Source organism: Gossypium hirsutum, chromosome D09, assembly GCF_007990345.1.
Source record: "Gossypium hirsutum isolate 1008001.06 chromosome D09, Gossypium_hirsutum_v2.1, whole genome shotgun sequence".
NCBI classification, from domain to species: domain Eukaryota; kingdom Viridiplantae; phylum Streptophyta; class Magnoliopsida; order Malvales; family Malvaceae; genus Gossypium; species Gossypium hirsutum.
In genome coordinates, this window is record NC_053445.1 from 30,937,736 (window position 1) to 30,995,491 (window position 57,756).

The following is a 57,756-nucleotide window of genomic DNA, read 5'->3' on the forward strand; positions in this document are numbered from 1 at the left end:
ATTTAGATATTTGGACTACTGGTCTAAAAACTCCACGAATTTAATTATACTTGAGTTGCGTCTTTCTATTTTGATCAATTTATTCCATTGTAACAGGCCCAAACCAAACTAAATAAAAATAAAAAATAACAGTCCCAAATTCCGTTACAAAACATATATCAGGCTCAAATAGCCCAAATCAATAAAAACCCTAAGTCCTAATTACAGGCCTGCAACCTAAATATTTTCAGTAAAAGCCAAAAAAAAACCCTAGCCCCTATTGCCGTGCCGCAACCTAACATGTCAGCGGACGCGACTCCCGAAAACTTCTCCTTTGTACTAAAACGGTAGCAACAACCCTATTGACTTCTACCGCCCCTGCAAGAAACACAAAAAAGGGAAAATAAACATAAGTAAGCAATAAAAAAACATATATTGTAATACCTTCTCAGTTATAAAAACCGATTTTGTAACACAAAAAGGATCTTCTTTTCCTTTAAAAAAAAGAGCAATTAAAAATGAACAAGCAGAATACAAATTCGAAGGTGATTTTCCCTTTTATATATATATTTGTTTTTTTTTTTGCGACTTTTGACGAGTTTTTGAGGAAACTGACCCCAGGTTTGGATTCTGGGAGCCAAAAGGCCGAAAATAGGGGTCGTTTAGGTTTTTTGGCCACTGTAGACGGCGGAGCTATCGCCGACGACGATGGTCGGGACTCGCCAGCAACAAGGTCGGCCAAAGGAGGCTTTGAGAGGAAAACGGGGCTTTCAATTTTTTTTAATTGAATGAATTAATGATTTTTTTAAATTTTTTTGGTTTACATAAGCGGTCTCAACGATGCCTTTTTGGGCCGATTTTCATAAGACAAAACGACGTCATTTTGACGCGACCCGTGGCCGACCCGATCCATCCCCTAGGATCCGCGTGTTTTTACCTTAAGGGGATATTTGTTCTCCTAGTCCTTCCGCCTTTTGGGTTGTTTTAATTTAGTCCTAATTTCACTATTTTTTCTTCTTAGAAATTTTGCCATTAAATTTTATCATGCTTTCATTTAAATCCTCGGTTCGCTGATCTCCTGGAGAGGAGACGCATGTCATGAGGATTGGGATAATTGCTCATTTGGTCCTCGTTTGTTTTCACTCTTTTCATTTTGGTGTTTTATTTATTTTATCCCAATTTATCCTTTTAATTTAATTTAAGTTTCGATTAAGTCCTTTACTTATTTTAACTCTTTTATTTATTTACTTATTTGGTTATTTATCATTCCTTTACTTTTTGTTATATTTGAAATTGTTTTTTAATTTTCTTTTCATTTTTTCTTTTTTACACTTAAATATTAGATTGTTTATGCTATTTTATTTCTGTATTTTTTATTATTATTTTCGTTATTATTTTATTTTTATTTCTTTTCTCGTTATTTTATTATTTTAGATATTTTTATGTCAGGTTTATTTATCATTTTTAATCATGCACTTTTCATTTTATTTACCTTATTATTATTATGTTATTATTATAGTATTTCTTTATTTACTTATTATCTATCATTCTAATATTCTGTCCACCTAGCCATTTTATATTATTTCATTATCACTATACCATACATTATATTAGACATATTTGCCCGTTTTGTATTGTACCCAAATAAACTAAACATACATAACTTTAAAGGTCATATTAAATTTTTTACTTGATGCGTAAAAAGGAGTATTTTGAAACCAAGGCAATGTTCTTAATTAGAGATTTGAGAAATCATGCCCTAACTTACGGGGTTCGACTTTCTCCTTGAACCTAGATAACCGAACATCCCTTTTAAAATTAAAACACATAAGATTTAATTAATAATTGAATAATGAGCAAACTTATTTTTGAGGATTCGAGATGTAGTGTCCTAACTTACGGGACATGACCTTTTCGTTTACCTCAAGATAAGAAAGCCTTTTACATATGTTTTGATTTACATAAGTGATTTTAAGTTAAATTGCAAGACGGGATCGTGTTTTAAATACTCTTCAAATTTTCAATTTTTGACACTAAGACATCGAGTAATCAATTAGATACCAATTTTGGGCGTCATAAGGGTGCTAATCCATCCTCATGCATAACCGACTCTCGAACCCATTTTTTGGATTTTGTAGATAGAAAAGTATCATTTTAATAAGTCTAACATTTTATTAAAATGAGTTTTAAGGTGACCCAATCACACCTAAATAAAAAGGATTGGTGGCGACTCCCATTTTTGTTTTCCATTTTTTTAAATAAAAAGTCGACTTTAATAAAAGGTTTCGATAGCTTGGCGGCTCCACTGGGGACAAAATAAGAGAGTCAAGCTGCAAGTTGATTAATTTTGGCCTTTTTGTCAAAATTTGATAATCTGATTTAAATTTACGATCCCTTCATTGCATTTCATCCTTCATTTTTGTAGTGTTTACCATTTTGTTACATAATGATATGTTTGATTTATTGGTTCGAGTCTCTTGGTATGTTTTTGCATATTGTACTGCATAATCGTTCGATTTTGCCCTTCTTAAGTGGGAGTGAGAAGCTATTCCTTCGTGAGGTTTTCACCTTTGTATGGAATAGTGGATCGCTTCCGGGATACATCCGTACCTATTTCTTCATGAGATTTTTATCTCAGTATAGCCATAGGGAAATATATTCCCCTGAACCGAACTCGGTCCATATAAGCCTATAATGGGTGAGGATCGAGGAATCTGTTGGTTCAGGTACCATTACTTTAGAACCAAACCGCATATAATGAGCGCTAAGAACCTATCCTTGGTAGAGCCACACCAAACCCCTAATGGTCACCCGAATAGATGCTCTATTTATTATCTCTTGCTTGCTTTGAATTCTAGCTGTAACACTGCAAAATTCTTATTTTTGTTATAGTGAAAATGTGACACAATTGTGTGTCGGCATTTGTGGTTAAGTGCTCTGGGTGAGTCTGGAAGGTCTTGAGTTCAAGCCCTAACTTTGGCAAATTCTAGTATTTTTCTAACTTAACCCCTATTTCTGGCTAGTAGGCTTTTAATTAAAAGTTTGTAAGTACTTACCAGAGTAGGCCTGCTGGTCTGGTGGTTAAGGGGAGTGTTGGTTGGAAGAGGGTCAAGAGTTCGAATCCTTGCGTGAGTGTAAGGACAAATATATTTTTTATTTGCTTGTCAGTTGGAGAGTTTGAGTTGTATTGGAAATCTGAGTAGTTGGAGTTTGGTAGAGAGAATTTAGGGGAGTGAATTTTTGGGTTATCAGATTTTCTGAGCATTATCATTTCCTTTTTGTAAAATTTTGATTTTCCCAAAACTCTACACCTTTTTGATGCCATCTCTTCTCCCTTTCTTCTTCACCTTTTATTTTTCTGTTGTAAAACCCAAATTTTTTTCTTTCCATTATTCTTTCTGTTTCCGTCTCTTTTGTTGGCTACCATACCTTCGTTCCGTTGGGTCACTTTTCGTCGCACGTTCTGGTAAGTAGAGTTTTTGCTCTTTTTAACTTATCATTTTTTCCAACTTTTATTTGAGGGTTTGTGGCATTTGGCAGCAGCAACTTGCGTGGATTAGGGGTCTCATCGTGCTATTACGTAACCAACTATTTTGAGATGCTAGGGTAAGCTTTTCATTGCTTAAGGGACGCGTTTCTCGTTTCAGATTTAGTTTTAGTTCGATCGATTAAGTGATAAATTGAGTGTAATTGGTCAATTATAGGTTCTGGAGTGCTCGAGTATCATTTTATCATCAATTGATACCAGGTGTGTACCCAAAACACAAAAATAAGGGATTCAGCGAAAAACTAATATTGCTTACTGTTTGGACAACAGTAGTAAGCAAATTTTATATAAATCACCATAAATCGTGGGAATCGAGTTAGAGGGTGAAAAAAATATGGAATTAAATATATTTGAGTCTAGTTTCTCATAGAAGAAACGAAGTAAGAAAAAGAATTTCATATTATAAGATAATGGAATTTTAGTGAGACAGGGTTAGAATGATTTCAGAACCCCCTGTCCTGACTTCCAAAAAATGTTAAAAATTGTATAAAAATAATTATGGGTTATATTTTATATTTTTAAAATCCTAAATGAGTCTATTTTCGAGATATACAAACAGAAACACCGTCCAAAATCTGTACGAGAAGATCAATAATTTTAGTGTAGAAAGGTTGAAACTGCTAGATAGTAGAGTAGGGGAAACTTTAAAAAATAAACTGTACTTACTGGCTGAACAAAAAATTCTAAAAATTTTATGGCACGAAGATATGTGAGTCTAGTTTCAGGGAAATTTTGCAGACCTTAATTCATAATTTTGTTGCTTAAGATACAAATAATTTGGTAACAATGACTCAAGTAGATAGCTTGGAAGGATTATAAGTAAATAGTGGAAACACATATGAATAATTATCTAGCATGGGTTACACTAAAATGGATTACGAGGCCAACGCCAATTTGGGTCATGTGGGCCACACAAGCATATGGGCCTATACGGGTAAACTTCTTAGGCTCGTAGGCCTATTTTCACTGTTTGACTGATAAGGTTGTGCGGGTCACCCAAGTCGACTGTGAACCTACTGTAGGGACGGTAAGTTTAGCTAGAGCCCTAATTGATTGAAATGATTGTATGACTGATATGATTAAGCCTGATGATGTCCCAATGATTTGATACTGTATGTTCTGTTTACAAGCATGATATTATGTTACAGCATGTCATATCTGTATATTGCATTACATTGGGTTGAGGAATTATAATGTTCGAAGGAAGTGTGCTGAAAGGCCTCGAGCCTAAGTTACTGACAGCTCTGCTGTGAACTACTGTTTAGTGCTGTATTTGGTACTTTTTGGAGTGTAGGGATGGGTGGTTGGATTATATCCTCACATGAAGTGTAGGGTTGGACGGAGCTGGAGTGTAGAGGCTGGCTGGGTAGGATTTGAAATTGTATATCTGTTACTGCACTGAATATTGATACTGTAATGGGCTAAGGCCCAAATGCATGACTACTTCTGTATTGTAATGAGCTAAGGCCCTATTTGAAACTAAAACTGTAGTGAAATGGGCTTAGGCCTAGATTGCAATTCCTTTCTAATTGTTTGTTTTATATAGGATTACACACTAAGTTTTCATAATCTCACTCTTCTGATTTGACTATACAGATAATCCCTAAACATAGGCGGATTGGTGCGATGGAGGACTCAGTGATAGCCACACGACCTATTTAGTTCGACTTAGTAATTAATTATAATTTTGATTTTATTTTGGGGTATTTTACTGTAATAATGGCCTTTTTGGGTATTTATTTTTCATTTGGGGTTTTTATTGTTTTGATTTACAACTACTAGTAGTAGGGATAATCGAGTTTTAAAAACGGATCAAACATTTTAACAAAATTCGCACAAACATGCAGATTGTTTTGAAAATTAATAACGTTTTGGAAGAGAATAACTTTTGAATATGAATCACATTGAAATTGATCGACATGTCTTGGAATTTGTTTCTTTTGTTTTGACAGTGGGTGCATTTCATTTTCATCATAGAAAAGGGTGTTGATTCACGTTCAGTTGCTAAATAGAGAGCCTGTCATGGAAAGGGATTTATTGATAAAGTGGAAGACAATGCGACCGTTCGAATATGGTCCGAGAAGACACAACAAGAGAAGGGTGATAGTTTGACAGGGGGTACATGTCAGAATTGTGGGATTTTGCTCGCATCAGTGTGACCCAGAATAATCTCCAAGAGTTGAAAAGGTATGGGACCAATGGGATGACGAAACCAAGCAGCTATTCTACTATAACTATGGTGATCTGCCATATTTACTCGATGTTAAGATGGATAAGCACTTGTTTCGAGCTCTGGCTCAATATTGGAATCCCGTCTACAGTTGATTTACTTTTGAGAAGGTAGATTTGGTGCCTACTATGGAGGAGTACACAACTTTGCTTCATTGCCCGATGATTCAAACCGACAAAGCTTATTCTAAAGCCGCCAATGTCCCGACTTTCTTGAAGAAGCTAATGAGCATCACGGGGATGAGTAAGAAATGGGTCGTAGCCCAGATCAAGCAAAAAGGAGATAGTATGCATTCATTGGAAAAGTTTACGAGATTTGATCTTGGCACATCCGAATATGAAGAAAATGGTCGATGTCTTCGCTTTGAGTATTTACAGGTTGGTTATTTTCCCCAAAGTACTAGGGCATGTAGATGAGGCAGTTCAGACCTATTTGATTGGCTTGAAAAAAGGGTCACACTCGTCCCAGCGATTTTGGCTGAAACTTTTAGATCTTTGAGTACATACCAAAGAGCAGGTGAAGGAAGATTCATCGGGTGTGCAGAACTCTTGCTAGCCTAGTTTCACAGCCACTTTTGGAAGGTAGAAAATGTCTCTTATCGAGTATTCTCCGAGAACTACTCTCCATTAAAAGAGTTAGTGGCTACCCTAAGACGAGACAACATTTTGGAGGAGAAACAGATGCAATTCTCTAGAGTCTCCAAGACGAAGACGTTAAATGGAGAGCCCCTTGGATGATCCCCAATAAAATTTTGTACCGATGTGGAGACTTCAACTGGGTCCCTCTACTCGAGAATTGGGGAGCTATTGGATATGTCCCTCTACTTGTTTTGAGACAGTATAGATCAAAGAAGTTCATACCGGCAACACAAGGGTTGGCTCAGTGTAAGTTTGCGTTCAAGGGTGATAATTACATGAAAAAGGTTCATGAAATATCGAACGCTTGGAACCAAACCGAAAGAATGAAAAGATTTGCCACAAATCCTATGACGACCCTCAAATATGATTGGTGGTGGGGTATAAGAGTTAATGACAATGTCCCTATATCAAGTCAAGAAAGCATTCGGCCGATAGAATAGCACTTACAAGTGATCCCGTCTGAGCTAGATATCATAAAGCAAGACTTTGAAAAAAGAAGTTCGGAACTAGGTAAAAAGATAGAACAATTGGAAGTGGAAAAGATGTAGCTAGGATTAGACGTTGATGTCCAGAAGTTAGAGGCCGAGAAAATGAGAAAAGGAAAGAACAACGTAGAAGAAGACTTGGACTGTCTAAAAACAGATTATAGGAAGTTGTGTTTATCGATAAGAACCGCCAGGTTGGGTAAAACATTGGAGCAATGGCAGAAAGAGATCAAAGAAGAAAAGATAGAGCTGATTAGTGGGAAAAGAAATTCCAAGATGCTCAGGTTCAAGAAGATGCTTTAAAAAAAAGATTTGATAGAAAGCAAGAATGAAAAGGTTAGGATGAGAGCTCAGATGGCAGAATTAGAAAAGTCACTGCATCAGTATCGTAGTCGCAACTCTGCAATTGAGTTGAAGGCAAGCCTAAATAAGATTGAAGAGTTGAAGGGAAAGATATAAGAGCAACTCCAACGCTCTCAAAGTCAGATTAGGGAGAGAGATCACATCATGGGCGAAGCTGTGACTCAAGTACGGGAAGTGACCGATCATTTACAAACCCTACTAGTTTAAGCTGACAAGCTAAGCTTGAGATACGAGTTAAAATCAGATCGAGGTCGAGAATTAGCTTGGCTTCTTAGGAAAGTCAAGACTGTGAGTATTAGGGCTAAGTCATATATGTAAAATATTTTTTTTATGTAAAGAGATTCGTTTTCTAGTAAAGTTGTTCTAACAAAATTGAGTTAGAATCAATGACTATTTTTTGCATTCATTTCATGCATTAGCATTACATTTCATCACATGCATTAAATTTCATAGAAGGACCCTAATTGATCTAAATTATGACAGTTACCCTAGAAACCAACAAGATCTACCAATTGAATATCATTATGGTACCCGCGGTAAAACCAAAGCAATGGATTAAAGATTAGAGAGATTAGAACAAATTCAGAAAGATATGCAAGATTAGTTGCAAGAGTAGCTACAAGAACAATTAGAAAAAGTACAACAAGACATGAGGGATCAAATACAAGAATCCCAACGAAGTACGATAAGCCAGTTGACACAGTTTCTGGCCAGAGGGATAAAAAAAAAGCACTATGGTTAACTCGGGGGATGATAATGAAGACCCTACATATCCTCCAGGCTTTACCCCAGTAAATGTCCAAACCCAACCAGAAACATATCTATGAAGGGTACCAGTCACCATAAGGCCTCAACAACATCAAGCTGATACCTCAGCACCGCTGAACTACCCAATAGGTTCATGTTCTAATCCTGGAGATAACCCATCCAACCCCGTCATTCTAGATTAGAAGATCAATGCAAGTGGTTGGAAAAAATTCAGAGCTATGGAGAATGCTGATTACCGTTGCGAGGTTGATGCTAAGGATTTAAGTTTAGTCCCAGATCTAGTGCTCCCACCAAAATTCAAAACTCTAGAATTTGAAACATATAATGGGACCAATTGTCCCGAAGCCCATATCACCATGTTCTGCCTTAGAATGACGAGATACATCAATAATAACCAACTGTTAATCCACTGCTTCCAAGATAGTCTGATCGGATCGGCCGCCAAGTGGTACAACCAGCTAAGCCGTGCCAAAATCAGCTCATGGAAAGAATCAGCACAGGCTTTCATGAAACAATACAGCCATGTGATCTACATGACACCAGATAGAATTACGCTGGATAATAAGGAAAAGAAGCAAAGTGAAAGCTTCAAGCAGTATGCTCAGAGATGAAGAGAGGTGGCAATGCAAGTCCAACCACCTTTTCTGGAGAAAGAAACAACAATGCTTTTCATAAATGCTCTAAAAGCCGTGTTCATTAACCATATGTTGGGAAGCGCTACCAAGTGCTTCTCAGATATAGTAATATCTGGTGAGATGATTGAAAATGCAATAAGGAGTGGGAAAATAGATGCGGGGGAAAATGCCAAAAGATCAGCCCCAAGAAAGAAAGAAAATGAAGTGAACAATGCAAACATGTATAGTAAAAGTTATTCAAAACCGGTCACCGTAGGTCAACCAAGGACCGTGACAACCAGCCGTCAAGGCCCATCACGGCAAGAATCTAACTTAAGACCAAACACAGAAAAACTCCAGTTCACACCCATCTCGATGACATATAGGGAGTTGTATCAAAGTTTGTTCGATGCGCATGTGGTATCCCCATTTTACTTGAAACTCAAGCAACCTTCGTTCCCTAAATAGTATGATGCGAATGTTTAATGCGAGTACCACGTAAGAATAATGGGACACTCAATTGAGAATTGCATTGCATTTAAAAAGTTGATTGAAAGGTTCACCAAGATGGGAATATTAAGGTTCGATGATCCATTGGGATCTAATGCGGCAGGAAATCCATTACCCAATCATTTAGACCAAAGTGTAAATGCGGTAATTGAGAATGGAGGAAAGAGGACCAAAATCGATGTTGCGGAGGTAAAATCCCCGCTAAAATGGGTTTTGCAAAAAATGATAGATAGAGGATTAATCATGTAATATTTAGATGAGAGACCTAAAAGAGCGAGGAATTACTATAAGTTCCATGTTAAAGAGGGTCATGAGATCCAAGAGTGCGTTGAGTTCAGGGCCTTAGTGCAAAATCTGATGGATAACAAAGAAATTGAATTTTATGAATATGTCAAGGGCTTGGAAGGAGGAGTTGTTTACGCTTTAGAGGAAGGATCGATAGAGAATGTCAACAAGGTCAATCACCCAATGGTGATTATTTCATGACTAAGGCTTAGTTTGGATGGGCGGTGTGTTTACCTCCGGTGAGGTTAAAACCAGTGGTGGCGGTGAGATTAGTTACTGTAGCGATAAGATTGGATACTATAGCAGTGGGATTAGAAACAATGGTGGAGTGTGTGTTTGGATTCAAACGCAGCTGTAGCGGTGATGTGAGAATAAAAAATGACTATTAAGGACATCATATTAGAACTGATATATAATAGAAGTTTTTTAAATTATTTTAATTTTTTAAAATTATTAAAATATGTGAATTTATAAAATCATTTAATAAAATATTAAAATGTATCTTCCAATATTTTATTATAAATATTTTAATGAATTATATAATCAATTTAAATTATTTATTAGATAGAATGATGATTATTTTTAATTTTTTTATAGTTAAATATTCTTTTATAACAATGATAAATATTATTTTCACAAATAGTAACATTATACTTGGATCAAATTTTGAAGTATCTAAACGGATGATTTTTAATAAAAAAATATAGTAACATAAGACATAACAAGTTTCATTATTACTAGAAATTAGGTTATGATACAAAATGTTTTTACAAATATGGATTCATTAAACTAGTTGCAATGGTTTCCCTTAACATCGCGATTTCAAGGTCACTTTCACTGTTAGAAGAACTCGATTCACCTCTATCAAAATGGCCTAAAGATACTGGCATGTCGGGTATGTTCTCAAATTGTCGAAAATCCTCATAATTTGACCAAGCATGTCTTCGAATGTGATTATGCAAAACCATTGTTGCAATAACTATTAAAACTTGTTGAATGAATAACTTGGAATATCTCTTAATATTAGCCATTTTTTTTCCACACTCCAAATGTTCGTTCAATCACGGAGCGTAACGAAGAATGGGAATGATTAAAGATTTTTTTCCAGATACTTGATGATTACCTTAACGAAAATCAGGTAAATGATATCGTTCCCCCTATATGGACCTAGAAAACCTGCCATTTGTGGATATCCTAAATAAACAAGATAATATTTTCCTACAAAAAAGTAAAACATAATATCAAGTTTTAAAATAAATTAAAAATTTTAATATTTTTTATGTAAAGATTAATTAAAAAATTAAAGTTCAACCTGGTGGAGGGTGTGGAAACTTTAACTCTTGTTTTCTAAGTGCTTGCAAAAAATTTCTACTATCATGTGTTGTTCCTTCCCAACCAGGAAATGCAAAAATAAAGCACATGTTGAAGTCACAAACTGCCATAATATTTTGAGTTGGTTCACCTTTCTGCCCGATATAAGGTATTTGACAGGAAGATGAAATGCATGTTTTATGTGTGTTCCATCTATGGCCCCATACAATCCTTTAAAATAAATACAAGTAATGAGATAAAAGTTAGAAATAATTTATATTTTAAAAATATAAAGATTTTTTAAATTTTACCTTAAAGTGAGGCCAATATCTTGTATCATGTTGAATATGGTTCGGTACTTCCTCAAATTGACCTTCAATGGGTTTAATCGTGCCTATTCCCATTCTAGCAAATATATGCAACATATCAGTAAAAATTCGACTAACAATTTCCTCAGATCTTTGAAATCGCTGTGTTGCATTTGAATTTGATTTTCTATTTCTAAGAATGTACAATGATAATGCTAACTTCTCCATCGCTGATACCCTCCCATGCTTTAAGTCGTAATTTGTTTGCAAATCATGCAACAAGCTGTGAAATATATTTTTTGGCATCCTAAAACTATTCATGCAACGATCATCATGCCCATTAATACTTCGTCCACCCATATTTGACATGTATAATTTGAATCCATATGTTTCATGGTGTACCAATACAATGCTTAACACATATTCTTCCTCTTCATGATAATTGTTGTGCTCAACTTGGGTAACAATTGTGGGTATTCTTCGTTGAGCTTTTTCACTTAATTCAGGGGTATCATAATTCGCATCAAAACTATTATACATATTGTTAAATTCATCCAAAACCTAAAAAAGTAATCAAATGAAAATAAATTAATATTTTGTGACATTCTATACATCACAGAAACTTGAATAAAAGCATAGCATAAAAATACCAAACATAAAAAATATCATACATTAGTTTTACGTATAAAAAAGTAGTATAGTTATATTACAATAATAATTCTAAAGAGCTTATGGTGGAGGTGGTTGATGGTATGGTTGGAAGGGAAATGAGGATGTTGCTACCAAGGATGAAAATGATGCAATTGGATTTTGTTCAGCATACTTATGTCGAAGCCACCAAACCCTAACATCTGGATCTAAGTTCAAAAACACTTCTCGTTTCACCGATATTTGGAACATTTTGATGGAAAAATAGTATAGTTCATCTTTTTTTTTTGGAATTTCATCCAAGTATCCATTGCATTTGAAATAATATATTGAGAGTGAGGAAAAATAATTTCATTCACTGACTTCCTTGGACTAGCCATACTCTCACACAATTTCTCAATCTGAGTAGTTAATATATTTCTTGATGATTTTCTACTTGAACTTGATTTTTTTCCTTTATCGTGTACAACCCCAAGTGTTTGCTTTCTTCGATTAGGAGTTTCATGAGAAGGGTTTGATGGTACCTCATTAGGAGAAATACCTTCATTTTTATTACTATGTTCATCTGAATCATCAAATCCCTCATTAGATGTATCATCTCCCATAGGAACCCTACTTGGAAGAACATCAGACGAAGGTGCCCATGCATTCTCTCCAGTGGCTACAATGCCACCAAACATTTTCCACATTAACTCATTAAATCGTGGTTCAATTCCTTTCTTCTTAAATTCTTTAAAATCAGGATTTTCCTACATAACATGTTAAATGTTAAATGTTATACTAAGATTTTTATAATTGTAAATTATTAATTTCACTAAACTTTATGCATTAAAATAATGATAAAGTTAACACTAACCTATATTTTTTCAGCCCACCATTCTTCGGTAACATCAACCATCTTTTTAGATGGACACCATCCAATACCTGTAGATTCCTTAAGTAACTCCCTCCATAACCTCCATTCCTTTTTTAATGTATCCCACTTCTTTTTCAATTGAGGTTTTCCATAATTTTTTTTGTGTTTTTGCTTGAAAAAGAGCAATGACAGTTTCCCATCCTTTTGATTTTAGATGAGTTGTCAGTCTATTACCAACATTGACTTCATTCACGCAAAGTTCACAAAATATCAACGTTAGCTCATCATCTCAAATAGCTTTTGTTGCTAAGGTATTATCTTGATTTTAAATGTCAACTAACATAAAACCATAAATATATAATTAGATATAATAATATAGTTTCATAAAAAAATAAGAATAATACATAAAAAATGGATGAAAGCCATAAGATGAACACTAAAGAAAAAATTCTCAAAGATCCATGGTAAACAATAACGAGGATATAAAAAGGATAATTAATTATGACTATCTTTTCAAAATGAATAAAGGCATTTTTAGAGACATTAAACTACCTTTTGCTTTTGGATGGATTTAGATAGCTGCTCTTGTCACTGCAGACATTAAAATAAAAAAGGTAAAACATTATAATAAATAAAGAAGAGGCAAGAATCACTAGCAGATTCAAGGAGCAACCATCGTTGTGCTGCTTGAAGCGAAATAAAAAAAGGGAAACATTAGGATAAATAAGCAATAAGCTACTTAGCTCCAATGTAAAATTGCATTTGATGCTAAAAAACCACTTCAGATTCTCTAGAATTTGGATTAAAATAATAGTACAAACAGGTTTCTACCAGAAAAAGTGTAAGTAAACTTGATTAGTTTGGTTTTTCTTAGCAACACTAGTCATCAAATTTTTACTTTAGTCTCAAAAAAAGCATGCATTTAATCACTCAAGTTTATGGCATCAATCTCATAGTTTCTGAAGGTCAAGACTGTAAAACTACTCATAATATCAAATCATCCTAACCCTTTTTCTTTTAAAAAGGGTAAGCCTTTGCAACATTCTTATTAGAAAATATGAAAACAAGACACAGCCAAACCAGCAGCTTGTTCCACATTAGCTTGTTACGTGGTCTAAAGCATTCCCTATGCATCAGTAAATGTGCTTAATGGATATTCTATTATCTGTATAACTAATTATTTAATATGGTAGTAATTTCAACTAATATACGATGACAGTGCAGGAATAAACAAGTGAAGTTTACAAGTAGGCAATATTAGCCCATACTTTTGACACATTTCATACATCTAGGTTTAAATAGTAAATTGAAATGTAGAAAAAGCAAAAAGAATGTTATCAGATCAACAAAATCAGAACAAAGGATGAAAGCCATAAGATGAACACTAAGGAAAAAATTTTCAAAGATCCATGGTAAACAATAACGAGGATATAGAAACGATAATTGATTATGATTATCTTTTCAAAATGAATAAAGGCATTTTTAAAGACATTAAACTACCTCTTACTTTTGGATGGATTTAGATAGCTGCTCTTGTCGCTACAGAAATTAAAATAAGAAAGGGGAAACATTAGGATAAATAAAGAAGAGACAAGAATCACTAGCAGATTCAAGGAGCAACCACTGTTGTGCTGCTTGAAGCGAAATTAAATGAGAGGTTACATAATTAGTTTTCTGAGGGCGCCTTCCTTCCTGACTCTTTGTATTACCATCAGTAACATCAGCAGAATTTAGCTATTAAAGAAACCATCGTTAGAGCTTTGTTTACATGTTCTATGCAGAAGTTTATGACAAAGAAATTAATGAAAAATACCTTCAAAAAGCAGACTCTAACAAAAGAAAGGATAAAATGTAGCAGCCACAACCAAGAACAAAGCAAAAAAGAGGGGAGAAACCAGCAATAATCACTGTTTTAGTTCTCAAATATGAAAAACAAAACAACTGTTTTGTTCCCAAATCTGAAAAAAAATAAGGTTGGGAAAGAAATTAGTTTAACTTTCAAGGATAAAATGGTAAAATAATACATAAAAGTATGGGTATTTTTGTTTGCTAAAAATACCTACTGCCCTAGTGGGTAGACTGGAGCTTTTAGCACCAGTCAAGATATCTCTATCTAGTGTAGCACATTTGTGCCATTGCAAGTGTCCTAAAAAGCCATCCAAATCACCGTGGTGCAGTGAGATTGAAAACCAAGACAAATTTATACGAAAGATTCCAACGTACCGTGTGCGCGATGAATCCAAAAGAAGCCTAAGAAGCAATGAAGTGGGAGCACAAATTGCGCCGATGGTCATAATTCAGAAACCCATGACTTTTTCTTACAAGGACAGCAAAAGGGTCCCATGAAATTATGACTGCAACGTGATGATCCTGGGAGAGGAGAAACTGATTAGCACTTCAGAAAAGGGCCAGGATATGGGTTTCTACACGTACAGTGGGAGGCGCTATGATCCTACAAATGCAAGAACTGAGCCCGTTAAAGGAAAAGTCCTGGTGGTTGAATAAAAGAAAAGACAGCTAGACTTGAATCACCTGTTAATGAGTCGGTAACTAAGAAAGAGGCTAATGAATTCTTGAAATTATTAAAGCATAGCTACACAAATAACCAGCTCGTATATTAATACTAGCTTTACTCTTGAGCTTAGAGACACATCATAGCGCGTTGATGAAAGTGTTAAATGAGGTAGACTTCTTAGTGATGGATATCAAGCCCTTTTATAATTGCTTGTTGGGATGGCCATGGATTCCCTCAGCTGGGGCAGTGTCGTCATCATTGCACTAAAAGCTAAAGTAATAGATGGTCGACTGGTGACGATAAACGCTGAAGAAGATATCATTGCATCCGTAACCAATGACGCACCATACATAGTATTAGGAGATAAAGAAGTGTTGGTTAGTTGTTAACAGTTAGTTAGGTAAGGGCAGTTGTAACTGCTGTTGACTTACTGTATATATACATACGTACTTTGCATGAGATGATACACAAGAAGAAATGATAGATGAAGTTTTATTCAGTATTCTTGAAATTTAACATGGTATCAAGAGCCAGGTGAATCTTGCTGATTTTCTGAAAGAAAAAAAAAAGGGTGCCTCATGGCCACTGATGCAGCAGGTGATACTCTCCGTCACTCGTCCAACACTAGAGAAGCTAAACACTCACAAGGTAATGGTGCTCAAGGCTCGACTGAAGTGCACTATTTCTCCAAGCATGATACAATAAAGCTTGCGTCACACAACTACCTTTTGTGGAAACATCAACTCTTGCTGATTCTTGAAGGGTATGGACTTGAAGGATATGTACTAGGTACCACTTCCTCCCCCCCCTCAGTTTATTGATGGTCCTGATGGTCAACAAATTGCGAATCAAGATTTCATCGTTCATCGAAAGCAAGATAAATTTCTTGCCTCTTGGCTTTTATCTACTATTACGGATGATATTTTGGCTCATCTTACAACCGCAAAAACTAGTTGTGATCTGTGGAATGCCATTGAAAGGAAATTTAGTGCTAAATCAAACATAAAAATCTTAAGCATGCGGCATGCTTTATACTCTCTCAAGAAGTCCAATCTTTCTGTTAAAGAGTATATGTCGAAAGTTAAGCAACTCAGTGATGATTTGACTGCGGCTGGGAGCTTTATATCCGAACAGGAACAAGTGAGCATTATATTGGCTGGACTTTCTGTTGAATTTGATTCCAGTAGAGTTCTAGCTACTGCAACTCCGTTATCTCTTGATTTGTTGAGTGAATTGTTACTTGACTGTGAAGCACGTCAGTTAGAGCTGTTAAAAGACACCCCATGTCAAGCAAATTTGGCAACTCATCAGCGAAATAGCGATGATACGGGTAAACAATCAGCAGACTCTGCTAAGTATTCTCAAGACTCCAAGCAGAATGATAGAGGACAGGGCCGTGGGTGGTCTCGTGGTCGTTTTCGGGGAAATGGACGAGGATGGTCACGTTCGAGGCCGCAATGCCAGTTGTGTGGGAAGATAGGCCACATGGTTCAAACATGTTACCATAGATTTCATGAGTCGTTCTCTGGGAATGCAGGAGGTGGTACTGTTCAAGTTAATTGTCATCAGTTGCACGCTTCCAGTTGTGTGCCAGCTGCTTCAACATGTCAAGCGATGTCTCACTGCTGTCACACAAATCCTCAGTCTTCCTCTGGTTCTTTTCCTCCTCATCCATCTTCACAAAGTAGTTCAATCTGGTACCCCGATTCTGGAGCGACGAACCATATAACACCAGAGGTGTCTAATCTTGCGGCTCCCTCTTCATATACATGTAAGAGTTGTGTCACCATGGGTAATGGTGATTCGGTGCCTATTTCTCATGTTGGTTCAACTGTTCTTTCAACTGGAACCCGACTTCTAAAGCTTCAGAACGTACCGCATGTCCCTGCAGTGTGCAAAAATCTAATGTCTGTGGGTCAATTTACTAGAGATAACAATGTTTATTTTGAATTTCACCCTGTTCTATGTTTTGTGAAGGATGTTCAGACAGGGAAGACGCTTCTCGAGGGCCGCATGCATGATGGCCTTTACAAGTTTCGGTTCGCAAAGCCTGTGTCAGCTTCAGGTGCTAAATCTCCAGAGTCAAATTCAACTATATTGAATACTGCCAATTCTGTTCAGTGTGCACCTTCTTCGTTGTGGCATGACAGATTAGGTCACCCGTGTACTGAGGTTCTTAAACGAGTTTTAAAAACTTGTAATATTCCAGTTAAAAAGAACTGTGTTCAACATATGTGTACAGCTTGCCAACTAGGTAAAGCTCACAAACTTCCGTTTACAGCATCTAAAACAATGTATTCCTCTTCTTTTGAACTCATTGTATCTGATGTATGGGGCCCTGCATGGTTACCTTCCAATGGCTTTCGTTTTTACGTTTCGTTTGTGGACATGCATAGCAGATTTACCTGGGTCTATTTTCTTCAAAACAAATCAGAAGTGGCTTGGTGTTTTAGAGATTTCTATCAGCTGGTTAAAGTGCAATTTGATAGGTCTATTAAAATGCTACAAACTGATGGTGGTGGTGAGTATCGAGTACTAGCTCGTGAGTTGTCCTCTCTTGGTGTCCAACACAGGATTGTGTGCCCCTACACTTCGGAGCAAAATGGGGTTGCTGAGAGAAAACATCGACAGCTTATTGATATGGCTTTGTCTCTCTTAGCTCATGCAAGTCTACTGTTGAAGTTTTGGTTTTATGCTGTTATGCATGCTGTTCACCTAACCAATCGACTACCAACTCCGGTCCTCGGACAGACTAGTCCCTATGAGGTTCTCCACAAAGTCAAACCGAGCTATGAGCTTTTAAGGGTCTTTGGGTGTGCATGCTTCCCAAATCTCAGGCCTTTTCAGCCTCACAAGCTGAGTTTTCGGTCTCAACAATGTGTATTCCTTGGGAGTGTTCCTAATACCAAGGGCTATCGATGTCTCGCAGAAGATGGCAGCATGTTTGTGTCTCGACATGTAATTTTTGACGAGGAAAAATTCCCTTTCAAAGATGGGTTCCAAACTAAGGCAGTATCACAAAGTTCGCGGACGGTGCCTCATCGGTCTGTTCTCCCAATAGTTTCAGCTGGTGATTCGCATGTTCCTGCTATGACACGGGCATCAGCTAGCCCGTCTACCATAGGCATCTCTCCTGGCCAGTCTCAACCCAATCCTATAGAGTCTCCTACTCCTAATGACACAAATGGTCCACCTGATAACTCTGACCTATCTCCATCACTACCTACCCGAGTCAATCATCACCCCATGCAGACACGTTCGAAAAATGGGATTTTTCGACCTAAAGTGCTGGCTTCAGTCATAGATGAAGTTGAACCTACCACCATTCATGAGGCGTTTCAGAGTCCAGCTTGGACTACGGCAGCCGAGGAAGAGTACAATGCCTTGATTTCCAATCACACCTAGGAGCTAGTTGGTTTACCTGAAGGTCGACGAGCCGTTGGATGTAAATGGCTCTTCCGTATTAAGAGGCATGCAGATGGGTCTGTTGCTAGATATAAGGGCAGACTCGTGGTCAAAGGGTACCTTCAAGAAGCCGGTGTTGACTTTCAAGACACTTTCAGTCCCGTCGTCAAACCCACCACAATTAGAGTCGTCCTCGCCCTGGCCGTCTCTCACCAGTGGTCTCTTCGACAAGTTGACATAAACAATGCCTTTCTTAATGGAGACTTGAGCGAGGAGATCTATATGTCACAGCCACCAGGTTTTGAACAGTATGGCTTACATGGAGAGCCTCTGGTCTGCAAGTTAAAGAAGGCTCTCTATGGTCTCAAACAGGCTCCACGAGCCTGGTTTCAAAAACTAAGGGATTTTTTGGTGACCATGGGGTTCGACACTTCCAAAGCGGATAACTCGCTCTTCATTCGACATCGTGAGGATGCGTTGTTGTACGTTTTAGTGTATGTCGATGACATCATCGTTACAGGCAGTGACTCACAGGAAATTGATAAGTTTGTCAAGACACTTGATGGTCAGTTTGCATTGAAGGACCTTGGCCAGTTGAGCTATTTCCTTGGTATTGAAGTCAAGCACACGTCGAATGGGATAGTTTTGTCTCAAACTAAATACATTAGAGACTTGCTTCAAAAAGTAGCTATGGACAGATCCAATGCTCTCCCAACACCAATGGTTGCAAATAATCGTCTTACTGCTAAGGAAGGAAGCCCCCTTGAAGATGAACATCAGTATCGAAGCATCGTAGGAGCCTTACAATATATCGTGATCACCAGGCCTGACATCGCCTATTCAGTCAACAAGGTGTGCCAATTCATGCACAAACCACTAACCGGTCACCTCAAAGCAGTCAAGAGGATACTACAGTATTTACAAGGAACAATGAATTACAGATTACAGTTTACTCGAGCTTCTAAATTCCTTCTTGAAGGTTATTCGGATGCGAGTTGGGGATCAGACGTTGACGATCGAAGGTCCACCTCGGGGTATTGTATCTTCCTTGGAGGAAATCCGGTCTCATGGAGCTCGAAAAAGCAACACGTTGTGTCTTGTTCCACAGCAGAGGCGGAATACAGGAGTGTTGCACATGTCACCGCTGAAATGACGTGGATACAATCCCTACTAACTGAATTGCGTGTTCCAAGCTTACCAAAGGCACTAATTTGGTGTGATAGTTCAGCAGCAATAGCAGTTGCAGAAAATCCAGTCATGCACTCCAAGTTCAAGCATGTGGAGCTAGACATTTTCTTTGTTAGAGAAAAGGTGGCTGCTGGAGTTGTTCAAGTTGGTCATGTCCCAGGGACCCATCAGCTAGCAGACATACTAACAAAGCATTTGTCAGCCTCAGGGTTTAACCGGTTTCGGGATTTACTTCGAGTGGTTAACACAAACTAGGGGGATTTTAGTTAGTCAGGGAATGGATGAGTATGAGGAATATTAGGAGATAAAGAAGTGTTGGTTAGTTGTTAACAGTTAGTTAGGTAAGGGCAGTTGTAACTGTTGTTGACTTACTGTATATATATACATACGTACTTTGCATGAGATGATACACAAGAAGAAATGATAGATGAAGTTTTATTCAGTATTCTTGAAATTTAACACATAGGAGCAGATGATGAGGCAATAGAATGTTCTTTTCGATCACTGGAATTTCTAAATGCAACCTTCATTATTGAAGGGAACAAGATCCCAATTGTGACAGCCCAAAATTGACCCTAGTCGGGAAGTGGTTTCGGGACCGCTAAACCGAGTCATAAAAATAATTAGCTGTCATATTTGATGCTTATTGTATGTATATATGCATGTGTGAAAATTTCATATTTGAATTTTGTTTAATTGTAGGTGAATTTTAGTAAATGGGACTTATGTGAAAGAATTTAGAAATGTGCTAGGCAAATGTAAAGTGGCTTATTAATGCATGTTATAGAAATGGTGGGTTTGCATGTCAAATTGCCCAATATTTGAGCTAGTGGCCGGCCATGCTATGAGTGGAAACATGTCACAAACATGTTATGTTAGTGATGTATGTTAGGAACAATAAAATAAGGAGTATGGGTAATAAAGAAATGGAAAAAAAGGAAAGAATGTGTATGATTGTTCTTCCCCTCTCCATTGCCGTGAATGCAAGAAAGAAAACAAAAAAAAAGTGTCCATCTTTCTTCATTTCTCTTGGCCGAATGTTCTAAGGAAGAAAGAAAAAAAACAAGTTGTGTTCTTTGGTTCTTCTTGGCCGAATTGAAAGGAAGAAGAAGGGAGTGAAGCAATCGGTCATCTTAGGTCACTATTAAGGTAAGGAAGTTTGTACTAGCTTTTGAAATTTTAGTTGATATTGAGTGAGTTATCAAGTGATTTTTGTAAACCATGTTAAAATTTTGATTTTTGGGGGTGAGTATGGTTTTCGGCTATAAAAGATTAATAAGGGTGATGATTGTGTTTCATGCAAAACTTAGATTAATAATGGTAGTTGCTTACATCTTGATATCTATGAGTTCCTTTCTTGGCTCTACCATAGACCCACGAAGTATATGTTTAGTTGGTGTTGTTGGAGGTTTATGATAGAAGCTAATGAGTGAGAGTTTGATAGGTACTATGAGGTTAAACTTCATGAGATTGTAAGCTTGTAAGTTGGATGATGAAATTCATGCTTTGTGAAGGTAAATGGTGTAGAAGGAGCATTCGGCCATGAAAACAAAAAAAAAGGGGAAATTTATGATGAATTAAGTTGGAAGCTATTATAATGTACTTGTGCATTCGGGTATGGGATGAAAAAAAATATATATGAGATGGCTATAATCAGCCTTGTGATTCGGCTTTTGCATATATATATATTTTCACATGGTGTATTGGTATGATACATATATATGTCATCCCAAGGTATATGTTTATATATGGTGATGGTTTAGTTATGGAGTGAATGATGGATGCATATTGAGTTGTAATATGTAATGCATTAGTTAGTAAAATGTATGTCATTTATATGTGGTACTAAGTATATAATTGGCCTCAACGTAGACATGCATATTCGGCCACATGAGATGGATTGGCGTTGCATGTATTCGGTTAGAGGCAAGCATATTAATGCTTATATCTTGGCTTAGACAATCGGCTAAAAGGAGTGTGGGATAATATGTTGAGTTGATGCATGATTTCACATGTATGTGACTTTAATGTCCAGTGTATAAATATGGGCTAAGTGCCTTGTGTTCCTCTTTTCGATGCTCAAATGATTAAATCAATTTATTTGTCTAATTAAGCTCAAGAGCAAAGGGGATCTAAATCCGATAAAGGGAAGGAAAAAGTGGTCGAATAGCTATCGGAATCATTCGACAACATCCGAGGTAAGTTCTTGAGTAAAAGAGCTTAAATTATGATTTGATTAGATCAGGTTTTAAGCAAATTAAAATCATGCTCTTTGTGTGGCTATTGAGCCGAAATTGCAAGAATGATAAATGTCTTGTGTTTGAGTTTTGCTAACGAGAACGAAATACGAATGTGCCATGATTTATTGTTAAATGTGCATGGTTATTTGAATGATGTCCGGGCTAAGTCCCGAAGGCTTTGTGCTAAGTGACCATATCCGGACTAAGATCCGAAGGCATTTGTACGAGATACTAATTCCGGGCTAAGCCCGAAGGCATTTGTGCGAGTTACTAAATCCGGGTTAAGTCCCGAAGGCAATTGTGCGAGTTACTATAACCGGGCTATGTCCCAAAGGCATTTGAACGAGTAGCTATATCCGGTTAAATTCCGAAGGTACGTGATTTGGGAATGAATGATCTTGCTGTAAAAATTTCAGTAAATACTCTAGAAACATCCCAACATTGAGGTATGTTTCGTGTGTGCTTGAATTTAGTTGAGCCCTTACAAATAAGTATTCGCTCAGTTGATAAACGAGCTACCGGCCTTTGGCTAAGTTGATCTTTTGTGTATGTACATAAGGGTTGGTAATGTGAACCAAGTATGATATTGAAAAATTGTGCATATGAAATTATCCGTTTAGCTACATGAATGATATACTTTTGTTGTGCTGGAATTCCTTGCTCAAAACTTACTAAGCATAAATTGCTTACTCCGTTTCTTTGATCCTCTGTTTTATAGATTTTGGTTCTCCAGCTATCGGACTCGGGATTTTGAAGTCGAAGTCGCCCACACTATCAAAGCCCCCTTTTGGTACAATTTTGGTTGAACTTCGAAATGGCATGTATAGGACTACCCGTTTGTTGTGGGTCATGGACCCTTTGGACTTGTATAATTTTGGATAGCCATGCGAAAATGGCTTATATGTGTTTGAGTATAATGTTATAATCATTTGGTGTGGATATTCTTGACAAGGATTGGCCATGGGAATGGTTAATCACTATCATAAATTGTGCTATTTATGCAAAAAGGGCTAGTTGAATCATGGAAACCATGAAATAGGTAAAGTCTACCTTAAAGGCAGATGCTGACAGCAGCAGTGATGTAGATTCAGAAAATCACTAAAAATAGTAGAAATGGAATTAAATAGTGAATAAATTATGTAAACGAACCTTGATGAATCTATTTTCATAGGAAAGTAACGAAACAATCATACGGATAGTATGTTAAGAGATATTCAGGTTCTTGTGAGACAGGGCCAGAACGGTTTCTGGATTTCCTGTTCCAACTTTGGAAATTCATTACAAATTAACCAGAGACAATTAAGATTCAAGCCATATATGTATAGATTCCTCTCTGAGTCTAGTTTCTATATAAACAAACGGCATCAGTATTGAAGCCCTGTACATGGAGATATCCAAGTCGTAATGCGCAAAGGTCAGTGTAGTCGATCCCTGTAACATGGGAGAATTTGACTAATAAACTGTACTAATTGGCCCAACCAAAAATTCTAGAAAAAAATATGTAGATGGACATATGAGTCTAGTTTCAGGGAAAATTTACGGAACTGGATTCCAAGTTTCTGAACTCAAGATATGATTTTTAAAGTAACTAGTATGTAGATTGGCAGTGTCTGGGAAATTATTTTTTTAAAGTCTGTGAACACCTCGTGTTCGACTCCGGTGTCGGTCTCGGGTTCAGGGTGTTACACCAATGCCCAAAATATCCAAAATTACGAGGATGGGCCTGCAGCTGACGATTGGGAAATGAGCCTTACCCGGGAAAGGACTCAGAAAATACCTACAAAGAAGGGTTGAGGTACTAGTGTTGATGGACAAACGAGATTGCTTTGGCTTAAGAGAGAGCTAGAGAAGAAGCAAGAAATGAGAAAAGCGTGACTGAGTGGGAGAGAGGTCAAGTGGGAACCGATTACTTTTCCCCATATATCCAGAAGATTTGTGTCAGGAGGAACCATTTATCTTGAACGAAAGATGTCAAGAAAGGAAGCTGCGGAAGAAATGTTAGAAAATCTGAGCATCAACGCTATATCTGAAGGAGTTGGGAAAACCTTATCAAGCATTTGCCCTTATATCCCCGGAAGTGTTCTAAACAATTGGACTGTGGAAGAGATCCCTGTAATCTTTAGAACTAATTCAGATTAATGTTCAAAACACGCTTATTACTCTAAGCCTGGGAGTAATAAGAATCCTTTTGTGAAAATGCATATGCCCAATATTTTTATTTCAATAAAAATGCATATTTGTGTCTCATTTTGAAAAATATTTTTTTATTTCTTCCATTTCATTCATACTCATACCACACAAATAATTATTCTTAAATTCTTTTATTCTTTGGGTCTTCTTTCGTTACTATAACAGGTCTCCAGATATCAATGATATGAGTGACGCTACTATTGACTCAGGGTCTCCTTTTGAGTAAGATATGTGTTCAGAGGAACCTCGAGACTTTGAAGATGATCAAAATTGTAACCTATCTCCCGATCTGTTAAGGATGGTAGAACAAGATGAGAAACAAATCTTACCTTACAAAGAGTCAGTAGAAATTATGAGCTTAAAAGAAGAGAAAGAAGTGAAGATCGGAGCTTGCATCACCACAGAGACAATACGAGACCTCATTGAGTTACTCCAAGAATTCAAATATGTCTTCATATGGTCGTATCAAGACATGCCTGGGTTAAGTACTGATATCATGGTACACTAGCTCCCCATAAAGGAAGAATGTAAGCCAGTTCAACAGAAACTCTGAAGGATGAGGCCTGGCGTCCTGCTAAAAATAAAAGAAGAGGTCAAGAAGCAATTTGACGATGGTTTTCTACAAGTGGTTAAATACTCGGAGTGGGAAGGTAATATATTCCTCGTCCCTAAGAAGATGGGAAAGTGCGAATGTGTGTAGACTACAAGGATTTAAACAAAGCCAGCCTGAAGGACAATTTCTTGTTGCCTCACATCGAAACCTCAGTGGACAACACAGCAGGTTATTCATTGTTCTCTTTCATGGATGGTTTCTCCGGTTACAACCAGATAAAGATGCATACTGAAGATATGGAAAAGACCACATTCGTAATCATGTAGGGAACATTTTACTATAAAGTGATGCCATTCGGACTGAAAAATACGGGAGCGGCGTATCAAAGAGTCATGGTAATTTGTTTCATGATATGATGTACAAGGAATTCAAGGTTTATGTCCATGATATTACCGCAAAGTCTCGGACAGAAAAGGAGCACATACAAGTCTTTGAGAATTTGTTCTTGAGGTTGAGAAAATTCCAACTAAAGCTCAATTTAGCAAAATGTACCTTCGAGAATAGGTCGGGGAAATTGCTAGGATTCGTAGTCAGTGAAAAGGGGATTGAGATCAACCCAGATAAATTCAAGGCTATACAAGAGCTGTCTCCGTCGTGCATTCAAAAAAAGTTTGAGGTTTCCTAGGAAGACTAAATTACATCGCCCTATTCATTTCACAGTTGACCGAGAAATGCAATCTCATATTTTGTCTCCTTAAGAAACACAATCTAAGTGTATGGGATGAGGGGTATCAGAAAACTTTTGACAAGGTTAAACATTACCTGTCCCAGTGCTGATGCCACATAGCCTAGATAAGCCGTTGATACTATACTTGATAGTATTCAAGAATTCCATGGGATGCGTGTTTGGTCAACTTGATAAGTCAGGAAGAAAAGAAAGAGTTATATACCATCTCAATAAGAAATTCACTAAATGTGAGACAAGATATTCGCCAATCGAGAAGTTGTGTTGCGCATTGATCTGGACAACCCGAAGACTGAGACAGTACATGTTGTACCACAAAACTTGACTCATCTAAAAAATGGACCCTCTAAAATACATGATGGAGTCAACTGCTCTAAATGGAAGAATGGCCCGATGGCAAATTTTGATTTTTGAATTTGATATAATTTATGTGAACCATAAGGCAATAAAAGGGAGTGCAATAGTAGATTTTTTAACCAGTAGAGCTCTAGAAGATTACGAGCCTTTGAACTTTGATTTCCCAAATGAAGATTTGATGTATGTTGCTACCACTGAAGAAAATGCTCAGGAAGGACATCATTGGAAACTAAATTTTGACGGAGCGTCAAATGCTATAGATAATGGAATCAGGGCAGTCTTGGTATCCCAAAATAGAAATCTTTATCCCTTTACTGGTAAATTGGATTTTGATTGTACAAACAATATGGCAGAATATGAAGCATGTATCATGAGTATTCGTGTAGCCATAGAACGTAAGATCAAAGTACTGGAGATATATGAGGATTCTGCGCTAGTGATCTATCAACTTAAAGGTGAATGGAAGACGAGATACCCCAATTTGATCAATTATTGAAAGCTGGTTCTTGAGTTAATTGAGGAGTTTGATGACATCACCTTTTGCTACCTCCCACGAGATGAAAACCAGCTGGCTGATGCCTTGGCTATTTTAGCTTCCACGATCAAAGTGAACAAACAATAGGATGCAAAACCTATCCAGATGAGTATTTATGAGGCTCTGGCTCATTGTTACAACATTGAGGAAGAAAAAAAGGACGATCACCTTTGGTACCACGATATACTACAATATATGAAGAATCGTGAATACCCTGACCAAGCAACTGAGAATGATAAAAGGACATTGAGAAGATTGGCCAATGATTATGTCTTAAATGGGGAGATCCTATACAAAAGAAGAAAGGATTAGGTGCTACTAAGATGTGTGGATGTTGTTGAGGCTAAGAAAATCTTGGAAGAAGTCCATGAGGGTGTTTGCAGAACACATGCTAATGGTTTTACAATGGTCAGGCAGATCATGAGATTTGGATATTATTGGTCCACCATGGGAGAAGATTTATTAGTTATGCTAAGAGATGCCATAAGTGCCAAATTTATGGAGACAAAATTCATGTGTCTCCTTCACCTTTTCATGTTATGACTTCTCCATGACCTTTCTCTATGTGGGGCATGGATGTCATTAGGTCGATCTTACCAAAAGCTTCCAACGGGTATCGGTTCATCTTTTTGGTCATCGACTACTTCACTAAGTGGATAGAAGTCACTTTTTATGCCAATGCCACAAAGAAAATAGTTAGCAAATTCTTGAAAAAAGAGATCATATACTAGTATGGAATGCCATAAAGGATCACACCTGACAATGCATTAAATTTGAACAACAGCACGATATCAGAAGTCTGTAGTCAGTTCAAAATCAAACACCACAACTCATCACCATATCGCCCAAAAATGAACGTTGCGCTCGAGGCAGCCAATAAGAACATTAAGAAGATCGTGGGAAAAATGACTGAGACTTATAAAGATTGGCATGAGAAGTTACCATTCGCTCTCTATGCTTATCAAACGTCTATTAGGACTCCACCGGGGCAACGCATTCCTTATTGGTTTATGGAATAGAGGAAGTTTTGCCCATTGAAGTCAAGATTCCTTCCCACTGAATTTTGTCATAACTGAAGTTAGATGAAGCAGAATGGATCCAATTTCGATATGATCAGTTGAACTTGATCAAAGAAAAGAGGCTAAGGGTTATTCGTCATGGTTAGATGTACCAAAAATGAATGATGCAAGCTTATAACAAGAAGGTTCACTCTAGAGAATTTCAGGAGGGGGTCTTGTATTGAAAGAGATCATTCCCATACAAAAGGATTTCAGAGGAAAGTGGATGCCAAACTAGGAAGGACCTTATATGGTAAAAAAGGCCTTTTCTGGAGGAGTATTGATTTTGACCGAGATAGATTCAATCAAGAAATACTTCACCTAAAAAAATAAAAGAAAAAGAAGGAGGAGAGGCCAAGGCGAAAACCCGTAAAGGGAGCCTTGGGACCAAAAGGGTTTTGAGTTGAAAACTCAGAAAAGGGCAGCTCAAATTTGGATTGAAGATTGAACATGTGATGGTAGGGTCTTCTCAGAAGGAAGAATGTTACATCTTGGGGTATCAACAAAGTACTCTGGATCTCCTAAACACATATCAGGCTCAAAAGGGTCCTCGAGAAGTTAGTGCGAAGAAGCTCATACTACGATATCTGGGGCACCTAGTTTCATCTTATTCATTTTGTATTTTAGCATCATTTTCCATTTTGATTAATCTATTCGTTTCGATTTTTGCTCCCAATAAATTTCAACCTTGTCCATTGTTACAATCATTTTTAAGCATTTTTTATTGAAATAATGATTAATGGACTAATAATATTCAAGTAAAAGGATTTCTTGCATTTTGCTCTAAAAGTTTTCTAAATAGTAAAAGGATCTGAAACAAGACCACTAGTCAGAATTAACTAAATCTAAGAGTTGGAAAGGTTTGGGAACGAATAGTTTAAATTGTGATCATTTCCTCGAGTTTTCTATCAAAGATATTGGCTGAACAAGAAGGTAGGGTAATGCGTCAGTGATAGAACCTTGATAAACAACGAGCAATGTCAACCTAAGCATTAAAAGGAGATCATTCTCAAAAAACATGACATTCTACATTCATGCAAACATTATTCTTACACATCTAGTTAGGAGCATTTGATTTATTCTGATCATAACATCCTAATTGCTTGGCATAAATATAGGCCCATGAAATGGATTCTATATGTCATGTTCCCTAGAGAATGGTGTAACAGATCAGTGAAACCACAAATCCTATACCCCTAAAGTTATAGTGGGACGGATTAAAGTCATCATAGTGAATCTTATTTCCTTGAAGTTGCAGTGGAACAGATTAAAGCTACAAGTTACGAATCTTATCTCCTTGAAGTTGTAGCGGAGTAGATTGAAACTAAATCCTATACCTCTCAAGTTGCATTAAGTCGGATTAAATCTACCATGGCGAATCTTATCTCCTTGAAGTTGCAGTGGAGCAGATTGAAGCGACAAGTCCTATACCTCTGAAGTTGCAGTGGGTCAGATTAAATCTACAATAGCAAGTCTTATCTCTCTGAAGTTGCAGTGGAATAGACTAAAGCTACAAGCTACAAATCTTATCTCCATAAAGTTGCAGTGGAGCAGATTGAAGCGATAAGTCCCATACCTCCGAAGTTGTAGTGGGTCGGATTAAATCTACTATAGCAAGTCTTATCTCCCTGAAGTTGCACTGGAATAGACTAAAGCTACAAGCTACAAATCTTATCTCCCTAAAGTTGCAGCAGAATAGGTTGAAGATATGAATATCTCCCCGAAGTTACAGTGGAGTAGATTGAAATTACAATTCTTATACCCTTAAAGTTGCAGTGGGTTGGAATGAGACTACTTGAAGAAGAGAAGCACTAAAGAAGATGAGATTCGGCAAGACCAAGAAAAATTGACCCTTTTAAAAGTCTTTGCTCCATTCCCGTTACACGACAACGAGTAAAGAGGGGTAGCTGTAACAGGCCATTTTTTCCCGGGCCCAAACCAAACCAAATAAAAATAAAAAATAAAAAAATAACGGTCCCAAAGTCCATTTACAAAAAATATATCAGGCCTAAATAGACCAAATAAATAAAACCCCTAAGACCCAATTACAGGCCCACAACCTAAACATTTTCAGTAAAAGCCAAAAAAACCCTAGCCCCTTCTACCGCGCCGCTCCCTGACATGTCAGCAGACGCGGTGCCCGAAAACTTCCCCTTTGCACCAAAACAACAGTAGTAACCTCGTTGACTTCTACCGCCCTTACAAGAAACACAAAAAAAGGAAAAGAAGCATAAGAAAGCAATTGAAAAAACATATATTGTAATACTTTCTCGGTTATAAAAACTAATTTTTGTAACATAAAAAGGGATCTTCTTTTCCTTTCAAAAAAAAGAGCAATCAAAAAAGAACAAACAGAATACAAATTCGAAGGTGATTTTCCCTTTTATATATATATATTTCTTATATATATGAAAAATAAAAGAAAAAAGAAAAAAACTTACCTGACATGTCGTGGTTTGCCACTGTGAGTTGGTTGAGGTCGTCACCACCGATGAATGGTGACCCTTTTTGTGACGGAGATTTTTTTAAAACCTTAAAATCGAAGGATATTTTGTTTTTTTATTTTTTGTGACTTTTGAGGAGTTTTCGAGGAAACCGACCCCAAATCTGGATTTTGGGAGCCAAAAGGCCAAAAATAGGGGTCGTTTAGGTTTTTCGGCCACCATGGACTATGGAGCTATCGCCAGTGACCGGTGGCCATTGTGGCAGGGACTCGCCGACGCCAAGGCCAGCCAAAGGAGGCTTTGAGAGAAAAAGGGGGATTTCATTTTTTAATTGAATGAATGAATGATTTTTTTTTGAATTTTTTTTGGTTTAAATAGGCGATTTAAACGGCTCCGTTTTCGGCCGATTTTCAGACGTCAAAACAACGTCGTTTTGACGTGACCCGCGGCCCGACCCGATCCATCCCCTAAGATCCGCATGTTTTCACCTCGAGGGGATATTTGCGCTCCTAGTTCTTCCGCCTTTTGGGTTCTTTTAATTTAGTCCTAATTTTACTATTATTTTCTTTTTAGAAATTTTACCATTCAATTTTACCCCGCTTTCAATTAAGTCCTTGGTTTGCTAATCTCCTGGAGAAGGGACGCGTGTCTTGAGGATTGGGATAATTGCTCATTTGGTCCTCGTTCTTTTTCACTCTTTTCACATTGGTCTTTTATTTATTTATTTTATCCAAAATTATCCTTTTAATTTAATTTAAGTTAAGATTAAGTCCTTTACTTATTTTAATTCTTTTATTTATTTATTTACTTATTTGGTTATTTATCATTCCTTTACTTTTTGTTATATTTGAAATTGTTTTATTTATTTATTTTCTTTTCATCGAGCGTTTATTTATTTATCTATTTTGTTTTTTTTTTCTTTTTTACACTTAGATATTAGATTGTTTATGCTCTTTTATTTGTGTATTTGTTTTATTATTGTCGTTATTATTTTATTTTTATTTCTTTTCTCATTTTTTATTATTTTAGATCATGTTTATTTATCCTTTTTAATCATGTATTTTCCATTTTATTTTTATTTTACTTTACCTTATTATTATGTTATTATAGTATTCCTTTATTTACTTATTATCTATCATTCTAATATTCTATCTACCTAGCCATTTTATATTATTTCATTATCACTATTCCATACATTATATTTAGACATATTTGTCCGTTTTGTATTGTACCAGAATAAATTAAATATACACCACTTTAAACGTCATATTGAATTTTTTATTCAATGCGTAAAAAGGAGTATTTAAAAACCAAGGCAACGTTCTTATTTAGAAATTCGAGTAATCGTGTCCTAACTTATGGGGTTCGACTTTCTCCTTGAACCTAGATAACTGAACATCACTTTTAAAATTAAAACACATAAGATTTAATTAATAATTGAATAATGAGCAAACTTATTTTTGAGGATTCGAGATGTAGTGTTCTAACTTACGGGACATGACCTTTTCGTTTACCTCGAGATAAGAAAGTCTTTTACATATGTTTTAATTTACTTAAGTGATTTTAAGTTAAAATGCAAGATGGGATCGTGTTTTAAATTCTCTTCAAATTTTCAATTTTCGACACTAAGACATCAAGTAATCAATTAGGTACCAATTTTGGGCGTTATGAGGGTGCTAATCCTTCCTTATACGTAACCGACTTCCAAACCCATTTCCTGGATTTTGTAGATAGAAAAGTATCGTTTTAATAAGTCTAACATTTTATTAAAATGAGTTTTAAGGTGACCCAATCACACCTAAATAAAAAGGATTGGTGGCGACTCCCATTTTAGTTTCCTATTTTTATAAATAAAAAGTCGACTTCAAAAAAAGGTTTCGACATCCATATATATATTTCTCAATAGATTTATTCAAGATCCTCTTTTTATTTCATTATTTCAATAATAATATTGTATGATTTGAAATTAATTATTTAAACAAGCAATCTTGCAAACGACAGGTTGCAAATTGATAACACATATGTGATTATTTTGTAGATGCATCTACCAAAATCATATAATATCAAAACCATCCACATGGTCGATGAATGGGCCCATATTCGTTTCATGCAAAATATTAAATCTCAACTTTAGCTAGCGAGTTTCTAAGAATCAATTTTCATTGAGAACAAACAACAAATGAGAATTTTTTAAATTAAAGAATCTTTTGGTTCTTTAATGAATATTCATATAAATTCTTAATTAATTCCCGCATCATATATGATTCAGGATAGTCTAACTGGTCACGCCAAATAGTAAATGTATTTGTATTAGTAAACTTCTGGTTTACTTTAACATGTTTTTCATTGTACTAATAATGTAAATATAAATTTTGACAATTGATAATTTTATTGTCATTCTTTTTATTTTGTATCCACATATAAATACTATTGTGACATTTACTTTTGGAAATGTCTAAATCAATGTGAAGTCTATAATCCCACTAAGTCAATGAATAAATATAATTTTTAAACAATTATATGTAATATTTGCTTCAGGGATATGTCAAAATCTTCAAATGTAAAGCATTTGGTCTAGTGGTATGATTCTCGCTTAGAGTGCGAGAGGTGCCAAGTTCGATTCAAAATATAAATAAACTAATCATCTTTTGATTCATATGAAATATAATCTTTTCTTCATTCACAATCTCAATATGAGATCCATTATGAATATATTTTAAAAGTAATGCATTAACCATCACAAATTTTGTGCTGTTTAGATATTGATATATTAGCTCTTCTAGAGCTTTCAACTAATTTTGTACTCTCAAATATTGGAATAATATTTGTTTGTTTCAATACCAAATAAGATAAATATTTTCTATCTGTAATGATAAAATTCATTACTACATTCTCATATCTTTCCTTAAAGAATATTAACAGAGACAAAATATTTGGGCATACACCACATATGTGACCAATAATCTTTCATATCACATTGATAACATAAGTTATCTTTATGCTTTGAAAAGTTATCTTTAGAACTCTCATTGCTCTCTTATTTATTACTATATTCTCACTTTTAGTGGTCCATGAGTATATCTTTTATTTTCTTTACATTTACATTCACTTCGGGGAATGCAATATATTTACTAGGGCGAACTTATAAACGTCCCAATAGATTCTTTATTTCATAATCACCATCGCAAACATGCGTGGATTTTAAATTAGAATCTATCTATTCATGTTGTCATGATTAGTCTCCAATTATAATAAACATGATATAATAAATAAAATATAGTAAAATATAGCTAAAGATCTTTAACATCATCGTCATCACATTGACAAATCTATTCTTTACCCATACTTATACAATTATAAATCAAAGGTTGGGAATAAGAACCACAATCCATTCTGAGAATGAATCTTTCAACATCCTGAAGATGAAGTTGTAAAATAAAGAGAATCATCGTGCTGACAACGTGTTATAAAATAAAGAGAGATAGAGAGAATAAAGTACAAAGAAAATATGAAAGCAATAGAGAATATACTTTATTGATCAAAATGGATGATTACAATGCTTCATTAGAGTCTCTATTTATAGGTATAAGAAGTATAAAAGAAGTAGAGATCTAATTCTAATAACTATTAGAATTTAAAGTACATCAAAACTTTATCTTGATCATGATGGACATCCACTTAATAAGATATTCATAATAATACAGTATTTTTAAATATATATATTTTATATAGCATTTTTAAGTTACTTTTACTATTTTAAATATAAACCTTTTTTTACATCATAATAAATTTAAATTAATAAGAAACTAAATAAAAAGATAGAATTTAGTTCAATTTGGATAATCAAGATTTTTTTAACTTGTATTTATAAATAGTTCAAACACCTTAGTTTGGTTCATTTATCTATTTTTCCAATTTTTCTTAGGATAAGTTACATAGTTAATCACCCAAATTTTATAAACTTTTATTTTGAGCACTGAAAATATAAAAAAAATACATTTTAGGCATCGCTGTTAACGATCGTGTTCATTTTGGTCACTCGTCGTTAATTTGGGGTTAGGCAATGCTATTTTATACTCATTTCAGTCACCCAATTTTTGTAAGTTTTCATTTTGGTTACTCATTTTTTTTAGAATTAATTTTATTTTTTTAAATGATTTTTTACAGGGAATTGAGTTATTCAGTTGTGGACCTTATAACTCAATTCCCTATAAAAACCCAAGTATTTCACTTTTTATTGGAAAAACTAAAATAAATCTAAAAAGATAAAGAAAATTAAAAAGATAAAATGATTTTTTCGGTAAAAACTAAGATTTCTCCTATAAAAACCCGGGTTCTTTTGGGAAAAAAATTAAAAAGATAAAATGGTTTTTTCTTGTAAAATTTTTGAATTTTTCCTTTCACTAAAAAAACTAAAATTAATTCTAAAAAAATGAAAAAAAATAAAGGAATTGAAAAGACAAAAGAATTTTTTCATGTAAAAACTCCAACTTTTTCTATAAAATCTCAAGTAACTCCTTGTAGCACAGTAAAACCCCAATTTTTTCTTTTACTAGAAAAATTAAAATTAATTCTAAAAAACAGAAAAAATTTAAAATTTAAAAGCATAAAATGAGTTATCAAAATGAAAATTGAATTAATGGCAAGCGACCGAAATTAAAACGGTTGTTGCCTAAAATGTAAGGTTATTTTAGTTTCAATATACAAAATAAAAAGTTATGAAAATTAGAAGACTAATTGTGTAGTTTACCCTTTTCCCCTAGAACCATGAACAAATCACCAACTCAAATATTCTAGCTTACCTAATTGATTATTTCCTTAAACAAATTTACCTTTCGGTTAATTAATGATAATTATATTTATCAAATTTGATATAGCTGTACTTCACAATTAACGATCCATAAACAAAGGGCCAAACCCAATCTTGAATCTTAATATAATATTGATAATCCATGTAAGTATGATGCTAACCTTACTTTTATATTTTTGTCATCAAAAAATTGTCTTGTCCAAATATAATTGGCTGATAGCAATCCTAGGTTTGGAGACAATATATAAATGGGTAAATTGCACCCAAGGTCATTTCAAAAAGTTACAAAATGATTATTAAACTATTCAAAAATTTTCATTGGAATCACTGAACTATTTAAAAGTTTTTATTTAAGTCACTGGGTTGCTAAGCTCTTGCCTTTAAAAAGTTCAACTAGCAAGCTCCAAGCGACGATTCGACGACCAATATGGTGGATTAGCGCCCATTGACAAGTAGAAAAACATACATTAAATCTAAGTCGATCTGGCGGTTGGTGTCGAAGATTGAAGGAGAATGTTGCTTGGATTTTGGTTCACAGATTCGTGACGTTTAAAATTATTTTATGAATAAAAGCTGAACTGTAGAAGAGAAGGGGAAGGAGAGCTTTGGATTGGTACAAGTGGTGCAAACAAAAAAGCCATACAATAGCGATTTTAACAGTACAATGACTTAAATGAAGATTTTCAAATAGTTCAACAACCATTTTGTAACTTTTTGAATTTAAGTGGCCAAAACATAAACTTACTAATAGTTTAGTTTAGTAATCTTAAGTATAATTTACCCCACAACTTGAATATAGGATGTTTGACATAAATTTACATGCTAAAATTTTACTTTATTTATATTATATATATTCATTAAATTTAAGTAAAAATGATTTTATTAATTAAGGATATCTTTAAATTGAATTAAATTAAAATTAAAATGATGTTACTTGAATTTAGATCAGAATTTTCAGCTAGACAAATTACTTGATATATGTATTTATCTAATTTGATTGAATTTAGAAGAATTATTTTGCCAAATTATAGGGTTTCTAGAAAAAAGCAAAGCTAAAACATTCCCTTCCAATGAAGTTGTTTTTTTAAAAGCAAAAAGCAAAAAGGATTAGTTTAATTAATGTTGCTTAAGAAGCATCCTAAACCTTTGTAATCTCTTGGAAAAGACATTAAAAGGTAAAATACAAACACAAAATATTACACTTTTACCATTTTAAAATTTATTAATTATTAATTTTTTGGCCTTATGTGAAAAGGAAAAAAAATGTTCAGAATTGGAACTTTAGATTGATGTCAATCAAAAGTTAAAAGAGCATAAATTTTAGGCATCGCGAATTCAAAAACTTTTTCTTTTAGGGAGGAGTTGTATAATTTTATAAAAGCTCAAATATAATTTCACTATTTTAATTGTTTATATCTTTATAATTTTTAAAAAATTAAATCAAAATTTTATCATTTTTAGGGTTAAAGTGAAATTTTATCATGTATTAATTTAAAATTTCATAAATTTTTGAAGACCAAATTTTAAATTTCCAATTTTAGGGAGGTTGAGGCCCTTGCCAGCCCCTTACTGTCACCCCTATTAACTCATACTTCATGTTATTTTAAAGGAATTTTTATGCTATTTTAACTTTTTTTTGTTGAATTTTGAATATTTTATCATTTTTAAATTACTTGTTAACGTGTCATATAAGATAAATAGTATCATATTAGCATGAAGTATAATATGGACTGTCATGAGAGTTGTCACGCCAACATCATTAAAATATAATGTTTTAATAAGTATTCTCATTAAAAGAAAAAGATAATTTAACTTTTTTTGAAAGGTTAATGATCAAATTTAGCTAAAAAAATTTGATAAAAATAATAAATATTAAGAACTAAATTTGATATTATACTTAAAATTTATTACTACATCAATAATTTATTTAATCGGTTTGTAAAGTATTTAACCCTTAAATTTCACTCTAAAAATAATAAAATCAAACCTTAATAATTTCGAATATTAAAAATTAAATAATTTGAATATGTTAATGACATAAATGCCCATATTTTACCTAGCAAGTTGCATTTTATGATTTATTTATGTAAAAATTATATAATTTAAATTCAAATAATTAAAAATATTTTTATTTATTTTTATAGGATACCTAAATTATCCGTAATCCTCCTTAAGCCCTAAAAAAATAAAAAATATATATTTAAACTCACATTTTTAAATTTTTATAACAACAATATTAACTAAATTAATAATTTAAATATTTAAATATAATATTCTCAATTAATATAATACAAATACCATTATGAATGATTTACAATAAATTGATTATTAATTATTAAAATATAATACATTTGCACAAACATTAGGTTATACGTGGCATAAGTCTATGAGATTCTAGTTTCCCTTTGTTCCTCTTTAGCATCAAAAGCAAATATATGCTAATTGGATAATAAATTAAAACACGCCACCTAATTCCTTGATGAGTGGCTTTAAAATCAAATCAATAAAATCTTTTAAAAGTCAAAATTTTATATCAACAAAGTTGAATTTGAGTATTTAAATTCGAGTTTAACTCTCTAAAAATTAAGAAAATAATTGTACAAAATAGAAACGCCACATCATCTTATATTATTTACCAATTATTTAATGTTATTGATACGTCATTTTAGTAATTTTTTTTAACCTCAACCCTGGACTCTCGATCTTGAACCTTGAAACCTTAGACTTTATACACTGGACCCTAGACCCAAAGTTTAAGGTCGAGGGTCCAAGTTCAAGGGTCTAGGATTTAAGGTCCAAGGTTTATGGTTTAGGGTTCTGGGTTTAAAGTTTAAGATTTAGGGTCAAGAGTTTAAGGTTTTGGGTCCAAAGTTCAAGGTTGAGGGTCCTGGGTTGAGATTAAAAAAAATTACCAAAATTATATGTCAATGACGAAAAAGAATTGTATGAAACTGTGATTCCACGTCATCCATATCCCAATTTCATACAATCATTTCTCTTCAATGACATAAAAAAAAAGTTGAAATGACATTAAATAATTGATAAGGGTATAAGATGTTGTGGGGTTTCTATTTCATATAATCTTTTCCCCTAAAAATTATGTGAGTTAAATTTTTTTTTAATTTACAACATATTTATGAATATAATGAGATTTCAACTATAAAAAATATTGATAATTAAGTACAAAATATTAACATATCACAACCTATATCACAAAAAAGATTCATATTATCACCCATGCCATTGGTATATTAGTTAAGCACTTATGATGGATATCAAATCTTTTTGTCAATATTCAGACTTCATACGGCCCCTTTAAGGGTATGCAACGGGTTGATAGGGTCTTAACTCTCGCCAGTGGCGGAGTCAAAAAATTTTTTAGGGGTAGATTAAATTGTATATTTTTATGATAGTAAAAATATAATTTCATCAAAAAAAATTTTGGGGTGGAATTAAATTGTATATCTTTACGATAGTAAAAATGTAATTTCACTATTTTAATAGACTATTTTATAATTTTTAAAGGAATAAATCAAATTTTTATTACTTTGGAAGCTAAAGTGCAATTTTATCATTATTAATTTAAAATTTTATAAATTATAAAAGGTCTAAATAAAAAAATTTTCTATTTTAAGATAACCATGGCACTACTTGCCCCTTGCCTCAGCCACCAACTCTCACTTATTAATTTTTTTAATTTTTTATAAAATTACAAATCAATATATTAATAAAATTACACTATAACTTCTTTCTAAAATTTATAATTCTATTTTTCCTCAAAGCAATTTTGTGGTTTCATCTTAAGCTCCTTTTCCTTTTTCTATTGAATGTTTTTTTAAGTTATTGACACTTAGAGTGAAGTAATAGTAAAAACTCTTCTTGATCACATCGGTTCAGGCCATGCCATTCCCCATCCCTCCTCCCTCACATTGTATTTGATAAAAAGAATAAGGTAAAAATCATAAAAGAAGCCCTCAAAATATATAACTTTATTTAAGTAAACTCTTATACTGTTATTACGATCAAATAAATGCTCAAACAACCCTTAACTATTATCTTTTTTATCCAAATAAGTCCTTAAGTTTTAATTTACCCCTAAACAAATTGTTGATTTAAGTAAAGAGTAATTTGTTTAGGGGTAAATTAAAACTTAAGGACTTATTTGCCTAGCGACAGAGTTCCATCTGCCTTCACCATGTAATCTAACATATTCAGTAAGAAGCCTATCTTCTTCAGCAGTCCAAGGACCTTTCCTCCACGCTTCTTCTTCAATTACACCCCAACCAAACTGTTCTCCCATCATTGCCAAAGACATCTTTCGTTCTTTCTTTCTTTTTAAATGCTAAGAGAACCCTTTAAAAATGCTTTAAAGTGAAGGTTTTTTTTTATTTTTTTGGGTCTTTTTGGGTTTTTTTTCTTCAAATATATGCCTACTAGGGTTGGTGTTTCACATATTTATACATGCAGTAAAGAGACCCTATCTTATTTTTTAATTTGTTAGATAGGGTGTTGTGTTTGTGTATTTTGTAGTGTTATAATCATGTTACAATATTAAAAAGTCTGAATTTTATTAGTTAAACCCCATATGTTTTGATTTGTTAGAATTCAATTAGAAAGCTGTGTTGAAGGCAAAATTATTTATTAAATAGAAATGAAATAATTTGTTGTTTATAATAACATCTGTTTAGGGTTAAAAAGGAATGGGAAGAGTTGCAGGCTAAGGTGGGTGAATTATTTAAGGCCAGACCTTAAAAGGGGCCAAATAACCCCTCATGAAGAGAGTATAATTCTTGAGCTACATGCAAGATGGGGAAACAGGTAATGATTTTAATATATAAATTTGTTCGGATTAATCTTTCTTGAAGTATTCGTATTTAATATTCGTAGTTGAACAAAACTTTTAAGGTGGTCAACCATTGCAAGAAGCTTACCAGGAAGAACTGACAATGAGATAAAAAACTATTGGAGGACTCATTTCAAGAAAAAGGCTAAACTATCACCGGATAACTCCGACCAGGCAAAAGCTCGAACACTTAAAAGGCAACATTTTCAACAGCAACTTCTGCAACAAAAACAACAGCAGCAGTACTTACAGTTGAATGAATCCGACATGAAAAGGATGATGTCTTTACTGGAAGAAACTGAACCCAAAGCTCCATTTATGCCACAGCTGCGACAAGAAATGGGGGCGGCTACTTCATGCCCCAACATGGTGGAAGAACAAAGCTTGTTTTATCCCATGGGTAATGGCAATGAGACATCGAACGAGGATGTTGTTTGGGATGGATTATGGAACTTGGATGATTATCAATGGAAGTTATGGTGCAGTAAGCCAAGCTAAAGCTAGTGTGAGAAACGCCATGGTTCCTACAAGATTACCTAGTTTTAGTCAAATAAGAAAGGGTCTTAAATCTGAAGTTTTGATTATGATGTATTATCCTACCAATAAAAATGATCCAATTCTGCATTGAATAAACAGAATTTGAAGCTAGGCGAGCATGTGCTATTGCCCATCCACCAACTCTTAAGCTTCAATGCAGGTCAAGTTTAAATAATCTACTTTTAATTTTATTTCAGTTTAATTAAATATATTTTTAAATATTTTATTATTTTAAAAATAGAAAATGGTATTAAGGTCGATCAAAATATTTTTATTATTCATTAGGTTACCAAATTATAATAAAATATTATTATATCAAAATATTTTAAATATCATTTTTTTGATTAAATTGACTGGATTTATATATATATAAATGGAGAACAAATGAAAATGGCCTAAGGCCTTACAAAAGAAAAGTCTGGAAACAAAGAAACATAATGGGCCTAACCAATAAAAGAATAAAATAAAACTTATACTTATCCAATCCCAGTCAAACGATATAGCTGGACACCACAATGTCATTTCCGTTCAGAGCCACCTACCAGCTTTAATGATAGCAGGTTCCAATGCTTCTATTACTCTGCTATCCTTTATTGCATAAAAGTCTTTCATCTCTTCAGTTAGGAGGTTTTAGTCCGCGCCTCTCCAGCTCTCGACGGATCATCTCCGGTACTCCCTTCTCCAAGTAAAAACTTTCACTTCTCTTAAGAGCCTCTGTAGCAATGGTGTGAGCGTAGATGTTTTTTGCTTTTGGGATAAAAGAAAACATAATCTCCTCGTATCTCTCTTTCCGGTTCCGTATATCTCTGATTATTGCTCCAATGATCGATCTATCTGTATTGAAACATTGACACTTTTTGATAACTGTTTTTGAGTCGCCCATTATCTCCATTTTGTTGATTCCCAACCTAATACCTAGATTGATTGCTTGTAATCCTGCATGAGCCTCTGCTGTGAATGGATCTTCGATGTTGGAGTGAAGAACTGCTAGTGACGCAAGGATTTTCCCTTCCTCGTTCCAGGCTAATAGCCCCGATGCCGATGTGGACGTCTGGCTATCAAACGCTGCATCAAACTGAACTGTTGCTTTTCCCCTTTTGAAGATCTGCTGATAACTGTCAGAAGTGTGAATGGTAGGTTTTTCTTTTTTTGCTGCTTCGAGTTCTGTTAGATAGTTTCTAATTTTCCTTGCTATTTCTGATCCTGACATTTGCCTTTTTTCATAAATGAGTTGATTTCTACTGAACCAGATGTACCATAGTCCGCAGCAGAAGAGTCGCAACTGCTCTTCGTTTCCTTGGCCAAAGATTCCGGTAAGCTATCTCCACATATCCCCATTATTGTGATTCTGTATCCACGCTAGATTAAGATGATTCCAGACCTCCATCGTTGCAGGGTACTGTTGGAAAATATGGCGACTGCTTTCTTCTTCACACTCGCATCTGGGACATTTGGTATTCACCAGAACTCGCTTTATTTTGAGGTTGAGGAAGGAGGGGATATAGTTCCATGAAATCCTCCATAAAAGCATTTTGATCTTAGATGGAATTTGTAATGACCAAAGTTTTCTGTAAAAGTTAATAGTTTCGGTATGTAAAAACAACTCATTAGGATCCAAGGTAGTCTCCTGTAATAGTTTATAGGCACTTCTAACTGAGAATTCTCTGGTCGGCTCCCCTCTCCAAACTTGAAGATCTTCATATTCCATCTCCGCCAAAGGGATCCTCAATATTTTCTCCGCTACAACTGGTTGAAAGGTATCCCTTATTAGCTCTATTTTCCATCTTCTGGTACTTGGGTCGAGCAAATCTGAAACAAATTCAAAATTACCATTTACTTCTTGATTCGGCATTCTAACCATTTCTTTTCCTGGCACCCACAGATCATCTCGGATGGAAATCCTCTCACCTCGCCCCACTCTCCAACATAAACCCTTTTCAAGCAGACCTTTCGCGGGCCAAACACTTCTCCAGGTAAGTGAAGGTAAATTTCCTAGATGAGCTTTTAAAAACTCTGAATTGGGATAATACTTTGATTTCAAAACACGAGCCAACAATGAATTTGGGTAATTAACAAGATGCCATCCTTGTTTCGCTAATAAAGAAATATTAAACTTCATAAAATATCGAAATCCAAGACCACTATTTTCTTTTAATAAGCACAGATTTTCCCAGGTACACCAATGAACACTTTTTTTATTCCATCTCTTCCGCCACCAGAAATTAGCAACAATTCTTTCCAGGTCTGACCATAGAGTCTTGGGTAGTAGAAAACATGCCATTGAATACGTTGGGATAGCTTGTAAGACCGATTTAATAAAAACTTCCTTGCCTCCTTGGGATAGAAACCTTGTCCTCCAATTATCAATCCTTTGTTTGAGTCTGTCCTTCAAACCTTGAAAAGATGTTTTTTTCCTCTTTCCCACCATACTAGGAAGCCCTAGGTATCTTTCAATATCATTCGCTCTTCTAACTCCGAGGGTCCTTGAGACATTATCCCTTACACTCTCTTCTGTATTTGTGCTGAAGAAGACAGCCGATTTTTCATAATTCACACATTGTCCTAAGTTCAATTCATATTCCTTTAGAATCTGTTTTAAAGATTGTGCCCCCCTTTCTGAAGCTTCTGCAAATAAAATACAGTCATCGGCAAAGAGTAAATGAGAGATAGCTGGTCCTCTTTGACTTGCTTTAACTCCTTTGAGAATATTTTCTTCTTTTGCAAGCCGCATTAAACTTGATAATCCTTCTGCACAAAACAGAAATAGAAACGGACTGAGAGGAGACATGGATTTATAGTTTGTCCTCTGTTGCCATTGATAATCACCTCATATGAGACCGTAGAGACACATTTCAAAATTGAATCAACCCATCCTGGATCAAATCCCAATTTTTTCATTACCCTTTCCACAAAGCCCCATTCAACTCTATCGTATGCTTTACTCATATCAAGTTTGATAGCCATGAATCCTTTTTTCCCCACCCTTTTGAGTTTTAGAGTATGTAGGATTTCATACGCAAGTAAGACATTATCTGAAATCAGCCTTCTTGGGACGAAAGCACTTTGAGCTAAATCAATACATTTATGCATTACTCCTCTGAGTCGCCTAGCAATAACTTTCGCTATCAGCTTGTATATCACATTGCATAAGCTAATTGATCTAAACTGGGTAATCCTCGAAGGATTCGGGACTTTTGGGATAAGCACAATGTTTGTTTTATTGATTGAATGTAAATCCATACCTTCATTTAACCTCTGAAGACAAAAATTGGAAACATCTTCTCCAACAATTGGCCAGCACTTCTGATAAAAAAGGACTGGAAAACCATCCTCCCCTGGAGCTTTTGTAGGTCCCATTTCTGAAAGAGCTTCCAGTATTTCTTCCTTCCTGTATCTTGCCTTTAAAGTTTTATTGTCTCCCTCTGTGATACACCCTTCAATTCCTATTAGGATTCTTTCATCATGATTTTGCCCTCCTGTGTTAAACAATTTTTTAAAATACATTCTAGCGATCTCCTCCTTTTCCTTCCACTCGTCTGTCTCCCTTTCATCTTCAAACTGCAACTTATGGATCTGGTTTAGCTTTCTTCTTTGAGTCGCTTGTTTGTGGAAGAAAGCTGTATTTCTATCGCCTAATTATAGCCAATTAATTCGGGCCCTCTGTTCCCAGTAACTCTCTCATCCTTTTCAATTTCAAAATTCAGCTGGATTTTTGTATTAATAATCTCTGCCAAGTTCTCATCACTTTTGTCGACTTCAAGTAATTCTAGCAGTTTTGAAGTCAAACCCTCTGTTTTCATTTTTCGATTGGATTCTAGCTCCCCACTTCTCCAACTTTTTTTTGAGGATTTCCAACTTGTTCACAAGGTCTCCTGTAGAATTTTCCCAAATTCGTTTAGTTTCGCTAAAGAATGTTTCTTCAAGTACCCACCACGCTTCAAACTTGAATTTTCTTTTAACCGCCTCTCCATTTTTGTAAGCTGTATCTAAAAGGATTGGACATTGGTCAGAGAATGAATGTGGAAGATGCCGTATCAAATTATTTGGGAATAAAGCGCTCCATTGCTCCGTTGCAAGACCTCTGTCAAGTCTTTCCTGAACATTTATTTCAAGAAAGTTCCCTCTCTCCCATGTGAACCACCATCCAGAATATCCCAAATCAACCAGATTACAATCATCTAGAACTTGTCTAAATGCCTCCATTCTTCTTTCCTCCCTAGGTAGTCCACCTTTCTTTTCGAATCCATATAATATCTCATTGAAATCCCCGCAAACCAGCCAAGGATAATCTCCCTGATTCCTCAATTGCCTCAACAAATTCCATGCTGCATTCCTGTCTTGTGAATAAGGAGAACCATAGAAACCTGTGAGTCTCCATATTTTTCCAACTTCTCCTTCCTCAACAAAAACATCAATATGTCGATTTGAAAAACTTCGAAGTGTAATGTTAACTTTTCCAAGCCACGACTGACTTAGTCCACCTTTCGATCCTATCGAGTCAACATCAATGCCAAACTGAAATCCACAGCTTCGTCGTACTTTTTCCATTCCATTTTTGTTTAATTTTGTCTCCATTAAGAAGACCACTTGGGGATGATGTTGCTTCAGCGAATGCCGAAGTCTTCGAACTGTTTGAGGATTTCCCAACACTCGGACATTCCAGCTTAAGAGTTTCATTGCGACCGGTCGGCTTGCCTCTTGGCAGCTGCCGATAACAAATGGTTAGCTTCAGCCCTTCTCCTATTCCTCCCTCCCACCTCCATACTTTCATCCATTTCCCCTCTAGCCCTCTTTTTCCCCTCCTCTCCTATAATCATCTCATTCTCGAAATCGTACTCCATCTCTTTGTTATTATTGCCAATTAACTTCCTTGAACTCCCTAACTCTAATTTAAGCCCGTTACCTTCCAGATTAAACCTTAGAATTGGATCAGGAATATTCTCAACTTTTCTTGCCTTCCTCCAATCTTCGTTGCTCCTGAATTCTTCTCTACTATTTCTGCCTATTAGTCCTCCCTCCTCCCTTAGCCATGCACTGCTCATTGCTTGGGCTCTCCTTGACTGTGCTTGCAAGGACAGGTCCCATCCCATCTCTTCTATTTCATACCCTGTTTGCATTTTTGCTTCGCAATAGGAATCATTATGTCCTAACCGACCACAGAAGAAGCAAAAAAGAGTTAATCTCTCATACTTAAATCGAACATAAGAACACTTATTCTTAAACTGAACCTGTTTTTTCCTTTTGAAAGGACTTCGGATATCAATGTGTACCCTGATCCGCATATAATTCATATTTTCTTTCCCCAAACTAGAAACATCATACTCTTGGAAAATTCTAATAAAATTTCCTAATTGCCTGGCCAGGCTTTTAGAATAAAAACTAATGGGAACATCATGAACTTGTACCCAGAAAGGTGATGAAATTAATGGAATTCGGAGTGGGTCCTCTCCCCATTGCAACTTATGCAAAATCAGCAGATGGTTATTAAATGTCCAAGGGGACCCTTTTATAACTCTTTCCATATCCATAATATGAAAGAATTTAAAAATATACCTCTTTTCTCCTAGATCTCTGATTTGAACCCCCTTGATAGGATGCCATAAATTAGCCGTGGTACTTTTCATTGCAGGATAGTGGATGATACTGGCTGTAAGGAAAGAACCAACTAGGCTTAGTGCTTCTTCTTCAGTAACCAATTCTATTTCTCCTTCCGCTTGTAGGATTTCTTCTTCTTCATCATCAAGGGATAGAGCTGCAAAATCTGATTCCATGGGTGATGTACGTAAGGAATAGAAAGAGAAGATTATTCAAAACACTGGAGATCTCAGCCGTCAAATCAAGAAACTGTTGAAAAAACCTAGACTTGCTAGAAGGGCAGACAGAGCCGTGCTAGGGTAGCAGACCTTAAAATATCATTTTTTTAAAATACTTAAAAGATAAGAAATTATTATTATATTAAAAATTTAAATTTAAATCTCTAAAATGTTTTTAATTTAAATAGATTATATTTTTTGGTTAGAAGAATAAATCATAGATAATTAAGGGTTAAATTATTATTTGGGGATTGAACTTGGTAATTATTTTTACATTGGGATCTAAGTCTTTTTTTTGTCAAAGTTAGGTCCTTGACTTGTAATTGTTCTCATATTTGGGTCAAACTAAACAATTGTTTTCACATTGGGACTTGAACTTTTTTCTCCAAGTTAGTCCCTGAACTTGACAAATTTTTGATAATGTATCATCAATTCCATGAACAATTGGTTGATCAAAATATAAATAAAAAGGGTAAATTACCTAGTTGGTCACCCAACTTTTAGGGTGTTTTTATTTTGGTCGCCTAAAATGAAATCTTTGCAATTTTGCCACCCAACTTTTAGAGCGTTTTTATTTTAGTGACCAAAGTATTAAATCTCCAATGACGATTAACTATACACACGTATCATGTTTACACTTTCATTTTGGTCACACATTCTAGATTGCTTTCATTTTGGTCACATAAAAAATATCTTTTTTAAGTGTTGGTTGGAGTAAAAAAATAATGATTAAAGTGAAAAAGTGATAGAAACTAAAATAGTACACAAAAATTGTCACTTTTTTCTTATTTATCCTATTACTAAAAATTCTAAGTTTTCTTTTTTAATATTGAAATTTTAAACTTCCAAACATCAAAATAAATTAAATAAACTGTTGAAATTTTTTTATCTATTAATAATGTCAACCGATTTATTACTATAATATTGAAATAATTAATTTAATATCTTTCTAAATTTTAAATTTTTATTTTATGTTTCTAGATTATCCTTAACGAAATCAACTTAAATAATTCATACTTAATAATTATTTGCAAAACTTAAATTTCTTTTAATCATATAATCTCAAATGTTCAATGGTAAGCTAAAAGAAAAAGGCAAAAAATCCTTGCAATTAATTAAATTAATTGCTTTTTCTTTGTTTAGATAAATAAGTGATGAAAAAATTATGAGTTTTGTTTCGCATGGAAGATAAAATTAATTAGTTAAATTAATTGCAAGGATTTTTTTTATTTACTTTTAGCTTAGCTTAGCATGCAAGATTCAAGATTATAAACTCAAAAGGAATTTGGGTTTCGTATAGGGGTGAGCGTTTAATCGACTCAAGTCGAATCGAATGAAAAAATTTCGAGTTAATCAAGTTGGCGTGTCATATTTTATCATCCTGACTCATTTTGATTTTTTTTTCAAATTGAGTCAAGTGAAATAAACTTCAATTCGAGTCGAATCGAGTGAAATTATTCGAGTTAAATTACAAAATTAAACATGTCAAATTAAAATCTTGTTATAGTATAACTAATTTCATGTTAGAGCACATAAATTTGAAAAAAAATTAAAGCAAAAAAAAGGATACTTTAGTATTGTAACAGCCCGTTTTCAGTGAAATCGGAGTAGTAGTTTCGGGACTACAAATTCAAGTCTGAAATAAAATTTATTTTAATATTATTTTATGGTCTAAATTTTGATAGAAATATCGTATGAAAATTTCGTACAGAAATTTTACTGATTTCATGTTTAATTAGGTGGAAAGGACCAAATTGCATAAAATGTAAAAGTTGAGTTCTAATAGCTATAAGTATCAAATAGCTATGGAATTCAAAGTTTGAGGTCCTTATATGACAAATAGACCATTAAGAGGAGTTAGTAGATAAGCATGATGATTCATCCATAGAAAATTAAATAAAGAAAATGATGAAATTGGAAAGATAAAAAAATAAAGATGATAAATGGATTAAATAATACAAATATCATCATTTATCATCATCTTTCCCAAATAAATATATGGAAATACTAGCTATGAGAATTGAGCTAAAGCAAGCTTATTTGGCTTAATTAGGTATGAATTTTTGTCTCATTTTTAGTAATTTTTATATTTCCGATATCGTAATAGCTTAATCTAGCTATCTCGGTGATTAATTTGTAAAGTTATCAAAGTGTTAGGGTTTTTCCATGGATTAATATGCATGAATTATGAATTTTTATGGTAGGAAATGAAAGGTTGTTGATAGATAAACAACTTTTGTTAAGGAAATTTTGATGAATTCATGATTTCGGGACTAAATTGAAAAGATGTAAAATTTATTAAAAAATTATGAATTTTGTGAAATATATGGGCTGCTAATGTTACATGTAAAAATTAGCTAGGCTTGGAATGAGGATTAAATTGCATAAATTTCAGTTTCCGATCCTAGGGACGAAATCAAAATTAATTAAAAGTATAGGGGAAAAACGATAATTTTGCCTAAGATGTGAATTGGACAGAATTGAGTATGAATTGTATTAAATTGATGTTAAACTCATTCTTATAGATCCAGATAGATCAAATACGAAATTAGATCGTGGAAAAAAAAGTGTGATTAGTAGATTTTTGCACGCGAATACTTGTCAAGGTAAGTTCGTGTAACTAAATTGTATATTTATATTTTTGAATTGAATGTTGTGTATGTGAATTGAATTGTGTAATTGACATGTATAAAAATTAATAACATATCCGATAATGTCTGATGAGTATTAAATCTCATTTGGATAAATGAAATTCAATGGATATAGGGTTCTCGAATTCGTTGTGGTCTTGCATGTGTTGCAGACACACCACATCTCGAAAGAGCGTCCCGTTATTAGCTCTCATGAGTATCCCGATGTTTAGCCCTCTCAAGCTTCTCGCTATATGGTTCTTGCGAGCTTCCCGTTAATAGCTCTTTGGAGCATCCCGATTGGTTGTAATCCTACATGTGTTGTGGACACACTGCAGCTCTTATGAGTGTCCTGATATATGGCTCCTCGGATCTTTCCGATTAATGGCTCTTCAGAGCTACCCGTTATTGGCTCACATGAGCTTCCTGATTATGGCTCTTACGAGCTTCTCGTTATACAGCCCAGGTAAGCTTCCCGTTACATGACTTGTATGAGCTTCCCGTTATATGGCTCGAGAGAGAGCTTCCTAATTATATGCTCTAATGAGCATTCCTGAATATTAATTAACGGATTACAGATTCGTACACTTCGTGTGTATTACCAGTATGTCCATCGATATTTCATATGGCTCAATGGGCAAAGTTCTGATATAAGTTAAGATAAGTTCTGAATGAATCATTATTTGTGTCTACCTAAAAATACTTGGAAATTGTTACAAGATGAGCTCATCATTGTTTCTTGATATTTACATGAAGTATATGAATAACATGTTTGATGAGGTTATATGTCATTAGCCTAATTGCCAAATTTCTTTAGATGAATTTTGCATGCTTACCTTAAATGTAAATGAATGGTAAGTTAATTTCCCGTTATACAAACTTACTAAGTATTAAATGCTTACTCTATTTTATTTTCCCTGTTTTATAGTAACTTGGAAGCTTGCTAAGGTTGGAAGTTGACCGGAGATTGCATCAAACTATCCTTCGGCTCATTTCCGTATAAATAGCAAATTACTTTTGGTTATAATGACCTGTATAGGTTAATTAGTCAATGTTGGCAAAAAAAATGTTTTGGTTGTAAATAACCATTGGAATGGCTTGAGATGGACATGTTTTGATGTGTATATATATGGCCTTAATGTGTTTGATGTGTTCTTGAAATGGTTGAATGATGAAAACCATATAGGCACATTGATAATTGATTTGAGATAGCATATTTGGTAAAACAAATATACATATATGTGTATTTGGTAAGTATGGATACTTGAACATATGTGTTGATGTCTTAAATAAAACTTGGTTTTGGCTTGATTTGAATGATTTATATTGGCTGGTAAATGTTTTTAAAGTGTTAATGTAGGTGGAAGACATATTGGGTGAGAAAAATGGTTTAGAAATGGCCTATTTTCATCCACACGGGTAGAGACACAGGTGTGTGTCTCAGCCGTGTGTGACACACGGCCTAGCACATGGGCGTGTGATCTGGCCGTGTGTCCCTTGCATCTTAAAAATTGAGAAACAGAATGCTCAAAATTATCCACACGGGCGTGTAGCTTGGCCGTGTAACCCCTGCACCTTATTTATGCAAGTCAGTATGTTCACACGGCCTAGCACACAGGCGTGTGGCTTGGTCTTGTGACCCAAGTCAGTAACCACCCTAATTTGGACACAGGTTGGGACACAGCCATGTGTCCCTACTTTGAATGTCCACACGGCCTGGCCACACGGGTGTGTGTCCCCTGCATCTAGAAAAATTTTTGAGATTTTAAAAAAATTCTTTAAGTACCCGATTTAGTCCCGACTTGTTTCTAATGCATATTTTAGGCCTCGAGGGCTCATAAAAGGGACAATATGATTGGTTTTGAATAGATTCTGATATGATTGATAAATTATATGAAATGTCTGTTATACATTTTGTAAATTTTGGTAATGCTTTGTAACCCTATTTCAACAATGAATATGAGTTAGAGGTGTTACATTTATTGGTATCAGAACTATAGTTTAGCTAATTCTCAGACTAACGTAGCTTATACGAGTCTACCTATACATGCCATTATATAACCTGTGATAGTGTGATATCTTTTGACCATTTTAAAACATGTTTTTCATATAGTAATGTCATCTAACCTAGCTAAATTTGAAGAAGCTGAGAGCAATGCTCAAGCTTCAGTACAAAGAGTAGCATCCAGTAGTAGAAGGCTCGTATCTGAGGGCCGAGGAGGAGAGGCTAAAGAAGCCTTCTTCCAAATGATGAATGAATGGTTTACAGAATTTGTAAGAACAAATTCGGCAGTACAACAACCTCTACCCCCTCCTGTCTCTCAACTGATTCCTGATATGCCACAAGGTACATAAATTGTTAGAACTGGTAAGCCTCTTGTAGATAAAATTCGTAAATATGGGGCAGAAGAATTTAGAGCTACCACTAAAGATAATCCGAAAAGGGCTGATTCCGGGTAGAAAACACTATAAGGGTTTTGGATGAATTATCTTGCACACCGGCTAAATGTCTAAAATATGTTGTATCCCTGTTAAAAGATTCAGCTTACCAATGGTGGAATACACTGATTTCTGTTGTACCGAAAAAGAGGGTCGTATGAGAATTTTTCCAAACTGAGTTCAGAAAAAAGTATATCAGCCAGAGGTTTCTTGATAAAAAATGGAAGGAATTTTTAAAACTTAAATAGGGTCGCATGACTATATCTGAGTATGAATGGGAATTTGTTCGGTTAAGCAAATATGCCAGAAAATGTATTCCAACTAAAACCGCAATGTGTAAGCGGTTTGAAGAAGGTCTGAATGAAGATATAAAATTGTTAGTTGGGATTCTTGAATTAAAAGAATTTGTTGTACTTGTTGATCGGGCATACAAAGCCGAAAAACTTAATAAAGAAAAGAAACAAGCTGAGATGAAAGCCAAAACTTCAAGTAAAAGATTTACAGGGAAGTCACAACAGTCGGTTTCAAAGAAATCAAAGAAATACCATGATTGTTTTACTACCTCTATAGGATACTCCAGTAGAGACAGAGGTACCCGATATTCCATTCTAAGATCTCAGGCTACATCTGTAGCAAGTGTAGGTAGTGTTAAAAACACCAAATCCAGGTGCAAACACTGTAATAAATTTTATTTTGGAGAGTGCCGCATGAAAAGAAGATCTTGTTTTAGATGTGGTTCTTTTGACCACTATCTAAGAGGCTGCCCGGAAAAGCTTGAAAAAGATACAGTCCAGACTTCAAGATCGAGCAATACAGCTACCAGAGGTAGACCACCTTGTAATCCCAGAAATGTGAGTGGTAGTCGGGGTATGACAAAAGATTCAACCATCAAATCTGAGGCACGAGCACCAACCAGAACATATGCTATTCGTGCACAAGAGGGTGCTTCAGCACCTGATGTGATTATTGGTACTTTTTCTCTTCTTGATACTGATATAATTGTTTTAATTGATATTGGTTTAATCCATTCATATATTTGCACGAATCTAGTGAATAATAAAAATTTACTTGTTGAATCCACTGAATTTATGGTTAAAAGTATCGAACCCCCTGGGCCAGTATGTAATGGTGGATAAAATTTGCAAGAATAGTCCATTAATGATACGGGGTTTTTGTTTCTCGGCTGATTTGATGTTATTTCTATTTGATGAATTTGATGTGATTCTGGGTGTGGATTGGTTAACTCAGTATGATACTGTGGTAAATTGTAAACAAAATCATATTGTATTGAAATGTCAGAATGGTGAAATGCTTCGTATTGAATTAGATAAATTGGATAGGGTGTGTAATGTGATATCAGCCATATCAGCACAAAAATATGTCAGAAAAGGGTATGATGCTTGCCTTGCTTATGTGTTGGACACTAAAGTATCTGAGTCAAAGATTAAGTCAGTGCCAGTAGTCTGTGAGTATCCTGATGTGTTTCTAGAAGAGTTACTTGGATTAATGTCGATAAGAGAAGTTGAATTTTCTATATATCTTGTTCTGAGATTAACACCGATATCTATAGCACCCTATAAAATGGCTCCGATAAAATTAAAAGAGTTAAAAGCATAGTTACAAAAGTTAACTGATAGAGGTTTTGCTTGACCCAGTTTTTAACCTTGGGGTGCATCGGTTCTGTTTGTTAAGAAAAAGGATGGATCTTTGAGATTATGTATTGATTACCAGCAGCTCAACAAGGTTACAATCAAGAATAAGTATCCATTACCTCGGATCTATGATTTATTTGACCAGTTAAAAGGTGTTACAGTGTTTTCAAAGATTGATATTCGTTCTGGCTATTATTAGTTACGAGTGAAAGATTCAGATATACCGAAAACAACCTTCAGAACCAAGTACGGGCATTATGAATTTCTTGTGATGCCGTTTGGCTTGACAAATGCACTTGCAGTATTTTATGGACTTGATGAATAGAATTTTCAGACCATGTCTGGATAGATTTGTGGTAGTGTTTATTGATGACATCTTGCTATATTCATGAGATAAAAATAAACGTGCTGATCATTTGAAAATTGTTCTACAAACTCTGTGTGATAAACAACTATATGCCAAATTTAGCAAATGTAAATTTTGGCTTTGGAAAGTTGGCTTTCTGGGACATATAGTGTCGGCTAAAGGTATTAGAGTTGATCCGAGTAAAATTTCAGCTATTGTTAATTGGAAGCCACTGAAAAATGTGTCTGAAGTTATAAATTTTTTGGGATTAGCTGGTTATTATCGAAGATTTGTAAAAGGGTTTTTAATGATAGCTTCTCCGATGACACGGTTGTTGCAAAACGATATGAAATTTGAATGGTCTGATAAATGCCAGCAAAGCTTTGATTAGTTGAAAGCCTTATTAACCGAAGCACCAGTTTTGGCTCAACCTGAATCAGATAAAGATTTCATGATTTACAGTGATGCATTATTGAATAGTTTAGGTTGTGTCTTGATGCAAGAAGGTAAAGTAATAGCCTATGCTTCCAGGCAGCTAAAGCCACATGAAAAGAATTACCCGATACATGATCTTGAATTACCAGCTATTGTATTTGCTCTGAAAATTTGGCGACACTATTTGTTCGGTGAAAATTGTCATATATTCACTGATCATAAAAGTTTAAAGTATTTGATGTCGAAGAAAGATTTGAATCTGAGACAGTGCATGTGGCTTGAACTATTGAATGATTATGATCTGGTTATCGATTATCATCAGGGAAAAGCAAATGTGATTGTTGATGCTCTGAGTAGAAAGTCTCTGTTTGCCCTGCGAGCTATGAATACCCGATTGACACTGTCTGATGATTGTTCAATCTTAGCTGAGCTAAAATTTAAACCGATATTTCTACAGCAAATCAGCGAAGCTTAAAAAAATGATAATGAGTTGCAAGCTAAATGGGTACAATGTGAAACAACTTCTGATTCAGAATCTCAGATTGGACCTGATGATTGTCTGTTATTCCGAGGTAGAGTCTATGTACCAAATAATTCAAAGCTTGTACAAAAGATTTTGCACGAGGCTCATAATGGTACTATGTCTATTCATCTAGAGAGTAATAAAATGTATAATGATTTGAAAAAGATATATTGGTGGCCGAGAATGAAACGTGATATTTCTGAATTCGTATCTAGATGTTTGATATGTCAGCAAGTCAAAGCTGAACATCAGGTACCTTCAGGATTATTACATCCAGTAACAATACCGAAATGGAAATGGGAAAGAGTTACTTTGTATCAGGGTTGCCACTATCTCCGAAAAAGAAAGATGTCATTTGGGTAATCATTGATCGTTTGACGAAGTCTGCACACTTTATTCTAGCACGTATGGATTTCTCCCTAGACAGATTAGTAGAGTTATATGTTTCAAAAATTGTCAGGTTATATGGAGTGTCGGACTCTATTATTTCTGAGAGAGATCCTAGGTTTACATCCCGATTTTGGAACAAGTTGCAAGAAGCTCTGGGTACGTAATTACATTTCAGTACTACATTCCACCCTCAAACTGATGGTTAGTCAGAGCGTTTGATTCAGATTCTGAAGATATGCTTTGGTGCTGTGTATTAGAATTCGAAGGTAATTGGGAAAAATATCTGCCATTAGTCGAATTTGTATATAATAACAGTTATCAGTCAAGCACAAAGATGGCACCGTACGAAGCTCTGTATGGTCGTAAATGTAGAACTTCATTGTATTGGACTAAGCTCATTAAGAAGAAGATACATGAGTTGATTTGATCCGTGAGACTGAAGAAAAGGTGAAAGTGATCCGGGATAGCTTAAAAGCAGCCTTTGATCATCAGAAATCCTATGCGGATCTTAAACGAAAAGAAATAGAATTCAAGTTGGCGATAAAGTATTTCTGAAAGTTTCGCCTTGGAAGAAAGTTCTTCGGTTTGACTGTAAAAGAAAACTAAGTCTGCAATTTATCAGGCCATATGAGATTATTGAAAGAATCGGACCTGTTGCGTACTGATTAGCTCTACCACCAGAATTTGACAAAATTTACAATTTCTTTCACTTGTCTATGCTAAAATGATATCGGTCAAATCTTTCACATATTATCTGCCCACAGATGTTGAAATTCAGCCTGACATGACTGTAGCGACGTAAAAATTGGTTCCGGGGTCGCTAATTGTGGCGATCTTGTGAAAAAGTTTGGAAACTGAAGTTCGATTTTAAAATAAAGAGGGAGTCGCCACCGATCCTTTTTCCTATGTGTGATCGGACACCTATTAGATTCATTTTTTAAAACAAAAGGAAGGCTGAATTTAGGTCTACGTTAAAAGCCAGAGAAAAATTAGGGTTTGGGAGTCGGTTACGCGCGAGGAAGGTATTAGCACCCTCGCGACGCCCAAAATTGGTATCTCATAACCATGTGTTGTCTTGATTTTCACAAAATACGAGTTCAATGTAAAATTTAATCATAATTCGATTAAAAAAACGAGAAATTTTGGTTTATTTCGCTTTTTTTTAGAAGGGTATGTCGCTTTAACATGAGTCAATTGACGTTCACCCAACATAGCGACGAACTCGATGACTTAATGTTAAATCGGTATATTGCCTTGATTATTGAAATTGATTTAAATCATGAATAAGAAAATTTTCGAAATAATGCAAAGTAAAATAATATGAAATAAAAATCAATAAATGAAAGAGCTAGGAATATATTGAAACAGATAATCGAGGTGACAATAATATTAGAAAAGATGAAGGTATAATGTAATAATGGAATTGAACACGAAATGAAAATAATGAATGTATACACGTAATAATAATATTAAGAATGCGTGCGTACGATGATATATGTATATTTAGCAATATTAAAAATCCATACAACACGCATAGAACATATACAGTATATGCATACCTTAGAAATGATAAGAATAATAATAAAACTATTTTGTACACTACATAAATACATACACACATATATATATAAACAATAGTATATACAATATAATATTAGAAATATGTGTATAATAGTGTAAAAGAAAATATAACTAATAATATTAAAATATATACAATGATAATATATATAAAAGATATATGTATATATAATTATATAATATAATATTAAAATATAATAATACAACATAAAAAACATGACACAAATAAAGTATAGTATTAAGAACACATATATATAATACATGAAGAATATACATAATACTAAAATATTTAGGTAATATATGCGTATATTAAAAACTAGTAATAATATTACCGAGGTATATACAAATATATCAAGTATATATACGTATTATAAATATATAAATATATAACAAAGCATAAACTAATAATAATAATAATGATAACATTGGAATATAAAAGAAACAAACATAACATTAATAAAATATTAAAATAAAGTGAAATAAAAATATTAAATATGAAAATATATATATGTATACACGTACATAATAAAAATATATACTAATACATAATAATAATAATAGTAATACTAATAATACTAATAATATAAAAATAACAAGGATATTTAATAAAGATATAAAAATAAACGAAAAAAGGACTAAAATTGAATTAAAAACAAAGTTGTGGGGCCAATTTGAAATGAAAACAAAGAAAAGGGACTTAATTGTACGCGCGTGAAACGTTGGGAGGATCGAAACAACAATATTTCCACTCCCTCTAAACGCAACGCATTAACAGGACTAATTTGATAACCTCAAAAAATCATGGGGCCGAATTGAAAACAATAAAAAACTTAATTGTGAAGCATTAGAAAAGTGGAAGGACTGCGCGCATAAATATCTCATTCAAACGAAAATACGCGGATCCTCTAGCGGGTCGGGTCGGATGGGTCGGGCATGGCCAAAACGACGTCGTTTTGGGGCTTAAGTGTAGCCCCCAAAACGACGTCGTTTTGGAGGGCTATATAAGGCCTAAAATAACCAAAAAAATCATTTGGGGAGAGGGAAAGAAAAAAAAAGAAGAGAGAGGGAAGAGAGAAGGGAGAGAGGAGAGAGGGGAATCCGGCCAGGGGCCGGTCACCGGACGGCCACCACACGCGGTGGCCGGAAAAGGTAAAAAAATTTATTTTTTTATTTTTTATTTCTTGTATTTTTTATATTATACTTTCATACATTTAACGTATTTAATGTATGTATTTGTGAGAAAATAAACAAAAATGAAAATAAATCTAGAACCACCTCTTGTTTTCGATTTGCAATCTTGGTGTTTTGTGCGCCGATTTGGTGGTTGTTTTGTTTGTGTTGATATCTATTTCAGACTGGTATTCTTGCTATATCTACTGACTTTTTTGAAATTTATGTGTATTCAAAAGATCTAAAAATCAAGAACCCCTTTTTACAGAAAGCCAAATAGGCTTTTATAGCCTTTACAAAATTGTATTTAATATTTATTGTCTTGTCTTCTTTCTGGTCCTGCAGGGAATGGGTGAAGGTGACAGAGGCATGGTGGTACAGAGGAGCAGGTGGCCGACATGGTGGCATGGAGAGCTGGGGTGCCAGGGTATGGGGCTGATGGCTGGTGTCAGAACAAGTGGAATTAGGGTTTCCTCTCTGCTGATTTGTTTTGGGCTGCTGGGCTAGGTTAATTTAGGGTATTGGGCTAGTAGTACTTGGGTTATGCTAATTGGGCTGAAAATATTGTAAACAAGCTTGGGTTAGTAAGGGTTTGAAATGTATTTGGGTTTGGCAAAATTGGGTATGTACAGCTGCCCCTCTTTGCTCATTGTCGTGCAACGGTAATGGAGCAAAGACACGATGAAAGGCCAATTTTGCCCAGTCTTGCTGAGTCTTGACTTCGTTGGTGCTCTTCTTGTTCAGATAGCCTTGGTTCATTGCATCTTCTGATATATGCCTTATAGTTTAAATCTACTCCAATGTGACTTCAAAGATAT

At 34.7% G+C, this 57,756-nt stretch overlaps 3 protein-coding genes across 3 annotated transcripts; 1 reads left to right on the forward strand and 2 right to left on the reverse strand.

Annotated features, from left to right (window-relative positions):
• Nucleotides 1-23,858: 23,858 nt before the first annotated feature.
• Nucleotides 23,859-39,950, forward strand: LOC107892639 (myb-related protein 315). Its single transcript, XM_016817703.2, has 3 exons — nt 23,859-23,967; nt 39,271-39,400; nt 39,488-39,950. The coding sequence occupies exons 1-3, from the start codon at nt 23,859-23,861 to the stop codon at nt 39,921-39,923; spliced, it is 675 nt and encodes a 224-aa protein (XP_016673192.2). The 3' UTR covers nt 39,924-39,950.
• Nucleotides 39,951-40,578: 628 nt separating this feature from the next.
• Nucleotides 40,579-41,172, reverse strand: LOC121220754 (uncharacterized). Its single transcript, XM_041100200.1, has one exon. It carries the CDS (start codon nt 41,170-41,172, stop codon nt 40,579-40,581), a length of 594 nt encoding a protein of 197 aa, XP_040956134.1.
• A 2,546-nt stretch (nt 41,173-43,718) lies between these two features.
• LOC121220755 (uncharacterized) lies at nt 43,719-44,639 on the reverse strand. The gene has a single exon (XM_041100201.1). It carries the CDS (start codon nt 44,637-44,639, stop codon nt 43,719-43,721), a length of 921 nt encoding a protein of 306 aa, XP_040956135.1.
• Nucleotides 44,640-57,756: the final 13,117 nt, after the last annotated feature.

What these genes read in the sequence shown, in the direction of transcription:
- LOC121220754 (XM_041100200.1), bottom strand. Translation starts at nt 41,172, where the DNA reads ATGTCAGGATCAGAAATAGCAAGGAAAATTAGAAACTATCTAACAGAA.
- LOC107892639 (XM_016817703.2), top strand. Translation starts at nt 23,859, where the DNA reads ATGTCAAGAAAGGAAGCTGCGGAAGAAATGTTAGAAAATCTGAGCATC. An exon ending in TTGCCCTTATATCCCCGGAA is followed by an intron (nt 23,968 to 39,270) that starts GTGTTCTAAACA and finishes ACATCTGTTTAG; the next exon opens with GGTTAAAAAGGAATGGGAAG. An exon ending in CATGCAAGATGGGGAAACAG is followed by an intron (nt 39,401 to 39,487) that starts GTAATGATTTTA and finishes AAAACTTTTAAG; the next exon opens with GTGGTCAACCATTGCAAGAA.
- LOC121220755 (XM_041100201.1), bottom strand. Translation starts at nt 44,639, where the DNA reads ATGAAACTCTTAAGCTGGAATGTCCGAGTGTTGGGAAATCCTCAAACA.